We start from the raw sequence: 72,089 nt of genomic DNA, 5'->3' as shown, positions 1-72,089 counted from the left end.
ATATTCAGGATTTACAGTGACCTAAATGGGTAAAGTCAGGATGGTGTAAACGAGAGGGGAACTGTGGCCATCTGCTGTAAATTTCCAGACACCAGAAAGCAACTGAAGGAGTGAGAGATTTTTTTACCAGCCTTTAATTCCTAATGGGCAAAGGTTTACAAAGAAAAGTCCTATCGTGCCTGTCACTCATATCTTAAGTCAGTAGGAAATAACGTCAGGAGTATACACACACTCACAAACACACATATACGAAAACATATAATCGAATTCAGGTTGAAATGATTTTCATTTCAGTACAACATATTGCCATCAGATAATATATATATATATTATTCTCTGTCTAGCTCTTCCAAAGGAAATAATACCAAAGGTTTAAGAACATGCATTGGCTTCCTTCCTGATAGGATTTAAAATGTTCTTTTCCAATGTAAGTGCAAAACCAAACATTAAGGTTGAAAACCAAGCACACTACTCACGCACATTCAAAACTGATGTGAAAAACCTGGCCCTGCTGAAGCCAGTGGCACAACTCCCATTGACTTCCACAGGGCCAAGATTCCATCCAGTGCTCCTAGGAGAACATTCAAATGGCCACATTATGTATCTCATTTAATGAGCTACACAAACAGACATGATTTATTAAGATTTACATCCAACAAAGAAATCAGTTGAATTGTGGAAAGTATTTAAATTAATGTATCCATAACAATAGGACCTCTAAATTAAAGTACCATTCGAAATCTTATATTTGGTACTGCCTGACTTCTTGCTGTCCAAAGAGGCATTGCAATAAGGGAATTTTGAACTTGGTTTCCCACTTTTCCCAGCAGCAAAGGGATCAGCTAACATATGAGTTTTATCAAAAGCTTCCTTAATAAACAAATAAACCCTTCAAATCAGAACGTATTAAGGCACAAAATGCACAGAGACATGGGTAAATTATTTTGCTCTTATTTTTCTCAAACCAATTTCCTGCTTATTTTTAACCCGATTACAAATGTACTGGCTGCCAGTAAAATTTGGATCCAAATTTTTCTGCTAACCAAGTGAAATCATTTGGATAGCAAACTCAGAATTTCTAACAAACATCTTAATCAGGTTGCTTTCTGGCTTTTTAATAGCAAAAGTATTTGGGTACATTAAAACTGCAATTCCTTAAAGTCAAGACAAACATCATAATAAAATACCCATTTCTTTGGGGAAAATCCTAATATGAGAATGAAACCAATAGGATTTTGCTGAAATTACTTCAGTTAGCAGTTAACAGATTAATCCATTTTCTGTGAGTTTTGCTGCATCTTAGGTAGTTTCATAGGAGGACTGGAATTACGTATTCTATTACACAGCCCCTACACAAAAGGTTATGAATTTCTTGTGACTTCATGGTGGCCAGAACAGACAAGCAGATCATTCCTATATGGCAAAGCTGGAATATTCTACTCATTTTGCTTTATGCAGTATTTGGCCTCAAGCATCTCGGTAAGTGAGAGACTAAGCTGTCATGCCCTGCCAGTCACCCCAGGCTGGTCACATTCTCCTGTGCCCCTGCAAGAGCAATGCATTGACTGGCAAGGGAAAGGCAGGCAATACCAGCACCCTTTGTGCTACAAATGGTGGGAGAAAGCAGCCAAACCACAGCACAAACACTGCTGATTCCCAGCATGGGCACCCACTGATGTGCAGGCAGGCTCTGTGCCACACTATGGGTCAGAGGCAATGCTTCTGAGTGCAGCCAGGGGCCCAAAAATGGCCATCGGGCAGATCCTGAGCATATAGAAAGCATACACAGAACAACCACTGAGAATGGTTTTAATTTCCAAGAGTAAATAATTGCCACCCCCACCCAGCCCCAGACAAAATATTTCCAGGCAAATTTGTACTGAAAGAGAATAAAGTCTGACTACTGCAGGCAACTGTCAGAAACTCTAAATAATGAGATTTGGTTATAGGCATTTCTTAATGCAGAACAGCAGTAGCAATGAATATGCTGGGACAATGCACGGGTTTTTGTTCGCTTTCTGTGGAAGAAAATAAATGGAGAACTTCATATATTCACTGGTTCCAAAGCCAAGAAAAAATAATCACAACCACCCAGCATAACCCATTGCACAAGCAAGTTGTATAACTTCTCCCAAGTGTTTGATTAAATAGCCTCCTAAAAGATGTGCTTTACTTTTGCCATAAACACATAAAGAGATGCTGAATTTACCACATTCCTTGATAAATTATTCCTTTTGTCCCTGCTAAGAAACTGCATTATTTTCAGGATTCATTTTATCTAACTTCAATTTGCAGCCATCTTGTTATGCTTTTCTCAGCAAGACTGAAAAATCCTTAGTAAAGAGCCTCGCTGAAGAACCGTGCTGCATTTTGCTATGCAATACGCATCCTTCCTTCAAGCCATCTCTCAACTTTCCCTTTGATAAGGAGTTCAATCTGTTTGCAGCTTCTCACATCATGACACTTCACGTCCAGCCACTGGATCTTGTTTGCAGCCCCTCTGTGCTTCATAGCCCTTCTAGTCCTGACCTTTAAATAATATTCCTGTCTGCCTTGCATATGCTCTCTCATTTGTGTTGCAAACTTCACAAACCCAGAGCCTCTCAAACACCCTATCAGTATACTGTAACCAGCAAAACTCTCACTGAAACTCACCTGCTAACCACTGAAATGGGATCTCTTGCTGTATTTCTACAATAACAAGAAACTTTTACAGCAATTAAACCACATCAATTTGTTTTAAACTCCGACCTGTGAACATACCATGCCCTGGATCTCCCCTTGAAGTACCATGAGAAATATAGCCCATGACCATAATTACTTATATTCCCTTTCTGTTACTCTTCCCAACCATGACAGCTTCCCAACAGCATGGTGCAAGGGACAGTTTGTCTGCAGAGCTGGACACGTGCTGCCCTCCCTTCCTTACCCATCTCCTCCTACCTTCCACAGCTTCACCTGGCCACAAATATCTAATACCATGCCTCACACTGTAATTTTTCTTCATCCGTTGGGGTTTTTTTCACAGTGGAAAGAGAATACAGTTTATGAGTTGGATTCTGTGGGTTTTTCTAAATATCACTAAAGGAAGCCAGTATTTTACCGACTGAAGGAAATTTATAAACAGCCAATTTCTAAATGAAACAGATGGCTTATTAAAAATGAGCAGTCACTTCTCTGGCACACACAAAACCAGTTTTAATTCTTTTTGCATTATAATATTACTGGCTTTGTGTATGTTACAAGAAGAGTAACAGTTCTCATAGACCCATCACGTTAAGCAACAAATTTTAAAAAATCAGATGTATTTGTTACAAATTGCAAAGATCCTATTACCTTCACTTAAATGTGTGCAACAGAACTAAGGAAAACATCGAGCTAGGGCTGCCTTCATGAACAACTGCATTCATTTATTGCCAAACATTTGCAAAATTGACCCAGACCTGCTAGACAGAAAAATCACCACAATGGACTTCAGAAATGACTGCTGATGCCATGATGCCCCTTTTTCACCTAACTCAGGGTTAGACCGCTCACCCAGGATGTGGGTAATCCAAGTTAGCCGGAGATGTAGAGACTTCTTTTCTTCTTAGAAAGTGAACAAAACCTCATAGCACACGAACAAAAACCTCAGTAATTCAGACTGCCCACAGATGTAGCCTAAACAAATAATCATGTATGAGACAGTCTTAACTTCATAATTGCAAAAATGAATAAAGACGTTTTCCTGATGAGCTGGACAAAAATCTAAAGGACTTTCACTTTTCATCAAAACTTTCCATATAAAGCTTCACACAAGCTTCATATATATATATATGGACATATATGTATTACATACGTGCTGTAGATGTGTCATTCGAATACAGCTTTAATTTCTAAGAAGTTAGGGAACTGGAACTTGGTTTCCCTCCATTTATCACATCTAATCAGAACACTGGAAACGGCACACCAGTCTGAGTCAAAACCTCACATGCCCAAGATTTTCTAAGACATGAAAACTAATTAAAAGAAGACAAACTTGCGTGTTCCTTATCCCAAGACTGTGGCTGTTCATCTGAATGAAACTGGGTTAAATCCTGAAACCTGTAAGATTTCCTTTTCTTCATCAGCGTACAGTATGGGACAAGCAGCTTTGAATATATTTGTTTGAAACTGAAGAATACTGCTCCCTAAGAATATCAATAAACCTAAAGAATATTAATACATCTATACCTAGGTGAAAGGTATCATAATTCATCATCTGAAATCGCTGTTTGCGTTTTCTTCACAGACACAGAGCAAGCAAACATTGACCTCTAGAACTATTTTCAGCAGAAAAAGGCGGTCATTGCAAAACCTGTATACACACCAGCAAGCTTTTTTGTGGCCAAGGATTTGCATGTTTGTTGATTATCTAGTGTGTAGAGCTTCCAGAAGCTTTAATCAAGCACCCTCCATGACTGAGGAAGAAGTTGTCACCTTAGTCACAAATGTACTTCCGTAATGGATAGCTTCCCCAATCTTCCCAAATGAGCCTACACTCTACTTTTCTAGAACCACGTTGCTAACACTATCGTAAGATATTGGTATATTTAAACTAAGTTTGAGGATTTCAAAAGGCATTCAAAGAAAGTAACCTCATGACTTTCTAGAACTGGGTCTCTGTCTTGATGCTTATGAATAATGAATTTGCAGTAATTTCATTTAGAGAGAAGCATAGAAAGGTCACTTCAAACATGGGAAATTAGGCAATGTGATTCTATCAGAAATCACGTTGAAAGGATTCATTTCTTCAAAAATAAAATAAAAGAGCAGCTAGAAATATTAATCTTGTTCCAAAGAAGATTGATAGAAAAGAACACATGAAAGACTCCCCCAGCCTGTAACAGATACACTGCCACATTCAGTCTGAGACTCAATTAGACAAAGACAACACATATATATAGGCTGCATTTTATTTCAGTTGTTGCTTCCCTTCCATAGGATATTACGTGTTGAAAACTGCAGCTGTTCAGTGCCATACTTAAGGAAACAGCACGGGCTCCCACTGCTGCAGGATATTGTCCAGAATACCTCAAGACACCGTTGCATTATCTCACCATCTTTTCTGGGCATTAGGAGAAGAGTACAGAGAAACAAAGTACCAGCAGTCCTGACACATCATGGACACCGTGATTTGATTTTTGAAGTGCCTTTAGCCAGGGCACTTCTGACATCCATGTTTTATCAGATCATCCTCTTTAACCAATAGTAGTTTTAGATGCTGACGTGTGCTGCACATCCTTCAGTAGCTTCCCTTTCCTGTGATAAAACATGATATTTTCTACCTTATAGCTACTCCCCACCCTAAAAGGTTCATTTTTGCATTGGCCATACCAGATAACATTTATATAACAGTGATTGATATTTTTCAGTCTTAAAATATTAGCAATGTGGCAATCATCTAATTGCTCTGCTTAGTCTAAAACCAGAAATAATATCCAGTCTGAGCTCAATTAAAAGCCAGACAGTGACAAAACCAAGAGGATTTGTGTGTGTGACGGTGCACTTGATTTACTGCCTCAGATTGCAAGTAGTAAAAAGCAATGTCAGTACTTATTTTCAGGTGACAAAAGATGTAAAGAGGTTATTGTAAGGACTCCAACAAGTTTCTACAGGTCTGATCTGAGAGAAGATAGTAACATTAGGTGTTATAGGGGTGCAGCAGAAACACAAGAGACTAACTGTCCATGGAGAAGCTTCTCTGTAAGCAGCTGAGGGCTTCAACCCTCAAGAGCTGTATACACTCAAAACACAGATTTTCAAAGCTTTTATCTAGTCCTGAGGCATTCAAGCTGCTAACAAACAGTGAAGTCCCCAAGGCATGTAGTATTTTGCTTCTAGATGAAAAACTATGATCAGAAATGAAGAGCTCAGCACTGAGCTCATGCTTAATTCCCAGCAGGACTGGCACAGTGAGGTCCCTTGTCTCTCCATGGTTTAGCCCCACAAGGTTATGCACACTTGCAATATGTACCCCAATCAGAGCAGACAGCATACCCTTTGGATCATTTAGGGGGGCTGTCAAGGGAAACATACTCAAATCCCTGATGCTTACACAACCCATTTCTCAGAGCAGGACCCCAGCATCCAGCTCTGGGTACTCAGAGGTGAGCCACTGGTAATAAAAATCAATGGCAAAATCTCAGCAGAGTCATATATTTCACACTTGTCTCTTTCATGCTTTCACTAGGCCACTGAAAAACACAGTTAAGTCAGTTGGGGTGGGTTTCACCTTGTCTAATTTCAGCTGCCTGAAAGTTAAGTTCCTGTTCAAGGGGATATTGTCAATGCAGAGAAACACTAGCAGGGAGCAATTTATCCCATGGATCTCAGACACCAACCTTAGGATCAGACAGCTCGCTGTCTGGAGATGTCTCTTTCTGTTAGGGATTGGGGTATGTCGGTACTGCAGGACACTGCAATCCTGTAGTCCAGCTCACTCTGTAATGAGCCCAGAGAAGTACTGGGGCTCTTGGGGCTCCCCACCCAGCCCCTGGGCTCAGGTTTTTCTGCAGAAACAGGCAGGGCATGCAGAGGGACAGCAAAAACTCCAATTTTACCCAAAAATGCAGTTGGGTTACAGCTTCATCTGAGGATGAAGACCATTGAGGGTATTGCAGTACTATACATTGTAATATAAACACAACCCCAATTCATAGCTTAGATGAGGACCATTTTAGACAGGTAATTAGAGGAGATGGATCCAGGATTTAATTATACATACATTAATGACACTTTTAACGCTACTTATGAAACAAATGACACCAGAATAAACCTTGGAAACACACTCACTGTCTTTTAGATTGAACCCATGCTAATGGGTTTTAATGATGATAACAAATCTGGTGCTTGATTTGAAACAACCATGTTGCAAAGAAATATTCATTGAAATGTCACTTAAAGAGAACTTCATATAAATAAGAAGAAAGCTGGTCATATTTTGTCAATTTTTTTTCTTCTTTTTTCAACTAGAATTGGCCAAATCAGAGATGAAAAGAAGCTTCTTTCCCATTCTGTTTTACTGTCTTCTGAAAATAAGGTCTTAACTGGTGTTACTTTTCAGAAATGTTATATGAAATTTTGTCAGAACTAGAAGTAAACACATTCTACCTGCACATACGTACCATTAACATGGTAACATTTAATATTACAGTGTTGAGGTACCTCTACTAGTGCTTTGCTTGCCACAATTAACACTTTAACACTGCTACCCCAAATGTTTTGTGGATCCTACACAAAATGATTGGTATTTTGCATGTTACTTCCTTTAGTGAGCATCACAAAAAGGTGGACTACATGAAGACTGCTCTATTAACTAAGTACACATTCCCAGTTGTTACAGGTTTCTTTTGAATTGTCTCAAGTTTCCGCAGGATTTATGAGCTTAGGCATGGAGCTATCTGCATAACATAGGGTAGGTGAGAGAGGAGATGTGAACTATCAAAAAGCATTAATTTCACTTTCAAATGCTTGCTAAATAAAATGCTTCAAAAGGTACTAGAATGGCTACTCTATTAGAAAACAGGAATTTAGCTAATGTGTTTTGGTTTATAAGATAAAACTAATGAATGTCTGACATACAGCAAACAATGAAATATGGGCTGAATACCAGTTATTCTCAGCAAATAAAAAATACTCTCCTAGAACTGTCTTCTGTAATCCCAATTTATCTTAGTAAAGCAAGTCAGGACCTTCAAGTGATAAATGCTCCGTCCCTGGCAGTGTTCAAGGCCAGGCTGGACAGAGCCTTGGGTGACATGGTTTAGTGTGAGGCGTCCCTGCCCATGGCAGGGGGGTTGGAACTTGGTGATCTTAAGGTCCTTTCCAATCCAAAACATTCTATGATTCTATGGACTCCTAGAGAACAGAAATACTTTTGCAGCCCCCTCATCCAGCCCAGTTCATAGGTACAGTGCTGTCACCGAGCTCTTGATCTCATATCCTCCATGTCTGTACCACCAAAACAATGCCTAGCAGTCTTAACAGCTATAGGATTTTCATACCAGGTTAGCCAAAAGAATAAATGAGCTTGAAGATCTTTGGTTTTCAGTTACTACCAAAGCTTGCTTTTTGAGGGAAAATGGGCAACAGTGGGAAATTCTCTCCCTTATTCCTGCCCTTTCCCTGATTATTTGGGGTCTGATGACATGTTTGGACTGCACAGAAAACTCAACAGTTTATAGCTTTGCTCTTATATCCACTGTCTTTGCTGCACTGGACATCCAGCACACATACCTGTTACACACGTACAGTGGTACTGCGCTTAACACATCAACAGATGTAAAACCTTGCTGATAAACCTTGCAATAAACATTGTGTGCATGGCCCATACACACATAGGTTTGGTCAGGAGAAAAACAGAAGCCCAACTTCTGTGGAGTTGAGCCCCTTAGAAAATACTGACTAAGAAACAATCAGGTAGGAAGGCAATTGGTTTTGGAGCTTAAGGAAAGAAGCAAAATAGGTGCATATGCTTCCATTACAGCTTTAAGAGAACATTCTCTCTTCTGGGGATGCAAATAGAACAGAGCCCTGCAGGCCTGCACCTGGACTGGCCCTGCTATCGGTTCATCTCTTTGAACCTTTGTCTGGCAGATGCTGTATGGAAAAAAATAGGTTTGTACCACCTACCTACAACATGTGCCATCGAGGGTTCACTAGAGCAGTTCTGATTTACCGTGCCTGGTCAGTGAACTGTACACTGAGCCAGGCAAGTCTTTGCAGCCAGGCGCGAAGCAGGACAGACAGGAACCTGGTGAGGCAGATCATTCTCAACAATAGTCTCTAATTCAGAATGAAGTGGCAGAAACAGTACATAATGGATATTATCATCATTATCTCTTGCTACCTCTAATAGGTTTTTATATCATTTTGTTCATTTTTATAGCTTGCTGGCTCAAAACCGACATTCTTCGTAATTCAGTGGAAGAAATGCTTGATTTCAGATCCCCTTGTTCTAGCCATCCACAGAATGGATGAAATGGGGATGTGACTGCTGGGGTAGAACAACTCGTTCTTGCACGATTCAAACTCAGACATTTCTAAAGCATGGTATTTTTATACACAAAGGGATAAAGGAAATTTCCTTTCCCATTTCTTTTGGTCTGAATTTTGTTGTTGGGTTGGAGTGTTTTTCATTTCTTTGTGCTCATGAAAAAAAATACAGAAAGGAGCAAACTGGGCAAAGTGCAGTGCTCTTGAAGCTGCAAGGAGGGATTCAGCAGTGAAAAAATCTCAGAGGACTACATAAAATCGTTACACAAACCCCTGAACCAGGATCTGTAGGATTTTCCCAGATGACAACTGATAGTCTGCCTCTTTCAAACTGTCTCAGGACATGGAGCAGAATGATACCTCATTATGGAAATATCACAAATTGTCCCTGTGTTTTTATCATCTGAAATTGAAACCTCTTCTGTAAGAAGGCTAACAGCAGGTTAGCAATCCACGTTTTGACAGAAACCCTGCTGTAAATACAAAAGAGTTTAAAATCACCACTATCCTGGGGGTGTGCCAGGAGCCTGCACCGGGGCAGCTCTTGGGCAGCAGGTAATGTGTGCTGCTTTCTACTTCTTCTTTCAGCAGCTTATTTTCTTCTCATGTGTTTGCTGCTATAAGCAATGCCCTGCATTTCTGCAGGGATGCACACCCCAAGGAGAGAGCACAGGGAAAGCGAGGAAGTTCCAGTTTGGGGACATAGACGAGAACAAGGGCCAACGGGCAGTGTAGAGCATGGGTGGGAAAAAGCAGAAGCTCAGGGGCAGAGTGGCAGCTGGACTGGGAGGAATATGACAGTAGAGAGACATGAACAGAGTCCTGGGGAAAGAAAGCCAAGTTTCGAAATATGGTGCAAACACAGGAGTTCAGTGGGAAAATGGGATTGTGCACAAAGCATCTGAGGGGTAGGAGGTGTGAGATGAAAGAGAAGGAATCTACCACAGGTACAGGAGAAAAGCAGGGATACAGCCACCAGCAGCACACTGCAATGCTGACGGACACCTGCAGCATGGGGATTAGGAGCTTGCAAAATAAAGTAAAATATACATACAGAATGTCATTACTGACAGAGGCAGTTTCAAGTGTCACATCCCCTGCTGTTTCACACCGCTAAGTCTTTATTAACCTACCCACACATTTGCCTTGCATACCCCACTCATACTCTTACCTCTGAGTATTCTGCCCTGTTCTTATCTCATTCAATATTTATCAAAATGGTGGGTGTTGTGGGAAAGGAACAAGAGCTCACTGGGGAATGCAGGTGAGTTTTCCACCTCAGTTTTCCTCTATTCTTTGCTAGACAATGCATTATTCTCTTAATGTCTTTTCAATTTTTTAAGGTAAGTACAGTTAATTCCTTGCAGTATCTTTTTTCTTATGCTGTTTATTACAGACAGTGTTCTTTGCTAACAGCCTCAGTACTGCTTCCAGCTGGGCTGGGCCCATATTGCCTTGTATACCTCCTGTATTGCTCCAGCTCTTCTAGATGAGGTCCAACCAGAAGCAATTCTGGGTGACGTAACAGACAGTAGTCACACATGCCCTGAAAGACTGTACTCACATACACATGTTCAGTTTCGGTAGGAGTTTATATATCATCTCTAAATGTTATTATGCCACTTAGACAAGTGCAAAGACTTGTGCTTGAGGAGGAAGATAGTAGGTTTGGGATTAGCCTCATTTACTGTGGGTGTTCTGTCTAATCTTAGACAGGCTGTCAAGAAATCTCTATTCCCAACACAGTCAAATGTAACCTTTATCTGTAGGAAATTCTGTTATGCCAGAGACATAGAAACCTTGAGCACAGTCTTTATCACAAAGCTTTAGCCAACACTATATGCAAACTGACCCCCAGCTATCAGAAGCATGAGGTCCAAAGCCTTGGATTTATCCTGGGGATCTGCAGGTTGGTTTGGGGAATAGAAAAGGTACAGGTTGTATGGGTAGATGTTGTTTCCCACAACGTGCTGGGATGGTCAGTGCCAAGCCTTTCCATGCAGGTTTAGGGGATTGCCACTGCCTGCAGGAAAATGGAGTCACAGGGAATGGGTTGATGTTTCTGAGATGGAGCTAGGGTCCTCAGGATAGCTGGAGATGGTAGAAAGAATTCCATACTGCTATACTGCTGTGCAAGAGTTTGTTTGAAATCTACATATGTGACTGGCAGTCGGGTGCCTATTGTGTAACCTCTTACGTAGTGTTTGAAAATATAAGTTAAATAAGGCAGAGTAAAAAAGATTTTATCCTGCAAGGACTCTACAAATAAAAGAGTCTCATAGGGAACACTGACAGGTCCTAGATATAGTCCTCAGGGCTTACACTGTTAAATTCTGTATGTAATACATGCTCACTCTGCTGTTTTCTAAGGAGAACTGAAACACATACAGGTTTTTATCCCCCTTGGGCAAGTGGTGTCACTCTAATGCTTCATATATATTTCTCAGAGATAACCTCCCACTACACTATGCTGCATTTTGTCTGGATTGCCTGTATGTAAATAAAACCATCAGCACCAAGGAAGAAACAGATATATCAGCCAAATACTGTTTTCAAGTTCTGGAAAAAGTTGTTTTATATGAATAAATATTAATCTGATTACTACTTTAAGATTATTTATTTCATCTCAGATCTGTAAGCTTATGTAAGAGTGTGTTTAAGATCCATTGCTGACTGCTTTTTTTCTGCATGCAACCATGTTTTGCAAAAAGAAATAATGAAGATCTCATCATTGTCCCTATTAAAGTGGATGTTGAAGGTTTGGTTTCATCTGTTGAAACTGTTATTGACATTACCTTAAGGCCACACACCACTGGTAGTTTGCTTATAGATCCCAAAAAAACAGCACAAGCACATTTTTAAACTGGTGGCTTCTCACACCACTGGTTTTCTCTTCTAAATGTAGGACTAAATTCTGATGAAAGGGATATACATGTGCAGTTGCTAGAAAAGAGCTCACACCTGTACAAAGCAATGGACCTGTGCCCATAGATTTCTTCCAGATGCCAGTAAATGCACCAGTCTATGTGTAATTTTCTTATAGAGTTACTACCATACTATTTTTTTCATAAATCAAAATACATACGAATCCTGTCCCTAAATCAATCAGCTATAATTTTCAGCCCCAATAGTGGCACAGTGTAATAGATACAATTTGTTGCCAATCCAATTTCTTGATCACAGTTGACTGTCTTGGACAATGCTGTGAGTAGTAAGAAAACAAAGCACTTCTATTTCATAGTAATGCCATGGTACTTTACTGACAGTGAAGACTGTTGCTGAGAATCCTGATTATAAAACTGACTTCATACAGTTCCATCCTACGGTATGTTTTTCTAGTTATAATTATCTAATCATGCATTCATTCAACAAGAACTTTGTCTTCACATGAAAGATACCATATTATACAGTTTAAAATAAAATGTGGAACTGCAACCATGTATTTTAGTTTTTCTTGCAATGCTAGAATAAACACAGCCATGCTAGCTTTTGAGAGGAAGCACAGATTAAAGATATGTGTTATGAAATGCATTTCATGTGAATAGATGTCAAAATGGCATACAGTTTCACCCCTTGACTAAGCTAAAGAATTAATTTAACATAGTAAAATTAAACTAGATAGATTACAATGGGTAAAATATTAGCAGAGTATCAAATTCAGATCATTATTACCTGCTATCCTACAGAGACTGTCTTGTTTTTCTACTTCAACCCACCATCCATCCTGCTCACTTTTAGAAATCATATAGTTTGAGAAAGCTATACTGGAGTAGCAGATACAGCCTGCACATGCCTTTGGGGGAGCTAGTAATGCAGAGCTGTTAAATCAAGAGAGCAAATCTTAGGAGCAACACTGCGCATTACAACCTCTGCATCACGCAGCCCAGTGCCGTGACTGCAGGGATACTGCAGGGTGAGAGCACACCAAAGGTACAGCCCTGTTTACAAGCTCTTCACAGTACTTGGATAATAAAAATTACTGTTAGATAGAAAGGAAAAAGAAAATATTGTTACCCTGTGCCATATTAGCGACATTTCCACAGCAGTGGTTTTTTTCAAGGATAAGCAGAATGTGATGTGCTTTTTAAAGAAAAGGAGAAAGAGCTAAGACATCTGCACACATACAGCAGGTAGCTTATTTGGGAGTTCTCTACCTGCGCATGGAAAAGACAAACGTAAGTGCTTACAGTAGAAGCCCCATTTTGGAAGCATTTTTCACCAGAAGTATGTCACAATACTATCTCATGGACACTAACCCCACATATGACATGTGAAGAAGCTAGAGAAAACCGTTTGATAAAAGGGAAGCATACTGAGTGTAGCTGTTCCCTTCATGACCCTGAATCCCATTCAATCTATTAGGTAAGGGCACAGATAGTTAAAAAGTAGCATTTACTGGAGACTCAGGTGCTCAGCTTGCTCAAGGGTGATGCAGGAGAAACTCTCTAGCCAACAGCCATTTATGCCTTCCTCCCGATGTACTTACTGAAATGTTTTTCCCCACTGATTAAGGTAGTTAGGCACGGTTTTCCATGCACCTGCTTTGGGGACTTGCACAGCCCTGTAACCAGTTCAGCTGCACAGGGGAAGGCTACAGGAAACTTGGGTTTCATTGTATAAATTTTTTAAGCATTCATTGAGGTTAGTGGCATCAGACTACATTCTAAGAGAGAATGAGGGCAAACAATGGTTGCTAAAAGATATGAGTATTTAGGAAGAACAGACTTCTTTCTTCTTTACAAAGAGGAAATGACAGAGACAGAAACTGCTTTCTGCTGGGAAAAAATGTACCACATATGCAAAACTGGAAGATGCCTAGGGGAAAAGACAAAGTTGATATCAATGTGAGTGGCATCTTGGGGAAAACCCCAGCTGACAGAAGGAGGCTGCATAGAGGGAAGAGTGCTGGGAACTACTAGACGACTGACTGGCACATATGTGGTTTCTGGTGATTAAAATAAGCCATTTAAAAACAGACCTGCTTGAAAAGCAAAAAAGTAAATTACATTATACTGGATGGAGCAGCTACCAGATGGTCCAGTTACCAGAAGCTACTAGATTTTGTCTGGGGGGGAGGGTGTTGTTGGTTTTGTGGGGTATTTTAATACACACATGCGCTCACACAAGCAAACGCTCATGGGCCAAACTGGACTGTAAAAGCCATCTGGCACTGCCTGTGCAAGTTTACTACATTGCTAAACCTCATTCTCTGTGACATTATTTATGGTTAGAGGACTAATTCCAGTTTCAGCCAGGCAGCTAGGCTGCAGTCTGGAGCTCGAAAATCAGAGGGCATGGAAAAAAAGCAGTGAGCCATAGGGTGGATTCTCAGCTGTGAAGAGACAATTTCCAAAAGGAAAATGAACTTCACTTTCTCTATTCCTAACATGAGTAATGGGATGGTAAAAAGAAAATTCCCCTCATTCTTTGCTATAAATCGAGACCTATAAAAACCTCCCCCCACCCTTTACACACAGCCGAGCTCCACAATCCTTTTCCAACCAGGATTTATTTTTTTACAGTCACCCATTGCTTTTGTCCATCTTCACCAATTCCTGTCCTTCAGGACTTCATAGCATTTAATAAGGTTCTGTTCTCCATTCACTCATCTTCTTCCAGCCCAATTCCACTTCCGTGCTCTGGCATATTAAGGGAGTTGTGATCATCTCCAGGTGAATCCAAAAAATCATAGAATCATAGAATGGTTGGGGTTGGAAGAGACCTTAATGACCTACCACCATGCACAAATGGCATCTCTCACCACAAAACATTTATAAAATACACTTATATCACTCACTATATGACACCTCCTGCACATCTTTTTCTTAATGTTTAAGGAAGAAGTTTAACAATGTTGGCTTGAAATTAAAGGCTTCAGTAACAACAATAAGATCCTAAAGGATCTTATTCTGGTAGTAACTGGGCATTATTTTTATAGAACAATCAAGGCATTCAAAAGAAAGCTGAACTTTCACTGATGAAAGAATCTATCATTGTACTAGAGACAATGTCCTTGCCATGGGGTCTAATCTGGCAAGTGGCTCAATACAGTCAGAATTCAGTTAGTTTCATTAAATACTCCCTTTGGCTGCAATGCAGAATTGGAGGGGAAAAGGGGGCTGTGTAAAGAAGGAAAAAGAAACAGATCTATGAGTGTGCAACAGCAATCTGTATAGAGCTAATTTTCTAGCATATTAAAAGCTACAGCTGTATCATGTATGTTAGGTAACTCTTCCCTCCCAGCTGAGACTGGGATCTGAGGATGCAACAACAGTGTTTCAACACTGTTGCTAGACCAAAGTCCACAATCCAAAATAAGGCTTAACACGCAGTACAAACATAGCCCAGAGTAAACACTTGGCCAATATTTACCTTACAGTCCCTAAAATTCACTGGCAAAGCTTTGAGTTGTGTGAATGCGAACTAGCTCTGATCTACAGAGCATCTTGACAAAGCTTAAAGCACTGCACTTAACATCCAGGCTACTAACATACACCTGTAAGGGCAGAGAGGCCCAGGTTTACTGAATTTATCTATATAGACTTGTCTTTCTGTACTTCAAGAAAATTCAAGTCACTTAAATTGTGGCTGAGGGCATTTACACAGGGACTGAATGTGGTTCAGTTTGTTTTCAATATTCTGAGATGAAAATTTAGAACTCTGAATTAGAAAGTAATGACATTTAAAATATAACAAGAAAAATACTTGAGAAGGCAATAGTGGAAGTTGCAAGCTCCCTTCTGTAAGGCTGCTAACACTTTGTAACCAATTCAACCCAAAATGTTCCTAGGAGAGTAGCAAGCCAGGGAAAACACTATAAAGAACCAATAACTCATTCTAAAATTAATTCAAGTCACAGATAAAACCCGTAAATGCTCTGATCAGAAAAGATGACATCTGCCATGCTTCTTAGCTATTTTCCCCACAGAAACACTCATGAAAAGTAAACCAAATAAACTAATGTGAAAGCTAGGATAGTTCACTATGATTTTCATAAACCCTTTTCCTCTCTCCCCCATCTTAAATGCAGATTTTATGCTTGAAAACACTGTTGAGGAGGCTGATCCAAAGAGATTCAGACCAATTCTCTGCAGAGGTCAGAAACAATGGCTCCACCCCACCTCTGCTTATTGGCCATATATTTCAGACTAACTTCTAAATGCAGAAGTATCAGTACTTTGATTGATTTTAATTAGGCTGTCAGAGTTTCATTTTACAGTAATAGAAACACTAAGCTTCTGTTATAATTCTGTGGAATTTATAGAGAAAGATCTATCCCCCAAGGACATGTGTATCTCTCCACCAAATGTTAGGGCAGACCTCTGAACTCTACGGGACAACCTGAAACCTGCAAAGGCTTTACACATACCTACCATGCCTTTAGTGGAATTTCACTGATGAAAGATAGCTCTTCAAAACTTCTTGCTATAGGACTAGAGGATGACAAATATATTTCTTTACTTCAATTCCCAAGAAGCTGTGTACAAAAACAGTCATGAGTCAGACCAGAATTTTTCAGCCCTTTCCTAATTGCATTGCAAACAAAAGATAGGCTGAACATCTCACTTCTTCAACATGTAAAAGCCATGCTACTTTAAAACAGTGGCACTGGAAAAATACATCTTGTATCACATTTGGTGCATTTTAATGACTTCTGGTTCATCTGAATTCAGATGGCAAATGCATCTTTGCTGATGGTATTGTTGCAGATAGATCACACAAACTAACAGGCATTCCTTCAGATTTAAGTGTTGGACAAAACTAACGACTGGGGTGCATAGCTAGACACGTATCATTGTCAAGCCATACCAAAAGATGAGATCTGTGAGGCTCTCCCCAGGGAGGACGTAACCAGATGTAGCACTGCATGCTCTGTTCCTCTGCTCCTGGAATCCCAGGTTACTCAGTATGTCACCTCCTATTTACAACTAAGCTCTCCCACTAAAAGAAAATACACACATGCAGTTACCCCCACTTTTCTGCAGGGTCCTGCCTTGCCCCCTCTACTTGCAGTGCATTTTCTGGAGAGGGATGAAAGGGTTAAAAGAAAAACAGCCTAATCTCTACACACACATTTGTCACCTTCCCCAAAATAGCTGCAGAATTTGAACACAGTATGCCATTTTCTTCCCTGACAGGTTAATCCGTTTATTATTCATCCATTTAATGAAAATACTGTGTCTCTGCACTAAGAACAAAACAAAACCTCCACCAACACTGGTTCTCTTTAAATCATATTCATAATCTTCCACAATTTGATCTGTCTTTGAATTCAGCCTTATTTTTTTAACTATAAATTCAAAGCAGGAAACCTATTTCTTTAGATTTCACATTGTTGCCTCCAGCCATGTTTATGGAATGTTTTCTGGGTTTTGCAAAATTATCAGCATTTCATTACCTGCTTCTGCAACAGCCATGTATCTACTGCGAAAAGGTCACCCAAAAGTTAATGAACCTCATGCTTAGCCAAACTGCTCTGCTCCTGTGGGACAGAAATTTTCATGAAACTCTGCAAGGCTCATCTCACAAAGTTTCCTGAACATGCTCCAAAAAAAGAGTAGTTAGAAAGTCACGGTGCAAATCTATCCTCTTTTCACAGGCAACTGGCTCTATTGAGATTTCTGCAAAAACATGGGGCTCAAGTTCTCAATGGCACCATTTCCAAAGGAAAACTACTGCAGTGTTTTCAACCTGTCACAGAAGTACTGGGGCCATGTAGCTACACAGAGGAAGTTGGGGCTGTCCAGCCTGGAGAAGAGAAGGCTGCGTGGAGACCTCATAGCAGCCTTCCAGTATCTGAGGGGGGCCTATAGGGACGCTGGGGAGGGACTCTTCATTAGTGATAGGACAAGGGGTAACGGGTTCAAACTTAAACAGAAGAAGTTTAGACTGGATATAAGGAGGAAGTTCTTTCCTGTAAGGGTGGTGAGGCACTGGAATGGGTTGCCCAGGGAGGCTGTGAATGCTCCATCCCTGGCAGTGTTCAAGACCAGGTTGGACAAGGCCTTGGGTGACATGGTTTAGTGTGAGGTGTCCCTGCCCATGGCAGGGGGGTTGGAACTAGGTGATCTTAAGGTCCTTTCCAACCCTAACTATTCTATGATTCTATGATTCTATATTCCCTTCCAGGTTTTAATTCTTCTAAAGAATTTCCTATCTCCACCGGAAGCACCTCTTTTGATGCACTACATACTTTTTTTCTCTCAGACTCATCACATTGGAAGACTGAATTCATTCAGGTGGTATGGCTCTAGATCTTTCTCCCCCTCAGGCCTTTCCTCATGATAACTATGTTGAGCACAGAAGAATTATGTATTTCATTTTGAACTACCAAATTTCACCCGAGTCCTCTTACTCCAGTCCTTATTTCCATCTTATATCCTAGCCTTTTTCTGTACGAACAGTGCCTCCTAACTCCAGCCAGCCAGCATGCTCCCCTGTGTTACAAAGGAAGTGCTAACAGAGACATAAAATAGGAAAAGCCCCATGAACAATATTTGATTCTCTCTCTGATACTTCCTTTCCCAGCACTGACGACTGTTGCCATGTTCTCTGCTTTCCAGTTCCCTCAGGCAGCCTCTACTCCAGCAGCTTCCACTTTGGGACCATACCTGAAGTTTGCTTTTACCAAGGAGTGACATCAGAGAAGTCCAGCAGAATCTACTCTTCGCAAGCCTGTGTTGTTGTACCCCGCTTTGCCTTTCTTAGGTCTGAACATCAGAAAAAAATCTGTGGCCATTTAATTGCACGTTTAATTGGAGCTCACAATGTCCTGAAACACCTTTGTGGACCCTGACATGGTCTCAAAAGTGACACAAGGCTGTTAGTTAGATTTTGAATCTGATCTACTACTTAGGCAGAATAACTGCATGAACATGCAGGAAAAAGATGACTGGATGGTTATTGTTGTTTTATTTAATTTTTTTAAGGGAATGTTCTTGTGCCAGGGAATACATTCAAAAGGAAAATCTAAAAAAAAGGGGGGGGGGGAAATAAAAGGAAAAAATGTGTAAAAGACAAGGGCAGTTGTTCTGTGGTTGTTCTGCTTTTGCACTACAGGCAAATCACTCCAACAAGAGGGATATTTTGTCTTTTTATTCTTAGAGGAAATCATTACAGCATTAAATGTCTGTAGGCGAAGTAGAAATAGAGCAAGACTTGAATTTAAGGGACGTTAATTCAACTGAATGCAAACTCTGCTAGATTCTGTGGTGTCTGGATCTCATTCACTGATAACCAAGAGGTGCTAGTTCAAATGAACTGTGTTTTCCACCTACATCAGCCTCTTAGTTCAAACAATGCCATTCCCAATTGAAAGGGACTATGCTGTCTAATGTTGTGAGCTCATGATTAGGAGCTGGGATTTCCCAAATACATAAACCAGATTAACAGCAAGATAAAAAATTAATAGGACTATATTGTGAGGGGGGAGAAACCCAAAGAAGTTTGCAGAAGCTGTAAAAACTTCTGGTAACCACTAGAAAAAGTCTAGGCAACCTCAAACTACTGAAAGGTTAAAGATCTGTGGTATGCCTCATTGGTCTAGAGATGTTAACCTCACCTCTTATATGTCCCATAAGTGCCCTTTCCAGTTACTGATTATTCTTGGCTCTGAAAAAAAGTCTTCATCTTTCCTTTGAGATGTCCTGGTTTCACCCAAGTACAAAACAAGAAAGTAATTTGGGGTTAGAAAACAGTTCCTTCTCTAGCTGCATTACCAAATCCTAATCTCTGCCCTTAAGAAGGCCTCCTCCCTGGGGCTTTCAGCCATGATCACCTTTTCCATGTTTTCCCCAAGAGTACTATGAGATAGTTCTGTGAGATAACAGCTCACAGAGCTACTGAAGGTCAACTGTTGTTCAAAGCACTCCTTGGAAATTAACAGTATGTGCAGAGGTATAACTCTTAGGACCAGGACTTGTAGAGGCACAAAAGGGGTTGACCAGGTTCGAGCCTTAAGGCACTGCAGCAGTCCATGTGCACACCACAACCACTCAGGCTGGAAGGGACCTCCAGAGGGCTCTGGTCCAACCTCCTTATCAGAGCTGGGTCAGCTGTGAGATCAGACTGGATTGCTCAGGAATTTTTCTAGCTGGGTCTCGAAAACCTCTGAGGACAGACACTGCAGAAACCCTCCAGCCAAAATGTGTATTTTAAAACATCTGTTGTTCAACTGCTGCCTCAGAGCAGCAGTTTTTTCAGGCCTGAATATCCCACTGGTTTTAAGTGAGCAACTGTTCCTACTTATCTGTCTTGACAGAAGTCATCACCATGGCATTGAAGCACCTGGAAAAACTGCCTAAGGGACAATATGGAAATTGCAGGGCAACTCCCAGCACAGCTATGAGGACTCAAGGACAACACAGTGCCCAGTGTGTCTGCAGGCTGCCAGGAGCTAACCGCATGCTCTTATTTCACCCAAAACCTGGGTGACTCCACTCCAGCATGAAACCTCCAGCTGCCTGCCTGCAGTGAAAACAGACGGCGCTTCCTAAGCTGTCAGCAGATGCATAGGTACCATCAGAAGTTATGAGCAGCAGCACAGAAATACACCTGGGCGTAGGTGGAGCAATGAGGCAGGTCATAAACAAAGTAGATGCGGTTCTTAAAAACAGCAGCTCTCTTTGAGAAGTTATGCTTGAAGATGTAATGACCCTCACTTTTTATGTTTATTCCTGAGACTACACAAACTCCACACAACCATCACTGTGTTTCTTTAAGTGAACAAAAATAATGTTTCATACTCTTTTTTTTTTTGACCAACAGACATAATGAATCTGTGCAGGTTCATTTGTTCTGGGGGACTGCATACCCTTAGCGTAATTATTTAACTTAACTGTAACTTACTTAATTTCCTACTAATCCTCAACAAATTTCCTCAGTGCAGATTGTATTGAAATAGCAGATTATAGGTATTAATAGGCCAGAGCAAATGGCAGTTAAACAATGAAACATTTTTTTGCCACTGCCAATAGGCAAGCAACCAACAAGGCATTTTAGCTTGCTTGTGTACCTCAGACAGCAAGGCTAAAATCAAAATACCTGTTGTGAAAATACATATGCCTCTCCCAATTTTAAAGAGAAATTCAAATTTCCCACAAAGCTTAGGCAAAAAAGTCACCATTCATTTTCATATCAAACCATGCACTGCTGTACATTTTGGTATGCAAAAGAGGTCTCAGAATGGAGGAGGTAGGGGGCATGTCAATATTGAAATATACCAAAACATACTGAAACAGCCTTAGATATAACTGCTTTGCAACACTGGCACTTACACAACAGAGAGCCCAAGGACTTGCTGACTTTGGATATGTTTTTGGTCAATTATTCCACAAGGAAAGGACATTAGATTGCTTAGACCTAATAAGCAAGGCAAACACTTAACAACAGGCATGGAAAAACCTGTATTTTTTTTTTCTTATTCCATCATCTGTTTGCAAGATTCACTTGAAATATTAGTAAGTGATATTAGGCCCAGATGCTAGAACATGCTAGTTTATGAGGTCTGATTACTGGCGTGTTAAGTAATGTCTATGGCTCATAGTAAAAGATATGATACACACAGCTCCATTTATATGGTTCAGTTTTGAGTTGTGGGAGTTTCTGAGAGCTGGGGATGGGAAAGGAACAAGCATGACTTGTAAAGCAATAGGCTTTCTAAGTTTTGCTTTTAAAAATACTTTGATGACTAAGTAAGCGTTTAAATGTTAAAAAAGATTTGGAATGAGATCTCACCCAGCTCCCGGTTAGAATACCCGAAGCTAAGCAGAAACAGCTATTTGAGTAAAGAGTTTGTGTTGTGCAAGCAGAACTTTTCAGATCAGACGAAAAGTAGAGATTGCCACCTGCTGACCAAACAGAGGGTAGCAACGAGGACGAGAAAAAGCAGTGAAATCCAGGTTCTGCAGAAACTGCGGGAATTCTGCGCTGTTTTCAGCAGAGCCCTCATCCCACCCTTACTCTTAATTTTTCTCGCCAGCCAAACCAAGACGTGTACTCATAAAGCCCCAAAGCTGTCTACTTTATGTGCAGAAGGAAACAGCTTGACAGAACAAGATACACATTCAAGCAGCAGGTCCCTGGTTCTGTTGGCTTCAGCTGATGAGCTCATATTATCATAGAATCATAGAGAATCTAAGCATCATAGAACCATGCAATGGTATGGGGTGGCAGGGACTTTTAAAGATCACTCTACTCCAACCCTCCTGCCATGGACAGGGACATCTTAGACCAGGTTGCTCAAAGCCCCAGCCAACTTGAACTCTTCCAGGGATGGGCGTCGACAAGTTCTCTGAGCAACTGGTTCCAATATCTCACAATCCTCATTGTAAAAAAATTCTTTCTTATGTCTAATCGAAGTCTCACGTCTTTCAGTTTAAAGCCATTGTCCCTTTTCCTGATGCTACAGGCCTTGGCAAAAAGTCTTTCTCTGTCTTTCTTATAAGCCTCCTTTATATATTGAAAGGCTGTACTAAGGTCTCCCCAGAGCCTTCCCTTCCCCAGGCTGGCCCCCAACACTCTCAACCTTTATTCAAAGAAGAGGTGCTCCTCTGACCATTTCCATTGCCCTTCTCTAACAGGTCCATGTCTGTCTTGTACTGGGACCCCAGAGCTTGATGTAGTTCTCCAGGTGGGGTCTCACGAAAGTGAGGGATAAAGGGAAAATCAACTCCCTTGATGCTCTTTTGATGCAGCCCAGGATACTTAGCTGTCTGGGCTTCAAGCACACATTGCTGGCTCATGTCCAATCTTTCATCTGACAATTGATCAAGCGAGGAGGAACATCTGATCAATAGGATTCCACAGCAGCCCGAGGGCCCCATAGGAGATGATGGGCGGAGACAGGAGACAGCACTGGATCACAGTCAGGGGCATGTTGCTGCTGTCTCCGACAAGTGTGGAGGCTCCTCACCACACCAGAAAGAAGGCTGCAAATGCACCTGGCACTGCTGAAGCACCAGGAAATGCATGGCCTGGAATGCACTGTATTTCCCAATGAATAGAGGACAAGAAGGAGGAGAAGGGCACTGACCCATTTGTACTGTAAGAGATTATGACCCCTCAGGAGCTACCAGAGCATACACATAGAATGGGGACCTTAAAAATGCCTCAGCAACAGAAGAAGCTTCAAACCAGAGCTCACATGTTTTTAAATACCAAACCTCATCACTTTTGGATAAATCTAGAGGAAATCAGACTATATCTGAGCAGTGCCCCTTACTTTACCAGGGAGACCAGGCATCATTTTGTTATGCTATTTCCTTTTCCTACTGACGTGAGAGAATAAATAATAAAGGAAATATTTGTTTTCTTTCTGCAACACAGTAGTCTATTTCAACAAGACATACATTGCAAACACTGCGAGAGACATGTAAAAATATAACCCTCATATATAAATTTAAGCATGTTCTTTTTCTCTCAGATTTTGGAAATGTATTTTTTCATTCTGGGTTTAATTAAAAGCAAAACATGATCGTTTTTAACAAAACTGAACATCCACCCTGATGTACTCAGAGGTAATTACAAGAGGACACAGGACTGAGGCCATATGAGTTCACCTGGCTCCTAGCACACAGCCAAAGGCACACAAAGAAACCTAGAGAACATCAGGAGAGAGATTACTTTTGTACAGCCCCAAATGACCTCCTTGTGTGGACCATTACTATGTCATTAGCACCTAACCTCTGCATTAAACCATGCTGAAGGAACTCTGCAAAACTCCTAACTGCCCTAAGGAGTCCTTCCCTTTCCCCCACATCTCAGCCATAGGCTCCTATAGTACGACACAGCCCTATGTGCCTGCAGCACAATGCAGTTTTGCGTGGTGCAGACACATACTGTAAACTGGTTCAATAAACTGGTCCAGGCTTCTTTTCTGCAGAGAAGACAATTTTTCACCCTGGCTCAGTTCAGTGATTTGCCGTACACCAAAGACCCAGTAGCAGTTATGTGCTGGCAGGTAAAACAGTGATGCAAATGTAGGAATGGGCAGTCTGAGCTGGCACAGACTCCTTAAATTCTTTTAAGTCAGCTTCAGTGCTCAAGTCAGAACACCATGGAACCACAGGATCAAAAAGTTGTGGCTGGTGACCAACAATCTGGAGCAATAGCAGCAGATTTGACCAGCACTTCAATTAGGATGCACTGAGGTAGAGCTTATCAACAAATTCTTTCAGCAGAATGCTTTTAGACTGCATTTAAGGTAAATTGGATTGAGTTTATATCAGTTACATTAAAATACACATCTCAAATCCAAAGCAAAGTGAACTAAGCATTGTCATGCCATGAACTTCACACATAGGCAGCACCTCTCTTAATACAGGGGAAGACCAAGGAAACTACAGCCCTGTAAGTCCAACCTCAGTTACTGGAAAAGTTACAGAGAAGACTGTATGATGTACTGTTGAGAGGCATTTACTGAATACTGAAGTCATCAGGCACAGTCATCATGGGTTCACAAATCACAAGTCCTGTTTAACACACTTGATAACCACCGGGCCCAGAAACCAGGCCTGGCACCTCCCTGCATAACTCAGGGACACCCACCACAGTGCCTGTTTTCATTACAGTTACGAGTTTAGGGGAGTCTCTGTCCGCTTTATCAAGACAACCCCTGGGAGCTTGCTCCTGCTGGGCCGGCGTGTTACTTGGTGTGATGCTCAGGTGCCTACCTGAGCCTTGAGTAGGCAGCAGCCAGCTCTACCAGCAGCATACCATGGCTGGAGAGTTGTGCTGTTGTCAAGATGCTGCTTTTCAGATTCACAGTGAGGCAGAGCCCGCAGGACAACTTCCACCTCAAAGGTCATCAGCTCTGCACACATATCTGGTGGTCACAGGCTTCTCCACCCATGCCTGTGACCCTGAGGACCTGCTTTCCTCCTCTTAGTTACAAAAGGGACAAGACTCTGACACAGCCTCTGGGAGAAGACCATAACGGAACTATCATCCTGGAAAAAAAAAAACAACAATGGCCATTGTTACAGACCAGAAGAAATAGAATTATATCGTCCCTGTTTGGAAAATCAAGATTTTAGATAAAAAAAGACTAGGTTAGATAGAAGACTAGGTGTTAGATACAGATATAGATGGCAGAAATAGATAGACTTACAATAAACAGACATGTAGAGACTGTTGGTACAGGCCATAGTATATCTGCAGTGTTTAGAATTTGTTACTTTATGTCAAAGTGAGAGAACTACAAGAGGGGAGTTAATGACAAAGCAGAAGGAAATAAATAATTGTAAAGTTTTAATGAGTTTTGCAGTCCTTTAAAAAAGATGAAAGGCCATTGGAGATTTAACAACTAACAAAGGCAAGATAGAAAAGAAAATCAGGTGCATGTTAGCGGAGATAAGAGCAGCATGTAGCCAAATAGCACATACTGAACAAAAATTTCCACTTCATTATATTTAAACCTTGAAGAGAAACTTTGCTCTTTTACACTATCACAATATGAAGCCTAAAAGTAAAATTGTGCTTTGAGGCTTTAAATAGACTGTCTCCCTGGCAAGTTTAATTAGCATGCTTCTGTTTATACAAATGTGTCCATAGGGAGCTGGTTTGAAGAATGGAAGAATAAGCCTAGATAAGTATACAGAATAATTTTAGTATCCATAACTTAAATTTCTGCCCATGAGCAAAATGATCAAAAAAACCTCATAAATTAGTATTTTTAGATTATCCCAAATCCCTCTTAATTTAATATCTGATTTTCCTAGCTTGCTCATATGCTAGTGCAAATAACCATCTTCAACAGAATCACCATTACACAGAGCAGTATTTCAATAAAAGGAGATTATGAGAAGGAAGTTCTAACTGCAGCTAAACTGGACCTAAAAATATGGGGGGGGGGGGGGAGGGGGGGGGGAGAGAGAGAAAAAAATAAAGGAGAGAGAAAAGAGAGCAAAGGGAAGGGAAGGGAAGGGAAGGGAAGGGAAGGGAAGGGAAGGGAAGGGAAGGGAAGGGAAGGGAAGGGAAGGGAAGGGAAGGGAAGGGAAGGGAAGGGAAGGGAAGGGAAGGGAAGGGAAGGGAAGGGAAGGGAAGGGAAGGGAAGGGAAGGGAAGGGAAGGGAAGGGAAGGGAAGGGAAGGGAAGGGAAGGGAAGGGAAGGGAAGGGAAGGGAAGGGAAGGGAAGGGGACAGGCAATTGCTCGTTATGTCTCAGTGGAGAGAGAGATTTCAGACTTCTGTTTTCTCACAACAAACATTTAACAGTCCTGGGAAAGGACTTCAGACTTATGGACAGCCAAAGAAATAAATTTCCATCTATACTCGACATGCAGACTGACAAAGCCATAACCACTTTGGATCATTCCCTCTGAAGCCAGCAATCTTGGAAGGACTGGAATATTGTGTTATCAGTGACAAACACTGCAAAACATTTCACTGCATGCATCACTTGAGGGCAGCAAAGCAGTCTGAGGTCGAAAGAGTATTCCTCGTTTCTCAGGCTAGGCGCCCCAGCTACCAGCCTCTGAACCTGACACACGTGTTTTCAGAAGGCCAAAAACCCCCTTGTCCCCCTGCAGCATGCAGAAGCATTTCCTTCCTTCTACAAAAAGCCTGCTGGCACCAGCTGAAAACACTGGTGTTACTGCAATGACGAAGGACAGAGATGGAGAGTGGGTTCGTGCTCAAGAAGCTTTTAGTGCAGAGGAGCACGTAAAGCTTAGGAGCACGTAAAGCTTAGGCTGCGGAGAACAGCAAGCAGAGAGCAACTGGCATGCAGTTTGTATTTTCATTCTCTAAGCCTTTCATTGTTTTTTTAAACCTGCCTTTTTTGAAGTTTGAGCTGCTAAGACATTTTGGAGAAGTCTGAGCAGGCAGGTACTTTGGGCTCAGGTTTCCTTCCATTGATCCACTGTCACAACACACAGGAGAGGAGGGCATTGCTCAAAATGTTCCCAGCACCTTACTGATAAAAGTAAAGAATATGCTTTTTAATTCAGTGTATAATGGGAAAGAAATTAGAACTGCCTTTATGTAAAGCATTTCATAGAGACAGTTAAAAGAGCCTGTGGTAAATGGAGATAGCTTTAAGATATTTCCAACTACAAAATAAATCTGCTGAAGTGCAATGCTGCACTGTTTAAGAATTACTTTTACAAAACAAGCTGTATGACATTAACAAAGCCAGTCAGGTGATGATCATTAACACACAGCAACAAAGACCACGGGGTAAAACAAAGAAAGGACAGGTTTCTGATTCCTGAGGCAACGTCTGCAGAAGAGGCTGCAGACAAAGCAGTCGTGCCCTCTGTGTTCAGAACGGGCTGCAGACAAGCCGGCTGGATCCAGCGGCTCCGTAACAGTAGTGCTGTGCTTCAGCAGCACGTCGTCCTTTCAGCCAGCATGCTCTAAAATCAGGAGAAAAAGACTCTGTTGTCCTCCTTTACAGCCTAAATAGCTTCTTTTTACTAAGCACAAAAAATGTTCAATGTTTTTTACTAATGCCATTGCTGGAGCAAACACGATGCTTCTCCATTTCAGGATGGGTGCAAACCTTGCCAGGAGCAAATAAAAGGTAAAATCCCCAGTCCATTCAGATTTCTTACTCTCATAGAGAATTTTTTAAAATGCTCTTTTTCCTGCTGGAGGATCAAAGTTGGGATGCGCAAATGTTTGGGGTTAGCATTAGTAATAGTATTAATACTTTTCCCTGATTGTCCTTCAGATAAACCAATGACACAGAAAACCTTGCATTTCTCACACTCCCCAGCATTAGTGCACCGGTCTGGGACTGTTTTCCCTTGTCTGACTCCTACATCAGCTCCTACTCAGAAAGCAGCTGGTCTCTGGATATATTCAGAGCAGGCTATCTCCATGTGCAATACATCATAGTGGATCTAGGCTTCTTGGCTGTTTTTTGGGTTTTTTTTTCTTCCTGCAGGAAACAAGTCTGTCAGTCTTTCTGCAGCCCCCACCCTATAACTTGAAATGCTTGGACAACTTTAATGAAATCTAGTGGAAAAGCGTGAATCTTAAAGACATTAAATTCTTATCATTTTTTGCAAATCAACAGGTGAGGAGGAAAGACTCTGAGAAAGCATTATTATTTCTGCTGTTTCACTGAAGATCTTTTTTAATTCCATGTTCCACCTTCTTCAGAACAAGTCCCAAGGGCTGCCTTGAAGTGCAATAGTTTGGGGTACTCTTCTGAGTAGGCAAAAAATCTCCAGGCTCCTATTCAGGCATAGCACCTGAATTCACAGTGGGACCAGCCTCAGGTGGCCAATACTCCTCTAGCCCAGACTGATGGACAGCCATTCAAGGATGCCAGGTATGCTCCTGGGGTATCCAGTGGGATTTGCACAGACTGGGAACAGGGGAACAACGTTGGCTGTACCTGACCCATTGCCTCTACTCACAGCTGCACCCAGCAGGGTGGACAGTTTTACCTATGCCTCCTTAACACCTGCCCTTTCTCTACATGCTCCCGCCTTACCAATGACTTCAGCTAGAGTTGGCCTAATTGCCCAGCACTAAGGGGAACCAAGCACAGAAAGTAGGTCAACAACAACAAAATGACCCATCTTCTTCCCTCCCTCCACTCCACCTCTCCTGAAAGAATGCTGTCGAAAGGTGACTCACCATTCCTCTTCCTCTGAATGTGTGGCACCCAACACAAAAGAACAAGTAAAAAACCCAAGTTAATTTTTTTAAAAATTAATTTTCCTAAGCAAGAGATTCCTATGTTACTAGATACAGAAACTCTTATTTTTACTTAAGGATTACAACTGAGGTTGCAAAAATTATGGCATGAGCAATCCTGAGCACCCTATTATTTAGCAGCAAAGTCCTGCTTTGATCCATCTCCCTGCTGACTTCAATGGAACTGTACTAAGTATAAATTAAAGCAAAATTCAGTCCATCACCTCTACTTTAGTCTTCATGCATCCCATTTAAGCAATGCCTCCACCTTGATTTCACCTTGCTGTAGTCAGCAAAGAATGCTGATAGAAATGGTGTCGAGCTTTCATGTAGCTATTCACTTTGCTTTCATGTTTAAGCTGTACCATTTTAGCTTACCATTAAGATTACATTTAGGCAAAAGTGAAAGAGTGTAGAAAGAGTGTATAATCTCTTGTGCTCTCTCTGGAGAGAAAGCCTCCATTAAGATTTTTCTGTCTCCCTGTACACAAATAGCAAAAACATGTATTTTCCAGTGAAAAACAATGAGCAAAGTAAAAAGTGTATTAAAGAGAGTACAGTCACTCATTCTAACATTTTTCATCTGAATGGAGAAATAAAGCGTTATTTCTTCAGGAGGCAGGAACCTACACTTCAAAAACAAAAAAAAATATGCTGAGATCATCAGTCATGTTAGTGGGAATTAGATGTCCAGTCCCTCAGATACCAGTCACAATCCCAACCATATTGCATCAATTAGCCATTGATTGCTTGTGAAGAGGTAAGAAAGCTTTAGTGCTTCTCTCACTTCCCTCATTATCATGGAAAAGTGCAGCACAAAGAGCCGTACCACAAGTCCCTCACAGCCATGGCCACATGGATGGGCTTTCCTCTTATGGGCAAGTCAAGATTCCATTTGCCCTTGAAGATTCCTTTCTGGTTTCAGGGAAAAAAAATAATCAAACAAGTCTGTGTATTAAAGTTATTTGTGACAGTAATTTTCTTTTGTTCTCAAATGCCATCTGCTGAGCAGGCTCTACTCATCTTCTCACAAAACTTGGGGATCGAAGAACTAATGCTTTGGCCTTGGCAGAGACATAAAATAAGACAAAAGAGGCACAGCTGTAACTTCTTTCAAAATAATGCACTTTAAAAACATGCGCAAACTGGGTGTCACACAAGTTCTGAAACTGGAAAAATAATCCTAACCTTTCAGATCAAGTTACACTCAGAAGTGTAACTTTAAACTCTTTTACATATTAAAGCTAGATAAAAAAGACAAGTCTACTTCCCTGCATATCAATGAAAACTTACTAAAATATACAGTTTGTTGAAATGAGACTTACAAGACTTTACAAGTGGTTTTCAAACTTTAACCAGACAGTCTGGTTAAATACAACCAGCAAATACAACCAGTAGTACTAGCTGCTGAACATGAAAACCTTAGCATTTTTAAAAAGCACTTCAGTCTATTTATTTGACTAGTCACTTTGAAGAGCCACCACGTGCTTTCACGATTGAACTAAGGCATCACTGACAGCAATCCCATTGCTCAGCTCCAGTGCAAGAATCAGGATCTCACAGCAGGCTTAGTTTTGCTCAAGGAATCTCTTTAGAAGTGCCAAATAAAAAGAATATACATATCTTTATACAGGCTTGAACAAATAAAACCACTGCTAAACATGGAAAGAAGCATGGCTGTAAAGCCAGGAAGAGCACCTCAAGCATGCTTTATTAAACAACACAGAGTTTACCCAAATGTCCCTTATTTACCTGAAAAAAAAAGACATTAAGATCATATTCCCCAGACTTGGAAGTCCAAGAGAATTTCACCCACCGTGACTATCGCCATGTAAGAATACGGACATCACTCTGATCATATCACAGCTGAAGATATAGTCCATATCTTGACTATATTTTAGTCTCACAACTAGAGCATTTCATGCCACACCTCAGCTGAAGCCACATTTGCTGTTATTAATAAAGCATAAAACCTCAGCAATGTTGTCACCATTTCTCTGCTGTTTCAAAATGAGGTGAACTAGATTGTGACCTGTGGTGTTGCTCCTAGGCAGAATAATTTTACCTTTTTCAGAAAAAAAGTCCTGTATCAGCAAGCATCAGAAAATCTGAGACTTTATTTAACCAGAGATGATCATAAAATACATTGTTTATGCACAGGGAGAAGCAAATGTGAAATATGCATGAGGAGATGCACATTTATACGACAAATCGATTCATCACCAACAGTTCTGGGTTTTATTGTACTATGATAAAAAAAAAGTATAAGCTACACACCAGAAGAAAATAAACCTCAAAGAACGGAGCAACAGCAGTAACACAGATGGTGCAAGGCACAGACATGTTACCACATATGTAGAGCAAGAAGAGAGCAATTCATCCGGGACAGATCTCTAGCTGGTTTTGGGTAGTGTCCTGGGTTCAGCAGTAGCAGTCATGTTTCTCCTTCTTGGTAGCTGGTGCAGTGCAGTGTTTTGACTTTCAGCCTGGGAACAGAGCTGATAGCGATGTTTTGGTTTGGCCAAAGACTTTGTGAGCCTCATGCTCTGCCAGGGAGGAAGGGAAGCCAGGAGGAAGCAGAGACAGGACACCTGACCCAAACTGACCAAAGAGGTATTCCATACCACAGCACATCATGCCCAGGATGTAACTGGGAGTTAGCCAGAAGGGCTGGGGGACTGCAGGGTTGGAGGAGGTATCGGTCAGAGCTTGGTTGGGCTGGGGGGCCGAGTTATCAGTCGGCTGGTGGTGAGGTGATGTATTCTCTTCCCTTGTTATTTCCTTTATCATTGTTATTATTCATGGTAGCAGTAGTGATTTGTGTTATACCTTAGTTACTAAACTGTTCTTATCTCAACCCGTGGGAGTTGCATTCTTTTCGATTCTCCTCCCCGTCCCTCTGGGAGTACGGGGAGGGAAAGAAGGGGGGAAGTGAGTGAATGAGCCCTCTGCCTGGTTTTAAACCACGACAGGTAGCTATAGTATTTTTACTATCCAAGAACCTGCTCTGGCATTTCAGTCATTCCTGGTGAAAAGTCTTTATTTTCTTAGAAGACTGAAATTTCGTTTAAACAGCCCTCTTTTCTGTGTACCCTCACTTGTAAAAGACTACAGAGATTTAAGAGGAACGTTACCCTTGTAAGCTTAATGCTGCCAGCAACACTTACTTTATCTTAGAGAGTGCAGAACTTTGCAACAGAGTTCATTGCTGAGGAAGGGCATCTCTTATCACAACCAAACCTGTTCAGATTGGTACTTCACTCCTAAGCAAAGTGAAGAATTTTTACTTTCTTTTTGCTTTCTTAATCTATCTTAATTCAAATTCATGTTTTGCTTATTTTCAGGAGACTTCCAGTCTCCTTCACAGCATCATCCCATAGGGCAATGTACAGTTAGGCCAAGATAACAAAAAAGCCATTTTCAGCCAGCATTTAGGATATTTTATTTGATCAGTATCTAATGAGCCTTCAACACTCAGTAAGTTGCATGAAACATGGGATGGTACATAATTCAGAGCACAGAACAATCTTGTACATTCACCTGTTGAATCAGAATATGGACTATTTGTTGCAATAGTTTCAGACCACTAGGCATAAATCTCTGATTGCCCTTAAATTCCCAAGCCTCATTCCTGCTCTCTAGTATGTATCCTTCACAGTACCAAAGGCCACAGATATTCCAGATGGTCCATGGCACCCTGTGTATGGTAAAGTCTGAAGTTTTCGTTCACTATTACAGTAAGTCACAATGTCTACAAATAGTAGGGAACTACCTGTAAGCTTTACACTTCTAACCTGCTTTTAAGTCTAAAGAAACAATCCTGAGGGTCTTGCCTTTACAATCAAGGTGATTTTTAAAGATTATTGCAGAGGGAAATTCCTAACATTTGTAGCTTGATTTGTATACAAAATCTGTATAGCCAACCCACTATTACTGCCAAGTCCTTTTTTTTTTTTTGCTGTAAGTCAGTCACCCTTTCTAAGTACATTCTCGTACATCCTTTCATCCTTACCCAGGATAAGATTGGAGCTCAGCCACCAAGGCAGGAAGAGGTTGGGGAGCTAAACCACACATAAGGAGGATGGTCTCTCAGCTACTGCCCCAAGTAAAAGGAGATTAACTTCTCTATTTCCAGATTTTGTTTATTCCCTCTGGAATCCTGTTTTTAACAGGTCAGCCTGGGAATTACCACCGAATTCAAAGACTGTGGAACCACAGGACACTCAGAGAAGTGACAAAAGCGGTTAGAGCCGCTGACAGGACTTCAGGGAAGCATATTGAATAGCTGTGACCAAAACAGGAAGGTAAGTGAAAGGTGTATGAAGTAGCAGACAGCCTGCAAATATCTTAGAAACTCAGCATTCTGTGGGAACGCACAGAAATCTAAAGGAAACGTGCTTAAACTCATGTATTTCGAGTATCACCTCCCAGCTGCCTCACCTCATGGCCCGGAAAGACTGAGGACGTAAGACACAGGTTGCCGTACAAAGATCACAGCCTCCTGTTACTCTTGGGGCCAGCTGAAGGGCAGCAGCGGCCCCTGAGGCAGAAAAAGACGCGTCCGGCGGGGAACAGCCCGTCAACGGCCGCTGACGGACCCCGGCTGCTCGGCTTGAACACCTCAACCCTCGGCGGCTCTGCCACTCCTTCCGCGCCTCGCAGACCCCGTCCCCGGCGGCAGGCCCCGCCCCGCGCCTCAGGGAGGAAGCGCTCGGCGCTGCCCCCACCATGATGGCGACCAGCGCAGGAAGGGGCGGGCCGCGGGGTGGAGCCGCGAGGGCACCGCCGGGGAGCGCGGCAGCGGTGCGGCGCCGGGTGCTGGTGGGAGCGGGCGCGGGAGGCCCTGCGCTGCTTTATCCGCGGCCGCGCGGCGCGGGGGGCTGCCAGCGAGGCAGGCGAGAGCTGAGGGCTACTACGGCAGCCAGCCCTCCCCCCCTCCCCACACCGCACCCCCCGCGCCGCCCGATCGGGGACTGCTCTGGAGCGGGCCGCGGGCGGCTCCGCCCCCTCCGTCCCCTTAAAGGGCCCGCGGCTTTTGCGCACGGCCTCCGCCAGTCCTCGCTTGGTGCCGATGGCGCCGCTCCCGGCGGCCCTGTTTCCCTTCCCGTCGCGCGCCGCTTCCTCCCTCCGTTCCCTTTCGCTTCCGGGGTCAGCGCCGCCGCGGCCGCTGCTCGATAACAAGCCGCGTCCTGGGGTCTGGCCGGGAACGCCGGCAGCCGCGCCCCGCGCAGGCCGCGCCGCTTCTCCGTCTCCATGGCCAGCAACCCCCAGCCGCAGCCCCCGCCGCCCCCACCGCCGCCCCCTCAGCAGCCGCCGCCTCCGCCAGGGGCTGGGGCCGCCGTCGGGGCTGGCACGGCCGAACCCGAGCTGGTCTCCATGATCGTCAACCACCTCAAGAGCCAGGGGCTCTTCGACCAGTTCCGTCGCGACTGCCTGGCCGACGTGGACACGAAGGTGCGGGCGGGCGGGCCCGGCGGCCGGCGCCCCGGGAAGGAGGGTGTGCCGGCTCCCCGCCGGCGACCCTTCCCGGGTTCCGGCACGTCGGAGGCAGGTCGGGCCTCTCCAAGAGCAGTGGGGCCTGGCCCAGGGAAGGCGGCGGGTTGCGGGGCAGCGCGCTCTGTGCTCAGGGGTGCGGAGCGAGCGCCCGGGCCCGCGCGGGCCTCCGTCACGGCCCGTGGCCCCGGGACTCTTTCCAACGGCTCTGGGGGCAAAGCTGGAGCCACTGTGCTCGGAAGGGAGTGCGGGCTCGTTGGCGGTACAGGCACGGCGGGTTTTGTGGAGTGATATCAGCGATACGCGCTTGTGCAACACGCCGCGATCGCCGCGAGGGAGCGGGAGTGGCTGCGCCTTCAGTGTGTTGAGGGGGTCCGACGGTGCTGCTTTCTCTTCAAGCCCGTCCTCCGGGAGGATAACTGCTTATCCACACACGCCTGTCCAACCTCTCTGTTGTTGCTTTCTAGCCAGCCTACCAGAATTTGAGACAGCGTGTTGACAACTTTGTTTCCAATCATTTGGCGACTCATACCTGGAGTCCTCATCTCAACAAGAACCAGCTGAGAAATAGCATTAGGCAGCAGGTTCTCAAGTAAGTGATGGTTTGAGAGTTTTCTGAGTGTTCTCGTGTACCAGAGTAGGTGATGGAGGTTCTAGGTCACGTGTAAAGTGTCTGCTTTCTTCAAAGGAACTTCTTAAGTAGCTTTTCTTTTTGTCATGTTTAAAATGTGGTATTATTTCAGTCAGCAGCTCACCATCAGCATTAGTCAGAATTAGACTGCAGATACTACTTTGGCTTGTTTCAAACCTGGGATGTGACACCCTAGCTAAAGTCTGTCTTTACAGTTGCTTTGAGCTAAGGAAGATTAAAAGCATTTGATAAACTAAACTCTGCAGGGTACAAAGCTGAATTCACAGAATAAAAAAAAAGGATGCAGATCTAGTTAGGAGGTTTTTCAGAACTGCTGTTATGTCAAAACGATGTCAAACACTTGTCTGATGTTATGTCATTTCATGAGGGTTCCTATAGTTTTTAATTTTAGAACTTGGAGTAATAAAAAGTATTAGGAAATTTCTTCAAAGTAGCATGAGTTCACTAAATTGGGTTAAACAGGGGATGTGGGAACAAACTTACTCTCCTGTGCTCTAGTGGAACCACTGGTAACTTGTACTGAGGAGCTGTTTTGTCTGGGGAAAGGTAGCGGTTGTTGTTTGGAATTTATTTAGTTGTTTTTAAAGAAGCAATGAGGAGAAGAGGCAATACATGCCCCACAAAGGATTACAGGGGTCTAAAGAGAACCATAGAAAGCTTTCAATTGCCATTTATTTGATTTCACTGAAGATTAAGGGGGTTCTCTAAAGCTGCAGAATTCTAAGGTGTCACCTGTCTTGAAAGTTGATTAGTTGTCCCTCATGCCTTCTATAATTCATCTGTTTTATGCTATGGGATTGATAACATCAGTTTTTTTCTTTTTTTTGACAACTCTCCCTTTTACAGTTAGATAAAATTTGTAGCTATAACCAGTAAAGATATAACAGACTGTTTGTTGTGTTAATTTCATGTGGCTGATTAGCACTGTTTCTCTTGGATTTCTTTTTTTCTTGGTTCATGAGGTATAGAGAGAGCTGTTGAAATTCAAGCAGCTGACTAAATATATAGTTGCAGTGATGCTCAGAAAATGCTAATGCTTCATTGGAGGCTCTTAAGAGTGTTTACATCACATGCAAATGAGCTTTTTCATTAAGATGTTTTTGAAAAGTAATTTTTCATATTAAGTATTCATGTAACTTTGTTCCAGGTCTGGAATGTTGGAATCTGGAATTGACAGAATTATTTCTCAGGTTGTGGACCCAAAGATCAACCACACATTCAGACCTCAGGTGGAAAAAGCTGTCCATGAATTTTTAGCCACATTGAATCACAGAGAGGAGGCAGGCCCCAGTACATCTCCGAGTGAGGAGAAAACAGATGCTTCTATTACAGTACAAGGTATTCTGCAATTTCTGAGCAGTCTAACAAAAGTTTGGTTTTTGAAAGAGCAGAAACAATAGGTTTTCTGCTAGCACAAAATTGTTGGCATCAGTATTAACAAGGTGAGTTCCAGGCAGCATACTATAAGTACTTGACTCTTATTGTATATATAAAGGTAGAAGAGAAGAGAGATGTCACCATGTTGCAGCCATGTCTGTCACTTCTGCTTAACATTACAAGGGATCAGTTTAACATAGCAAAAGAAGTTGGCCTTTAAGTGTTATAGGATCAGATAAGACATGGATTTAAGAGAAGTGTGATTGGGTTTTTTTATGCATTGGTAGATGGAAAAAAATAACCCATTAGGCACTTACCTGTCTTAATGCAGTAGTTATGTGCAGTAAAATTTGAATGGCTAAGGTCCACTCAGAAGCCTAAGTTCTGCTGTAAATCAGCCAGTCTTTAGTTTGTTTATAAATGCAGCACTTTCGCTGTATGGTTTTCATTTATGTTGCCTGGTATTGACTTCTAAACACTCCTATGGGTAATTGTCCATTCTTTTTCTTCCTAACAGACTCCACAGCAGTCCATCTATTTGTAACCAGACCCTTTATTTAAATCCCAGCCCTTTTCCTGTGAGGCCCACTTCCTTTAAAATAAGTGGGTTAACAAGGCAGCTGCAGCTCTTAGTGCTAGTCCATTTAACCCTTTCCTATCTATCTTCAGAGCTGTTCCTAAGAGGATGGGAAAGTGAGAAGGTATTTGTGATAGTCCTGTTGTTATAGAATCGGTATGCTGCTGATGAGTCCGTTTTCCATGTTGTTTATGGAGATAACAGAGGTATAACATAGAGACTCTCTGCAGTATTCTGTATGGTGGTTCTCTGGAATCGTCATCCTACTTGGGATGATGATAAAACTGAACAGGGCTTGTGTTCAGAACAGCTTTGCCATTGACAACCCCTGCTTTCTTTGGCTGATCTTAGGAACAGCGGCATGTCACAGAGCAAAATAAATCTCTGGTAATCAGATAATTGCTCCAGGAATGCAGCTTCTTGTTTGGTTTGGTGGTTTTTTTGCCTTATTTTAAACCAAAATTTCTAAGTGCAGAATTAGTCAAACCTTTTAGAAAATTTTACTTTTTTAAAATTTTTTTCTTCCTTTCACTTGCTTAACATTCTATCTGACCAGAATTACAATGGAGAAGGTGAACTAAAAATATTTTCTTTTCAAGGTGTCTCTGCTACAACTCCTAGTGGCAGCGTAGCTAGTGATGCAATGTCCATTTTGGAAACAATAACTTCTCTTAACCAAGAAGCAAGCGCTGCCAGGGCTTCATCAGAGAACTCGAATCCCAAAAGCAATGACAAAGTTTCAAAAAGACTCTCATTTCAGCAGAGTGTGGATGGTGGCACTGACAGAGAGAGAAATGCAGAGGACATGACAGACAGAGAGAAAGCAGTTTGTGACCTTTCTGTAGAAGGGACTGAAACATTTGCAAAGTGCGAAGATTTAAATGACCTTCCCTGCCAAAGTGAAGAAATAAAGAATTCCGCAAAGGATACTAATAATTTGACTTTTACAAGTAAAGATACAAGTAAAGAAATTCAACAGGAAAGTGAAGATCAAAAGAATAAATTGTTAGATAAATGTGACAAGAAACCAGACAGCAGTGAAAAAGTTGAAAGAAGAAAAGAAAAGAAGGAAAAGCTCGACAAGAAGTCTGAGCATTTAAAGAAAAGTGAAGATACTACAAAGTCAAAAGAAGAAAAGCAAGCAAGAGATTCAGAACCAGCAAAACAGTTAATTCCAGAAAAAAATAGCAATAAACATAAAACAAGTGAAAGCAGTAAAGAAACTAAGGAAGGTATGGTGTGGGCAATACTGTTCCTTAAAATGGGGGGAAAGGTGGAGGGTTAAGTGTATTCAGGATTTGAATTGGAAATATATTCGGAATGTAGGTTCGCTGCTACTTCTGGCAAATTTGTCTAGCTAGCCACAGGTGTGTCTTGATTCATCTGCTTCAACTGAGGTACCCATGTTAGGAATCAGATGAGTTTTGATTCCTCAAGTGTACTATTGGTCATTTGCCTTACTCTGGCAAGTTCTCTCAATGCCTCCAGTCTGCATTTAAAGTTTTGAGTTGTAACCTCAGGTTTGGTTTTTGTTTTGAGTAAGCATTACTAAGCTAACACACATTTCATTAAGGTGTTACTTTTTTTTTTTCTCCTGTTTCTTGTTCTGAAGATGACTTTGTTTTCAGTGGCAAAAGTTTCTTGGATACAGTGTGCTGCATTACAGCCTTTTCTTTCTATTTTTTCCTTTGCAAGAAAATACATCAGTGGATTCAGATATGGATGTGCTCAGTGACATCACTGTCAGCTCTGTCCACACCAGTGACCTTTCTTCCTTTGAAGAGGAGAGTGAAGAGGAAATTATAATTTCTGACAGCACTGAAGAGGGGGAGATCACATCAGATGGTAAAATATTTAGATTGTTAAGTGGCAGGAAAGAATGCGCAGTGCTTTTGTTGAGTGTATCCTATCATAAATTTGGGGGTTTGCAGCATCTTTTATTGTGTTTATTTATGACAAAAGAATTTCAGTGTGGAATGGATAGTATTTGTGCAGTTATGAAGGATAAGTAGCGGACATACTTCTTGGATTCTTTTTTTTAAATGGCTTGCTATATTCTAAACATTGTAAATCTTACTTGTACTAGAATATTTCATAGGCAGCAAAAACATTTTTAATGGTGATGGGTATATCACTCTGTTGGGGGTTTTTTGTTGTTTTGTTTTTTTTCTCCCATCCTTTCTGCCATGAATTTGGTATAACATTGGAATACTTTGGGCCCCCAAGGTAGTGGTTGTAGCTGACTTTGCACGTCAGGTCAGGTTTAGAAGTTTAGGGTTGCAGGAATTTCCAGATTCTGTGTGGCTACAGTGGAAAGAACTGGAATGGATCTAGCTTTAAGAGTTTGGAAACACAAAATCTTTTCACTGACTGAGTTCCCTTTTTGTGTTCTCCTTGTGTAGAACAGACCTTAGACTTTGATTTCTACAAATATGTGGCTTTTGCAGTTAATAAGACTTTCCACTTCATAGTACAAAGTGCCTTAGTACCTGAATTGATTGTCTCTAGTATGATGTGACCTTACCTTTTTTGCCCTAAGAATATTATTTAGAAGCACTTAATTACTCACATATTCTCTGGCTTTGGTTTGAAACATGTCGGATTGTGTTCAGTTGTAACTAAATATTCGTCAAGTGAAAACAAGCCTGATATGTTTCAGGGATACAAATAGTTCGCACAGTGTGGAACAGAAGTGATTTTGCTCCATTTCTAATCATTCTGATGAAATTGAAGTAGATTTATTTTTACTTGAATAATACTTATGTGAGTGTAAACATGGTTTTGTGTATCTATTTCAGTAAGCCTGTCTACTTTGTACTTACGGAAATATTGGACAGTTTTTTTGATGTAGGGAAGAAGCTTTATTTAAACATAGCAGAGTAAATTCTGACCTCTTATGTTAATTACTAAATACTGTATGTAGAAAGTGTGATTATGAGTAAGAGGATAGGCCTAGTCGTTGTATCCCAGTTTATTCTGGGTTTTGTATCTTGCAGTTTTTTTGCTGAATGGTGTGCACAAACATATGAATATACCCATCAAGTTTTCATAATCTAGTGCTATTTTGATGTTGAGGGGGTTATTTTTTTTTAACTGCTTACGTTTTTAGAATAAGTAATTGTTAATATTTTTTTAGTAGCTTTACCTCCTCAAAAGTTATGTCGAAACCACTAATTTGTCACTGTATCTCTACATTTCACTAACCTTTCTTCAGATGAAGAGGAGAAAAACAGTCAAAGTAAGACAAAGCCTCACACTAATGAGCTGAGTGATGGGAAAGCCAAGCCTGTTCGTCACGCTTATGTTCGCAAGCCTTTCTTGTACTCCAGGTACTTCAGTGATTCTGATGATGAACGAACTGTAGAACAACGCCGTCAGTCCATTGTAAGTGTGGATTTTGTTAACTGCTCCTTGCATTCTGGCTCCTTGAACTTTCCAGCACAGAAATTCCACTTCTTATGTGGTGGTGGTGTGTGAGGGGGAGTCTTTTGCTTTTTCTCACTACATTTTTAAGTTGTTTTTTTTCCCCTCTTGTGTTACAACTGCCTTTCTTTCAGACTTTGACCATTACTGCCGGATATAGTTTGAAGTCTTCTGGTGGTGAAAGTAGTGACACTCTATTCAGTCTTTTTTCCCCTAATCTAAGATGAGCAGGTTTTGGGTGTTGAAAGAGGATTTACTAATTACATGCAATGTCTTCACAGAATCATGCTAATAAGTAGATTCTTATCTGAGTGATTTAGTGGGGAGAATAAGAGCAGTTGCACATGCGAGAAAACAGTTCTTCAGTAGATTTAATGTATATCATGGCAATTCTGGGTGGAAAAAGGCAGCCCCGTGCAGCCTGTCTTCAATGGGGTTTTGTGTAGTTCGGGTTTGTTGACTGCTGCAGGCTATTTCATCACACCATCTCTTTACAAATGTAGTTCTTGCTGTCCAAGAAATCAGTAGTTTGTGGCACATCTGCAGCCATTGAGAATGGAAAGAAAGGTTTAAGCATATTCACTGTGTTCTGTGGAAAAAGGACCAGCATGCAGAAGAGGGAGCAGCAGTTATTTTAGATCTCTATCTTTTGACTAGATGTATGTTTTTATAGTTAGATGCATTTTATATATATAGTAAATGTATACTATATATTATATATATTATGTATGAATAAAAAATAAGAGATGTTCTTAGAGAAGGCCTCATAGCCTTGGTCTGCAGTGTTAAGCAGCAGTTGGACTCTGGAACTCAGCTAACTTCTCAGAAGTAGTAGAGAATTCCATTAACTTTCATATGATGATTTCTAAGGACTGTTTGTTTTTTTTTTTTCGTTTCTCTCAAGCTACAGTATTCTGGGTTTTGTGGGTTTTAGACTTACATTTGTAGTTGAAGAATACTCTTTGACCTAATGCTAAATTAATTGTTTTCCTTGTTTTATATCTCCAGGCCAAAGAAAAAGAAGAGAGACTCTTAAGACGACAAATTAACAGGGAGAGACTTGAAGAAAAACGTAAACAGAAGGCTGCAGAAAAAACAAAATCCCTAAAAATTGGAAATCAAAATGCTAAAGGTGTGAGAAGTATAACATTAGCCTCTGCTGCCCTGCTTTCCCTCACTCTTTCTGGAAAAAAAACAAATCAACTTGAAATCTTGGTAATAGGTCTCTAGTCATTTCCCTTAAAACTACAGCATCTCAATAGTGATGCAACAGGAAAAGTGCATAGTGTGAATTATTAATACAAATTTCATATCTTCACTTTTCCATATATATCCATATACCATTTAATGTATCATTACATTGCTTAATTGAAGTGAATACCTGTGTACACTAGTATTTTCTGCTACACATAATGACTTTCTGTACTGCTTTCAGTTGCGTTTAAACAGTAATACAATAGCATGCGTATTTCACCGCTTGCTTGTTATTTTAGGAAAGAGTGGCTTGAACTTAGAAGAGCCTTCATCAAGAAGTCTTGAGTCAAAAGCTACTGGTACCAGCATTAAGGATGTGCTTAAGGAACAGAAATTTTTAGAAAAAAAAGTAGCCTTGAGCAGAAAAAGAAAGAGAGATTCAAGGTATTCCTATGTTTGCTCAAAAGGAATGAAGTTTTTCAATATTAATTTTTGCAGATTGAAAATGTTCTCTTCAACTTTGCAGTTAGCCTTACCCATTGTAACATTTTCCTCTTACAATATTCACATAATTGTTTTACTAGTAAGTATGAAATTCAGGCAGAAATTCAAGTTATAGCTGCTTTAAATATATTGCAGTTCAGATTGTGGTAGCAGACATTACACAGCTTTTTGCAGACAGAATGGTAATAAAGGCACGAGAATGGAGAGCTTTTAGATATTTGTGCATCTAATATTTAAGTTATTCAATGCACAAATTAAAGGCTTGGTTATTAAAGACTTGGTCTTTAAATTGATGTTTTACATAGGTATGTGCACGTGTCTGTATCTGTCTACATACAGGTATGTATGGGGCAAGATATCTTACCCATTTTACAGGGACAACTGTAGTACTAATATTGTTATACTAATATTCTCTGCTTTAAAGCCCCAATGTCCAGAGGACATGGTACGCATAATTTTCTAAGAGAAAAAAGCTTGGGCAAATTGGCTAGACAGAATTCGTGTGATGATGCACTATTTCAGGATTTTTTGTGTGCATTTCTCTCTCCTTCAGCTGTAAAAGTAGAAGGTCTACAAACTAATGTTAGGCTGATACTGATTTTTCTTTTTTTATTTGTCCAAATACCTCTTTCAGGCGTGCTGAAGATGGCTGCAGAAAGAAATATGAGCTATCTGAAGAAGATACTAAAGAAACGCAAAAGACAAATGAGGTGTGTGTCTCTCAAAGCTTACGATCTTCCTTTTTAATTGTAATAGTACTTGTTCATAATTCAGTACTAAATTGCATTTGATCGTATGTATTCTTTTCCTCCCAGTTCTTTCAGTTGTTAGTGGTCTGACATTGCTGTAATAATGTCTTCTGAATTCCAGTAGCTGCTAGAATACACAATCTATGAATTCAGTTCTGATATATGTTGTAGTAGAACATGAGCTATAGTTAAGCCCTATTCTGTGAAGCATGCTGGGTTTTTAAAACAACCAAGTGTATCCTATGTACAAAGACTCAAGGAGCGTGATCTATTTAAAGTCCTCACTGAGAAGTTAAGGAAAAACTGAATGTAGTCCAAACACTAAAGGAAAGAGAATTCTTATGGCAGGAATTTTTACCAACAACATTATTAACAAAAAAAAAGTGATAGTTGGAAATTCATATGGAAGTCTTGATTTGTCTTTTGTGGGTTTGAGGGTGTTGTTCGGTTTGGTTTGGGGATGGGGAGTTGTGGTGTTGAATTTTTAAGAGACAGCATGGCAGCTGTTTCTAGTAATGTATGCAGAACTCAAAATTGTGATTGTCCATTTAAAAATCCATTTAAATAATTTTAGAAAAATCACATTATAAAGAAAAGATACTCAAGTTCAAATGGACTGCTTAACATTAACTTCTGTTTCTTTGGTTTGTCCCACAATAGCAGATAGCTGAAGTGAAAATGGCAAGTTTCATTTTCTTGCTGACCATATTTTAGGTGAATTTTTATTAAAATGTATTCTCTAGTGTATTGTTTTTTAAGAGAGCTTGCCCTTAACAATTCTGTTTGGTCACGTAATGAAGGAACTGTGTAACATTTGTTTATATAAAAACTTCTCTTTTGTAGGCTTGTGAAAAAAATTCTTCGAAAGAATTAAAGCATAATCATGGGAAAAGTGAAATCACTAAACAGCTTAGAAGACTTTCAGAATTGGTGCATTCAACTGAAGAAAGTAAAAGTGATTCTAAAGCAGAAAAAGAATATAAAAGAAAAACCTCCACTTCTTTTCAGGCTGAAGGAGCCCAGCAGGACAGTGAAAAGGATTCCAAAAGACAAGGGGATAGAGCAGAAGTCAATACTGAAGAACTACAGAAGCAGAAATCCGTATTTAAAAATGAAAAACATCCGAAAAAAGACAGTGACGTAGAAATTCAGCATATGAGAAATGCTGCCAAAAAAGAAGCCAAGTCTTACAGAGATAAAAATGACAAGGAAAGAGCTTCTTTAGAAGATAAACTTTCTTTAAAGCACAAATATAAAGGAGATAGTGTTCACAGATCAAGTGAAGATATTGAAATCCATTCATCTGAGAAAAGTTTGAAAGGAGAGGATGGTGGTCAGAAACATAATCAACAAATAAAGGTTGCCTCAGATGACAAATCTGAAAGAAAAAGTAAACACCGAAGTGAACGGAAAGTATCAGTAACAGGAAAAGAGGGAAAAAATGCTTCTGAGTCAAAAGCTGAAGAATTGCTGCGTAAGGAAAATAAAAAGGACAAACATCTCTCAACAGAAAAATCAAGAGCAGAATACAAGTCTAAAAGGTCCCTGAGTGATTCTAGGCCGCAAAAGGATTCCCTAAGTGCCTCAAAGCAACTTGCTTCTGCATCACACAGAAGGAGCGAAAGCTACTCAGAAGATAAACATGAAATAGAATCAACTAACTCTGATTGTAACTTGAAAAAAGATGATGGTGTTCATAAAGATAGACGAAGGTCTAAGAGCTTAGTGGAAGACAAGATTTTGTTGAAGTCTAAGTCAAAGAGTCATAGTAAACAGTTCAAAGCATCTGAAACAGAATTACAGGAAAATTTAACCAAGCAAGAGACTGGTCAGAAGTTAGACAAAGATAAGACAATGGAAGAGAATAATTCAGATAAGCAACACAAATTCAAGAATGAAGACAAAGTTTTTGAAGAGAGTAGTGTTGAGTTTGAGCTTGTGAGTGTCACACAGTCAAATCAGGGATCACAAAAAGACTTCAGTCACAGGGTTAAGTTACATTCCGGAGAAAAAGGATTTACGAAAGAGAAATATAGAGGTGATAAAGATTTAAGCAATTCCAAACTAGAAAGAAGGTTTTCTGCTGAAGGTCACAAAAACAGAGTCGTGAAGCACAGCAACAAGGAAATAAAGAAGAAGGAAGAGAGTATCAAATTGGAAGATAAAGGTACTAAAGAAACAGATAGTGGTCCTGAAAAAGTATTGAGCATCACTGTAGCAATGGAAAAGAAACAAAGTAAGATGATACCCAGTGAAAATAGAAAAAGCAGCATATCAAACCAAGATTTACTGGGAGAGGAAAAGCAACCAGCAAGCACAACTGAAAGTAGCCATGCTCCAGCCCCTGAAAAGTCACGTATGAATAGTGATGACTTGCATTCTGGTCATGAGGAAGAGCTTATGGAACTTGATTTGAAACAAACAAAAGTACACGAAGCATCTAATGTTGAAGAAAAAGACATTAAAAAGTCATTCCAAGCCACAGATGCTGAGAATGCAACCAAAGAAAAAATACATCTCTCCCTTTCAAATAAGAAATTAAATCACAGCTTGGCAGATCCTGAAGCTTGTGAATTGCAGTTTCTGCCTGCAGCTGAAAAAAATCTTAAACAAGAAGATATCCCTAATAAACAAGTTGGTGCCTTAGACACTTTTTCCAAGCAAGCTTCCATGGATCAAGGACCCAATAAACAAGGGGCTTGTAAAACAAGCACTGCATACAAAACAAATGGTAGAGTCGTACGGAATGTTCCCAGTAAGGATCAAGCTTCAGAAGATAGCAGAAGACCAAAGGATTTAAAAACTGTGATAAATTCTAATTTAGATGATGTTCCTTTAGCAGTTAATTCTCCCAGAGAAGATGCTGCTGATGCAAAGTCTATGGATATGGATGTCTCAAATTTTAGAGATTCCTTGAGTAGTATGTCTAAAGAATGCTATAATTCAGATGGGACTTTATTTGAAGATACTTTCATTTTGAAGAATGATGCAGCACCAATTGTACTCATGGAACAAGATAATGCGTTGCCAAGTTCTGTCATGAAAGATGAAGGTAACCACACCACTGTGACAAGCGGTATAGAAAAAGATAACAAGGTGCCCCAACCTGATGAACGGGCAATGGAAGACAGTACAGCTGGGCTACCTAGTCAAGAAGATTACAATGCAACAGCAAAGTTAGAAAGCACTCAGGGGAGCGAGTTGAAAATAAAAGAGGAAGACTTAATATCTGACATAACTGAAGATTGTGGAAGTGTACCAGCAAAAGAACTTCTGAAAACAAAAGAAAGAGAGTGCTTTAATATAGATCCTTCCACAAAGGAGGGCAGAAGCACAATGATGGATAATGTGGAAAAGGAGATGCATGATATTGATGATATGATACAATCTTCCTCTGTCTTAGTGCCCGAAAGAGTTCCTGAGAAAACAGTCAAAGGCTCTCTTACAGCCAGTGGGCAAGAAGAGAATAGTGTGATTGTCATGGAAGATAAAAATGAAAGCAACACAGTAGATACCAGCGCAGGAAGTAGTAAACTTAGTCTGTTGTACAGCAGCCTACAAACAAGTCCGGCCACTGTGATAGGAACTAGCACAGAAAAGATCATTGAGAGTACTGTAATGGCCACTAGTACAGGGGAAGAAAGAGCCGAAGGTGCATCACATTCTGAAAAGGACAGTGATGCTACAACCACTTGCTCAGAAGAAGAAAGTGAGGTGACAGTAATCTGCACAAGCATAGAAGCTGATGAAGGTTTCACAACAGGCATATGGGTAAAAAGAAATGAGGGCAGCAGTTTCATCACAGGAGCAGATATTGGTGAGTGTACTGTTGCAGCAGCTGAAGAAGGTGGCAGCAGTGTTGTCACCGAAGGATTAGCAGAGAGTGAAAGTTTCCTAACAAGTACAGAAGAAGAAAATCGTGACTGTACCATGGTTGATGCAGAAGAAAGTGGTAAGGATTCAGTCAATGCAAGTGGAGTAGAAATTGAAGACAGCGTGAATAGTGCTGGGGCAGAAGAAAAAGATGATGCTGTAACTAGTGCAGGCTCTGAAGAAAAGCGAAATACCTCAACTTGTGTAGATACAGGCAAATCTGAAAGTTCTGTATCCTGTTTAGGTGAAGTAGAGAGCGATGGAGCTGTAACTAGTGCAGGGACAGAAACAGGTGAAGGGTCTACAAGTGATAACAGTTCAGGTGAATTTAGGGGCAGTGTGAGAGCTAGCCAAGTTAAAGAAAATGAAGGTACTGTGACTTGCACAGGTGCAGAAGAAAGAGGCCACAACTTCGTCATCTGTTCAGTGACTGGTACAGACACCCAAGGAGAAAGCACTGTAACTGGTGCGTGTGTTGCCATGGTCACAAACAACAGTGCCACAGCTGGAACTAGTAGTGATAAATCTGAGGATACGGTAAATGGTGAAAGTGCAGTGACCAGCACAGGCATAACTCCAGAAGATGATGCTGAAATTTCAGTTGTCTGCACCGGGCTAGAAGACAGCAATGAGGGGTTTGCAGTTTGTTTAGAAACTGAAAAATGTGAGAGTCTAATGGACAGTACAGGGGCAAAGGAAGAGGCCAATATTGCTACAGTCAGCATAGGTCTGTGTGATGATGAAGGTTTTGTGACTAGTACAGGCTCAAAAGAAGAGGATGAAGAGGGTGAGGGCATTGTGACCAGTACAGGAAGAGGAAATGAAGAAAATGAGCATGCTTCTACTTGTACAGGAATGGAAAGTGAAAATACACTAATCTGTATAGGTTCAGAAGAAGGTGAAAGTTCCATTATCTGCATCGTTGCTGAGCAAATGGAAGCAGAGTCAGGAGTGGCTGGCACAAATACAAATAAGCTTACTGTTGACAGCCTGATGAGTGCAGAGAAAGAAGCTAATTCTGGCACAAACTGCAAAAATGTTAAAGGGATTGTTGAAAGCAGTGTAACCAGTGCAAGTGTTGCAGATGAGGGTGCCTTGACTGCACATACAGGAAAGAACGGAGGTACCTTGATGCCCTTAGACGCTGAGGAATGTGAGGGTCCCATGACTAGTGCTGTGGTAGTGCAAGAGAAGAGTCACTCTGGTGCCAAAGACAAACATGAGAATGGCATGACTTCCTTTGACAGCAGAGAACTTGATACCTCTATAAGTAGTGGAGTTCCAAAAGAAGATGAGACTTCTCTTACTCCTGCTGATAGAGAAGAAAAAGTAAAAGTTGATGTCATCTCTACCAGTACAGTAGAAGAAAGTGATGCTCCCCTACATTCAGCCATGGATGATGAGGAAGGTCCACTTGCTGTTGCAAGAACCAATGAAAGCGGGGAAAGCTCTTTGATCTTAGTAGACACTGAAGACACAGAGGTGCCTATGCCCAGTACAGCTTCAGAGTTTAAAGAGTGTGTGCATACTCTAAGCAGTAAGCAGGAGAAGGATGAGTGCACTATGATTTCCACCAGTATTGTGGAAGAATTTGAGGCTCCTATGTCAAGTGCAGCTGTTGAATATGATGATCAGCTCCCCTCCATGAAAACAGAAGAAACAAGTGAGAATGCTGCAGTTTCTATAGATACGGAAATATATGAGGTTCCCATGCCCAGTGAATCCAGCGCAGGAGGAGATGATGATGATGATGATGAAAGACACCCAACTGCTAGCGGTAAGGAAGAAAAAGATGAGTGTGCTATGATTTCCACAAGTGTTGTGGAAGAACACATAATCCTAATGTCAGGTGAGGTCACAGAAGAGGCAGTTCAACATGTGTCAGACACAGAATCAAAAAATGAAACAGTAATGATCTCTACAAGTACAGCAGAGTGTTTCGAAGCTCCTATGTCTAGTGTATCTATACAAGATGGAAACAAACTCACTGCTTCAGAAACAGAAGGAAGGTATGAAGCTGCTATGATCACTACAAGCATGACAGAAGAATGTGAGATAGTCCTGATCAGTGCAGCACCACAAGCTGAAAGTCAGCTCATTGTAGCAGAAAGAGATGAAGATGCCTTTATCTCTCCAAATGCATCAGAGGAATGTAAGATTGCGGAGACCACTGCAACTGTAGATGAACGGTTTGGACTAGCCACTTTCAATGCCGATGCAAAGAGCAAAGGTTCTGTGATTTTTGTGGGAGAATGTGGAGCTCCTGTGCTGAGGGTTGCCACTGACAATGAAGATCAACAAGCTGCTTCAAGTGTAGGAGATAAGGAGGAGGGTGCAGTGATCACTCTGAGCACAATGGAAGAATGTGATAGTCTCTTCACCTTTACAGTCATAGAAGAAAGTCAACTTGCTGGTGAGAATACAGAAGTAAAAGACAAAAGTGAAGGAATTTTTAATACTGCTAACCAGATTGAACACATCCTATCAACTACAGGCCCAGAAAAAAGCAGTAATTCTTTGCTTGTGGTTGGTAGAGAGAAAGAAACCGATGAGAGTGGTGAGAGGGGAGAATCAGCAACATCTCAGCCTTTAGTAGATGATGAAATCACAGAAACAGAAGAAAACTCAGTGAACCTCATGAGTGTAGATGAAGCCCTTTGCGTTGAGATTAGTACAGAGACTGCTGTGAGTCCAAGTCCTTCCTCAGAGGCAGGTGAGGATGATGAGCAAGCTGAAGATGTTTTGCATGAGGATGTTACATCAGAACTCTCTTGTACTACTTCAGAAGCAGAGGGAGAGAGTGGAACGCTAAGGAATGTAAATTACAAATTTAATTCTATTTTAGAAAGTGACTTTTCTGAAATAAGGACTCCCCTGCCTAGGGCGCAAGCTCTTTCATTAGTTTCTGCAAATGAAGTGACTGTAAATACCAACCATGGTGAAGTGACAACAGAAGCAGAACTGGGGGGGGGAAATGACTTCCCTTTGTTGCATGTAGAAGAGCTATACAGCAGTGATGACAAAACGAACTTGATTAAAATAGATGATATTGGAATTGAAGTTACTATTCAAAAAAGTAACACAACCCTTAATTCAGGTGAGGATTTCTTCTTCCCTTTTTTAACTCTTCAGTTTACAAGCTGTCTTAAATAGATGCATTGTGTTGTTATTATAGTTAAAAATAACTTGCAGTGTTCAAATACAGTGGATTTCTTTTTTGGTTGCAAAATAACTGTTAATATTATATTTGAGATTTGGTAACAAGTATTTAAGCATGTGCCTCTGGGAGTATAGAAGTGACTGAACACAATTATCTGGGGTATGCTGGAAATACAGAGTACAAAAAAGCCATTAAAATTAGCTCATTTTATGTGGAGTGGTTTGCAAGGGGTAGTTACTGTGGAGCTACAGATGGGTTTTGCTATTAATGAGTTTTGAAATTCAAAAAAGCTCTTACAGGAAAGAGGATGTGTTTCATTTAGACATACTTTCAGCATTTTTAAAAAGCAACTTCTTAATAATTTTGAAGGTTAGGAATAGCCATCCTTAATCCTAACTGCAGATTTTCACTGAATTATTATTTAATGGTCATATTCAGATCCACTCCCGTATGCTGAATTTTGTGTTGTGAATGTACTTGAAATGGTCCTCCTTTGTGTTACAAAGGAATCAGTCATGCTAAATAAACTAGTATTTTTAAGCAATGACAGGTGTTTATTTTAAATATAAAACTTACGATAGTTATGATGAAATTTATGATAGTATATGACATTAAGGATATCCTGGTTTATTTCCAGATCTATTTTTCTGGTAGATACTATTTGAAATGAATTTGCATGTTTGCTAGTTCCTAACATACTCTGTAGTGAACATCCTGCTGTTTTCGGCCTTTCTCCTCTTTGATCCTCCAAAGTAGTTCAAGCACCAAGTTTATGAAGATTGATATATTCTCTAGATGCCAAACTGAAGTGAAGATTGACTTCATTATAAATTTGGAGTAATTAAACTGTAGAAAAATAGTAAATAAATGTGATCCTTTTTCTTTATACAGAAGGATATGGAATGATGCTCATCAAGGACTACTTTTAAAACCTTTTCTTTCTTATGTCTTGTCTGTTGCTGTTGATTAAAAAAAAATATAATGTGAATTAGGTCTAGTTTCTCAAAGATTGACTCCATTCTCTAGTTTTATTGATCTTTGGGGTGAAGATCACTCTGCAGATTTTGAGGATCTTGGGAATTTGTCAGGGAAAGATACCAGTCTAGTAAACTTGAAAAATGTTATTCAGTATTTATACAGGAGACAAACATGAGCCATGAAAATGTAAACTGCTACACTAAGATACTTCTGTCTTAGTGCTTTGCTCAATCCTTGTTGTCCATTGATGTAGCCTCTTTTAAGTGCCAGTGGTAATGGTAGTCTTATTCTGTGGACCACAATTTAATCACTTCATGTGCATCATAGATTAATTATCATGTTATAGCAATTTCTTTTTGTTTAGGAAAAGCTGTATAAACAAGCTTCTGGAATAGGTGTCCAAAAAGGCTGTAGAAGTCACATGAAGATGATGTCTGCATGGCCTGTTTTTCAGATGTTATAAGCATACTGCTCTTCCCATGGGTGAAATAGATGGGGGGTTAAGATTTTCTCAGATTACATTGTCACTAACAGGATCTAATGAACTTTCAGTCTCTGTAGAAATCGGGTAACTTCAGTGGATATGGTTCTAGAGCTTATGGATTTGGATCTAATTGTCAGTACTAAGGATAACATTTTTCCTTAACTCTGCATTTGTTAATACAGAGGTGATTTGCTGTTTGGAATTTGCTATGAAAATCTGCTGGTGGGTTTTTTTTGCTTTGTTTTTTTGAAAGAAAGGCAAGGGGAAAAAAAAGCCAAAGTCAGAATTCATAAATAAGCTGCAGTAAATCCTGAAAGAGCCTATATTGCCAATCCTTTTGTAATTAAGGGGAACATAGAAGTACTTGAGTTCTTGCAGATGCCAAGTTAGGGTTTTTTTTGAGCTGCTTTGCTACAGAAAGACTTGCCATTGTTTCTGTTGCCTACAGGAAAGGATTAAATTCATGTGCTGTGTTCATAAGGTGGGACTGAGAAACAGCATCCTACTGTAGATGAGATAAATACAGCATAATATAATTAATAATTTTAACATATTTGTATTTCATTAGGCAATAATGCAGCTTTACCAAAGTTGGCAGAAGAACTAGAATTTGAAAGTAACTTGAGAACTGACGAGGTATTTATATTTTGAAAATTTTGACTATACTGTTTGTTATATAACTATACATCTTGCTAGGGTTTCTTACTATATCTTTTGATTTTTGTGCAGCAAAAATGGCATTTGAACTTCAAAACTTTGGAAGAGTCACTTTTCAGATTATTCAGCTGTGCTTTTCTAAACAGCTGGCATTTAAATTGTGGGCTGTCCGTGTTATTCTGTGGTAGAACCAGTTCTTTCACTCAGCCATGCTCCTTCTGTGACCATGACATCCAAGTTTGCTTTTTTTAGAATTGGTCATGCTGTATGCATGTTGCTTGTGATAGTACTTGTAAAATAGTCATACATGCATTAGTTCTTTCACTTAGCAATTGTTAGTTTAGTTCTTTGAAATAGTAAACATGCACTGCTGTTCATTTCCTTGTATCATTTCCTTGCCAGTCTTCAGATGCACCCATTCTCTGTGTTGAGGAACACTTGTTCCTGTTCTCTACTGTTAGCAGATAACAGGCTAAGAGTTATCTGATGTAACAGAGGAGTAGGGCATCCTCCTGGATAATGCAGGGGTACTAGGGCTCATAACCACCTATAGTTTGTGTAAGAGCAAAGATGAGCTTGTCTGTATGTGTCTGTGCTGTGATCTGTGATAGCCAGGATTCTGGATGGGTTAATTCTTCATTCAGATGCAGGACTGGATCCGTGTATTCATATCTTGTCAGACTCTGATAATCAGTATTTTGATGGTGAACATGGGTCAGAGACTCCCAAGCATCTCTGGAAGGGTGGGTCTGCACAGAGCTCCTGGCTGCAGCTCCAGGGCAGACCAGCTGAGTAGTTCTAAACCATGGTTTTGATGCCTGGGATGCACTTCAAGAAAATCCAAGTTTGGTGGGATGTATTGATTTGAGTTCCACCTGCAAAAAGCTGTACTGTTTACCAGCATAAGATGGTCCTAGAGTCAGTATAGGCATGTTCATGTGGCACTGTAGCTGAGTATACAGTGTCCAGATTTGACCCAAGTACACTTACTTCGTACAGCACTGTCTATGCATTAGTAACATATAGCTGATCTGCAACTTTAATAAAAAAAAAAATAGAAAAAAAAAAACACCAGAAAACCCCAAAGCACATGAATTTTAAGAATTCATAGTACCTTGTTATACATTGCAGCTACATATTTTTCTGTATATGTGAATATTTCTCAAATACTGCTCAGAGTAGGCTTCCTGAGGTTTCACTTGAGACCTCGTTTTTTAAGCTGATGCCTGGTACCAGACTTAACTCTAAGGTCAAGGTTGGGCACTGTACTGTTCACAGTAATTTAACTTAGCCCAGCTATTGTTCCTTATTAATAATTTTACTGCTCTTTTAATAAAGCTTTTTAAGACTATTATAAATCATGATGAGACAATGTTCATCATGACATGAGATGATAATAAGGCATACTTATTTTGGATATCAGCAATATTTTTGTTTCTTTTGATTTTGTGTTTAGCCACAACAGCCTGAAAGTCCAAGAAGTGAAGAGGAATATGCGGATCTTCATACTAAAGAGTTTCAAAAAGGTGATTTTTATCCTGATAGCAGCTTACTTTTCATACCCGCTTAACTATTACTTATGATGAGAGGGTTGTAGATTTTATATATGAGTGTAGATGGACTGAAACACAGCCTGCAGAAATCTTAAAGTATTTCTGGGAGCTCATGTGGCTTTGCATTTGCTTTGTAGGAGGGAAGGGTCAGCCTTTTTTTCCAATATGATATGCTGAAAGAAAGGTAGAAAGCATTTAGGATTTTTAAAAGTAGACTGCTAAGGTTCTATTTAAAATTAGTAAATATAGAAGAACAGTAAAATCAGTAAATACAGAAGAACATCTGCCCAGGAAAGGTACAGAAACTTCCCAAAGGAATGACTTTCTTCTTTATAACCTTAGAACATCCTGAGTTTGGGTGTTGTAACAGGCCCTATGAGAGTATAACAAGAGTAAGTACTATCGGACTAAAGCCACAGAGACTTTAGGGAAAGTATTTTACTTTCTGGCTGTCCAGAAAATTGAAATATTTCTGACCATCCACTGAAATTGAAGAACACATTTAAGTAGGTAATCAGCTACTAGCAGCTTGGATCTGTGCTAAGTAATTCCTTTTCCATGTATGAAATTAGTCTTTGATAAGACAAAAAAAGAAAATTCTCCATTTTCCCCAAACCACATATTTTAAAATGTATTGCAATCATTTGGCTTTCCTATTAAAGCAGAAACAAACCCCCCTGCTTTGTTCCCATCTTGATGGATTTTGTGCTCCAGATGCATGACAAAGTTGTTTACAACTGTACCAGATGAGAGTTAATCCTCAGTTAATGGAGTAACAAGCAAAACTAAAGCAAATTCCAGGAGGTACCAGAGATACTGCTGCATATAGAGTCCAAAGAGGTTGAAGATGCATTCCCTCTTATGGAAAGTTGCAGCTGAAATGCTATGAAAGGACACAGTGTTAAGATCCTTCTAAATTTTTAGGTGTGCATACCAGAATAACCATTTATCAACTAGAAAACAAAAATAGGGTGAGATATGAGCATTGGTATAAAACTCTGAATTCCTTTTTATTCTTGGGGTAGGTCAAATTCACATACCTGGTTTAATGGTGGTGGGTATTCATGCAAGTGATAAGAGACATGCTCTGCTCACAAGAAAGAAAATGTAAACCCTGAGAATTGGTTAGAAGAACGTGGTTTTCAGGACAGCAGAGCCAAAACTTGAACTAGTTTTTCTGTACTGTGAGATTTCTTTGAAGTGCCTGAAAAACTGCATCACTCCACATCACTCAGTCACCCAGACAGACAGTACTTAAACTTTAAAATGTGCAGATTGAACTAGCTGTGATAATCTTGTTCCATGTAAAATGTTTAACAAAAAAATCCATTTGTTGTGTAAATCATGTTGGATATGGCATGCACTGAAGAATAATGCTTTGTAGCTCTTGGTACAGAGCTTTTTCTTTTTCTCCCCCACCACGCAATAATCTCTCTTTATATGTATATACATGCATATATACATATAGCTCAACGTACGTAAAAGGAAGTTGTTTAAAAGACAAATGTGTGTCCTGTCATGAGTATGAACAGCAGACACAGTAGTTGAGTAGTCCAAGATTCCTTGGAATGTAAACAAATCATTGCTGTTTGAGTGGGTAGGATCTAGCTCTTCATTTGACACTGCTTTAAAAATTGAAAGATGTTGTGCAACTGAACAGTATAGCTGGGGAAAAACTGTTGCTAAAACGTGTAGATTTAAGAAATGAGATACAAATTATATAAAATCTTATGTAGAGTGGTTTTCTTGAATCATAGGCTTATGTTCTTACTGTATCTGAAAAGTGCTTGGAATGTTTTAGCAGCTTTTTTTCATTAAAACATTCATAGCTTTTATGAATCAGATTTTAAGGGGTTTGTAGAGCACTCAGTGGAGCAGCTTCTTTATATTCCTCTTTGTGTATTGAAATGGCTTTGAAAGTTGTCAGATACTTTCAGCAGTGAAGGGTATTCATCAGCTCCCGTAATTCATAATTTTTCCATGTTTTTGGGGTATGGAAGGCAAAGGCTATTCTTCATCAGAGTTAAAATGCAGTAGGGTCTAGCAATTGAACAATTACCTTGTGTGCACTGTATCAGCTACAGGTCTCAGTAGTACAATTACACAAACTTTAGTTGTCTGGGAACATAATATTACAGCATAGATTTCACTGTTTTACTTCATTCCATGATCCAGCATCTAGTGTTGTGATGGATCAAATTCTGAGTCATTCAAATGCTAGAACTGTATTTGAAATATCAAAGTTACCATATATTTCACAGATGGCAGCCCCATGATTGCTTGTCTTGTAGCCATAAAGTGATTCTCAGTTATCCTATACTTTAGAAATCCATATTCTTTATTTTTATTTTGGTTTTGTTCAAATATTGTTAATAAGATTGGATACCTTTTACTTCCAACATTGAAAGTAAGTTTTGTATAGTTTCAGGTACTCTGGAATCCTTTCAGAGGGGTGAAGTAGAGGATACTATGACACTTCGCTCTTGCTCAGCTTTTCTGATTATATTTGTAATTATTTTTTAATAGATTTGCTGCAGAGGAATGTTGCTTTAGAAAAAGAAACTTTTCATGTAAGTTCTTGGGTTTTAAACTTCCTCTCTAATTCTGTGATTTATTTTTTTTTCTTACTTGCATTTCCTTCTATTTACATTAAATATTCTCAAAAGGAAAATACTATTTGTGTGTTCAGAGTTTATGTATATGAGACTGTGCAGCTGTGTAGGTTGATGTCTAATTTGCCAGTATATAGATCTTGTATTGTTCCACAGTCTGTGACTATTTCAAGACTGTTACTGATGGAAAAGAGAAGCTTGATTGTGCTCCTTGAGAACAGAGGACAAAAATAGGGATTATTCTTGGGGCTTTTGATAAGGACTATAAATCTGTTATTTTTAAGCAATCTACTGTGATTTCACAAGAACTTGGAGCTTATATGTGTAAAAGGATGACTAGGAAAGTTGCAAACATGAAGTATTTCTCATGGAGCAGAAACAAGACATTTAACGCATAGATAACAAGATAATGTGTGCTTTCTTAAATTTGGGTAGTAAATTTATTTATTACTGTGTTGTCATGCTGATGGGACGCTGATGCTAGTGAGATACTTCTGTTTCTGCATATTGGAGAGTGTCTTAAATTCAAAAATATTTTGTGTGAATTGATAAACTGCTTTTAAAGCACGGTAGGGTGCTTAATTAAAACTCACTTTTTCTCGTTAAAAATATCAATTAGAAATTCTGAAAATAGAATAAGTCAGAAGTTCTTTCATGGTGTTAGTCTATAGTAGTAGCATTGCTTGAACTCTAGGAATAAATTGCTTTCATAATACTGCTACTTTGATTCTAATGTGTGTTGTGCTTGGAAGTAGTAAGTAGAAAAAACTTTCTCCCTTCTATGTTTAGAAACTTTGTGGGAGAAAAAAGAAGGTAAGGAGTTACCTTTCATCGTGTTTTATATGTAGGTGGAAAACTTGGATACCCAGATAACTGAAGAGCATAGATCTAGAGGAATACAATGTAAATCTTCAGGATCAACGGATAAAGAAAAATGTGAGTGATGCAGAACTATACCAGTTTGTGTAAAGCTTTTCTGTTGAAAAGCAAAGTTCTGTTGCAATTAGGCCATAAAATGGTATTTTGGAGAAAGGAATGGAACATTGGGGATTCCAAACTCCAAAACAATTGTTCTTCCCAAAACAACTTTAATATTGCAATTAATATATTTGACAAAAAATACCATAACAAGTTTAACACTGCATGGAAGAGTATTACAGTAGCTTTTTTGCTCTTAAGTGAACCAACTTTTATTATTTAATCGTTAAAATCGTTACTAATTTTACCATTTTTTAATAAAACACAATGAAGGAATATAAAGCTGAGGAGACCCGATCATCAGAGGAAAATCTACCCCATTCTGGCTGGATGTTTCCATCTGTTAGATTGGAAAGAACTAAGTTTTAATGTAACATTTTGTGTGCCTAGAAGCCAAAAGTAAGCAGGAAGTCAGTCCACTGAATGGCATAAATATTTTTAACTTAAAGTTAGGTAAAGTTAACTCATTGCTAATGAGTTAACTTTAATGAGTCAACCCAGGGAGGTTGTGGAGTCTCCTTCCCTGGAGACATTCAAAGCCCGCCTGGACACATTCCTGTGTAACGTTATCTAGGTGTTCCTGCTCTGGCAGGGGGATTGGACTAGATGATCTTTTGAGGTCCCTTCCAATCTCCAGCATACTGTGATACTGTGAGACACTTTGTTGACATAATAGTTATGCAGCTGACTATGTAATGCCTATTCAAGCTCTGCCCTCAACTGCTTTTGTCTTTCCAGGATAAGAATAATTTTAAAAAAATAAGGATAATTAATATCCTTTTTTGGTAATAGATTTATTCTAAGAATTTTGATTTGCTTAAGTGAATAATTAGAAGCCATGCTGTATTCATTATAGTGTCCCACATAGCATTAGCTGCTTTCTTTGGGTGAGTTGAAGTTAAGGTTGATGTTTTATTTCTTGATGTGGTACCTGACACATTTCAATTTTGATCTTACATTTAAAAACAAGCAGAAAACCCACCCGTAAAGTACAAGAAACATGGAATTCTTTTTTGTGATTGTTTTGCCTTCACATTTTGGAGAGGGGTTAGCAGAAGTTTCTATTCTTGTAAATAAGATGCTACTTTTCAGAATCATTTGAATCACAGTAATGAGCTGATATAAAAGTGTCATTAAAGTCTGACAAATGCAGAAGGCACTTCTCTAACAGTTGAACTGTTGTTTCTTTTTACAGGCAACCAGCTGATTGCTCAGGATGTGAGAAAAGACGATGAAGAAAGTCAGTATTCCAGAACAGAACCTGATAACATAAAGGTATTTTCAAGAACATTTTCTTAATGTTCCACAATTGTAATGTAAATAAGATGGAAATTTAAGGCTTATTTCTATAGCAGGTTATTTTGGGAGATATTTTCATTAACTATAAACTACTTTTGCATTGTCTCTTGAATACAAAATAACTGACTATAGAACTAACACACTTTTCAAGGAGGAGACAATTAAAAAAAGGCAGGGGTCTGTTTTGCTATGCACAGCAGCTGAGTCCCTTTGAGGTGTGATGGACAGATATGCACGTTATTAAGGAGCTTGGGATCGTGTGGACCGTTTCTGGATCCCGGCTGTCCAGTCAGTTCAGCGTCCGTTCAGTCAGTTCAGCGTCAGTTAAGTCAGTTCAGTAGTCATACAGACCTGAGATCTGCAAGAGGGCATTGAACTTTACCTGAATTCTAGCTTTGCACTGATCCTTCTAAGTCAAAACAGGCATTCAGGTCAAAGTGGATGTTTCTTTTAAGAGCACACATGGAATATTTCTAACCCACTAATTTTGATGAAGCTTCTCAGCATCAAAATTTTTGAGAGACATTACACAATCTTGATGAATAAAATAATTACTCATGTATTGGGATGTGGTTTGGTTTGCAGGTTTTGGATGGTTTTTTTTTTGTGTAAGTAACTGACAATGACAGAATTTGTAGTAAGACACTCTTTTCTTTGTTGTTTCAAAATAATCTAGGAAGTTATTTCAGATGATACAACAGAAGCGTCCAGAGAAATTGATGTAATGCATACACCTCCTAAAAGTACTATGGAAGAAAAAGGTAATGAAACTGGCTGGTTTTGGCAGTTTTCTGAACCCATACTGAAGGATAATTTCTTTGCATTTGAATGGTTCTGTGAGAAATTAGGAACTTGATCCCAGGAAATACTTGCAGATATTCTCTAGCTGTTGTCTGTTCTAGTACTGCTATCCAATAATGCATTAGTCCCAGTTCCTTTAACAGTGAGAGCAGATCTGGTGTTTATTCTATGCTGTCACCACTTCATTATTACTTAAGCATGTGCCTTGGGTAGGAAAGCTAATTGCAGATAAAGTAATGGATAGGGAAATGGCAAAATTCAGGTATGTGACAAGAGCTGTTCCTGACCACAAATAAGATATGCCCTTCCACTTGGGGGGGGGAATATATATAGGTATATGTTATATATATTTTATAATATTATGTATATATGTGTGTGTGTTAATGTATGTGTGTGTATATATATACACACACAAATAAATATATTCACCTTCAAAATCAGTCCTGTTTGTTTCTGTAGAGAAAGTAAGCAGGAAAGAGCAAGCAAGTTGTGCTGTTATATTTGACTTATTAATTGCACTAAAATATATAATAAAATGTGGTGTGTACACAGTGTTAATACTGGCTTCGATATAACTTCAGTCTGCAATGGGCATGTATCAGATTCCTGTTTTGTGGAATGTGGGAGAAAATTGAATAGTGGACTGTGTTTATCTTACCATTTCATGGCAGGTCATGCTCTTGAGCTTTTGTTTTTGCCTTAAATTAGCAGACCTGTAACTCATCTAGTGTTAGGGAATCGTTCTGGCAGACCAGTGTACTGTTGCTGCAAGGTAAATAGTGTTTATTTCTGATGGGTGTTTTTAGGGGATTTTGGAATACAGAATGAAATAATGCTTTTAGTGCAGAAGTTGTGGCTCGTACCTCTTTGCATAACAAACCAAAAGCGTACAATTTCTCTCTTCTTGTTTTTTTTGTATGTATGAAGATGAATTTATCAGTGAACAGGAAATGTCTGAAAAGGAAAAGCACAATCTGGAATCAAATGAAAATTCTCCAGAGGTGAGTTCTTGTTCATGGTAGCAAACTGAGATAATGCAGGTCCACGCTGAAAATAAATACTTTGCATTTTGTTAACAGCAATATTAAAACTTTGACTAGACCAGCATAGCTGTGAATATTTGTCTTCGGTACTGTAAATTACTGAAGACTCATGAAATTCTGTGTCACAAAGCATAAACTTATAGACTGTAAGATGTCAGTGGCTGATTACTGAAGTAGAATTAAATCCCTTCCAACATTTAATAGTACTTATAAATTGTATAGAAAGCAATTCTATAGAGCTGTCTTGTATAGAAGTCATGTTTTGTAAATACCCTGTAGTTAAGATGTGGACAGTTTAGGCACTAGCAAATATGACCTGGCTTTACAAAAATATTATCACTCAACAAACTTCTTCATGTTATCTCTTAAGCCTGTACTTGTGATACTTTACAGTGGTGGCTGTAAACAAATGTCTGAACCCTACAGATAAATTTGTTGCTGACCCCTAGAAATGGACACAGTTCTCATAAGGGTGTTGGGTTGTCATTTGGGGTTTGGATTTTTTTTGCCTCTAATTTGGAAGTGGAAGAAAAGTTAAAGAATAAATTGTTACATTTGTTCCCTCAAAGCTTGGGTTACTAAGATCTGTTGTGGGAGGAGACATCACTAGACTTCAGTAAATGCTGAATGAGGGACTTCATGTTCTTTCCTTGTAAACAAGAGAAAGTCTTGGGATTTTGTGATCTGAAAATCTGATCATATTCAGTGCTTAAAGTTATCTTTCAAAGCTTAAACTTGAAAGTAAGGGGCTTTTTTTACTAAAGGCCTTGTTTTTATAGCGAATGTCACTAACCCGTATATTGGGATAGCTAGGATGTTGGCTGTTTAATTGCACTTGCTCAACTCACCTGTTATAAGATGTAGCCTCTGTCATATGCTATTTTGTTAAAGGGTCTCACAAGGTATAAAGTTTGCTGTTCTTGTAAGACTGAAAAGATGTGTTTGTGGGTATATAGAGTAAGCTAGCAGTATTTGTGAGATCAAGTGATAGAGTTGGGGGAAAGGAGGCAGAAGACACTGTCTTGTCAGGCATGCTTTGTGCCTGAGGCCAGCCATGGAGAATGTGGTATAGCTGAGAGTTGTTTCATTTCTTTTCAGCTCCATCAGTGGATTTCATAACAGGCAGTGTCTCTTCCTGCCTCATCTATATTTTTCAACTGGCAATCACTACTTCTGCCATTATTCCATTATGAAGTCAGCAGCAATCTTTGTATTATATTGCTCAAATGCTAAATGACAGTTACAGTAACTAGAATATTTTTGTCCTATACTTTTAATAGGAAAATCAGCCTGTGATAGTGAAACGGAAAAGGGGAAGGCCTCGTAAATACCCTCTTGAAGCTGTACAGCCTGGTGGTAAGTAGTTCGTAATGTCTGTATGTCAGAACAAGGAAAATAATGACATTCAAGTTCTGAATTCATATTTCTTCCCTCAGGTGGGGAGTCAAAAGCTGATATGAGCACTGGGAATGTAAGTGCCTTTATTTTATTTGGGTGCATTTAAACACAGTAATTCAAGAATCATTTATTTGTTTAACAGTTAACAGTATTTCAGAAGTATCTTATGGAAAACTTAGTAACTGAGTTCAGTCTAAGCAAACAAGGACTATTAATAGTATCTCCTAATATAATTGAACTTTGTAAGTAAAATAGACTATTAAGTTGGAACATATTAAATAACAGGATCAAATTTAGTACAACATACTTAATACAAATCCAGGTGTTAAAATGGTTTGCAATATACTTGTACACAGGGTGAAATTCTGATTGTCTTTTAATTTGTGCTGAGAGTAATTTTGGCCTGAAGGGAAAGGGTTTGACTTTGTTTCAAAAACGTGACATATTTTCCTATACTGAACCTATCATATAATAGCTCTTAATATCTGCAAAATGAAGTATTGTTTAATGCAGTTTTATTACCTATATTAGCATGTATACAGCTCATTGAAAGGATAGAGATGTGAGTGGTAGTAACTTCAGAGCTCATAAAACATACCTCTTTGTTTTAAAGCTCAGCAGTACTTTTATTTCTTAACCCCTGTTAACTTTTATTTCTTAACCCCTTCACTGCTAAGAAGGTACTCTGTTGGGATTGTTTCTGGAATCCAGTTGGATTACAGCACAGGGTAGTAATGGATTAGCCATATTTGCATTGTATGACTAGTTGATTTATTCTGGCGGAAGGCTTCTCTGTTGGGGATTCCTCTATGTCAGAATCAATGTTATTGCGTAGCAAAGAGGTGATTTTAAAAATGAAGCTGTAACGGAACTTGAGTGTTCTGTCTGCCTGCCCAGTGAGGCATCAGGCATGGCTGTTGGAAGTTTGGGAAGTCACCTAGGCTATAGATAGCAGGACTTCTCTCTTGTCCCTGCTTGTTCCGTCCCCGCAGCATTTCAGGCAGCCCTTTGAGTCCTGTCCCTTCTGTGGGTCTGGTGGAGCTTTGTTTCACAATTCCTAATCTTTCCTAATCGGTTCTTTCCTATCCCTCTTCTCCCCAGTATTAATTTAATGAAATGTAATTTGGATTGGTGGGCGGGTTGGGGTTTTTATTTTGTTCAGGGAAAGGGAGGCTTGTTGGGATTGGCGTTTTGTTTTTTTTAAAGTCCCCCTCAGAAATAGATATACCTTGGCATCCTCAGTACTGGAACAAAATCATCTTGTTCTAGTTAGACTATTTTAAAGCTCTTGTACTTCTCAGTGATGACTGATTGGTGTGTCAGTCAGTTACAGGCTGGCTCCAAGAGGAGCGATATCTGCCCTCCATCTGAGACAGTGGTTCTCTAAGGTGAGATATTATCTTTGTATGACAGTTTCCCCTAGGCTGCTTGGAGAACATGTTGCTACTTCAAAGGAAGTGTAGACATCCCAGTGTAGTTGTTCAGTGATGAAAGCAACTGGATTTTTTGGACTGTCATCATAGGAGGTTATGCAATTATACATGGCTCTTTCTGCATCTGTATAAATGCAATATTCTGGTGATACATAACTCTGCAAATGTATGTGTGTCTGTATGTGTCACATAAAGTAACTGCACTAAACTTATTCTTGTGTTGCTGATAATTACATTTTCAGAAATGTAGATGATTGAAACTGCTCTGAACTTTGTCTTTTATTGCAGCAACTATAGTGTCAGTTAGGTTACTGCAGCTGCTACGTTTTCTTTGGTTTATGGGCTGATTTGACCCACTGCAAATTTTGATCATAAATGGAAAAACACATGCTACTGTTAAGAAACTCAGTGCAAACTTTCTGTATGCTTAGTAGAATGATCATGGGTTCTAGATATGCAGATATGTCCTGCTATGAATGGGAACAAGTTTCTGTGTTTATGTAATACAGTCCTAGGTTTTTCTGACTTTTCGTTTTTCTTTAATTAAAAAAAAAAAAACAAATTTTTTTTGTTTTTAATTTCAGCTGCAGTTTCCTATCTTGGCGAATAGAGTTAAAACACCTCAAACTGGTAAGCAAATGATACCTGCTTTAACAAATAAAATAAATGTGAAAGAAATAGAAAATCATACACATTCTTCATAAGCATCATCTCTGGCAGTCAGTACTATCAGTGTGGAAAAACAGAGCAGTGAAGACTTGTCCCTAATTCCTACTGAGTTTTTAATTGTAAAAATGAGCGGCTTGATAACAACTAATTTCAGAGATGCAGCTGCACTGTTAGGTGCTAATTAATGCATTGCAGAATATACTAATAATTATTTTATGTGGATAAGCATATGGCAGAGCTTCAGAGGAAGGTAGGTACCCCATCAGACTGGTTCCCATTTCTGTTTGCTTTCTTTCATACAGCAACTATCAATCACACTTAATACATTAACTGCTGCAAAATTTGGAATTCTGTTCAGACGGTTTATCTGTAGATAGGTATCTGAAGAGCTTAGTGATAGTTTGAGGGGATATTTCTTTCCCCTTTCACAACTGCTTTAAGATTTTAGACCATTGCTTAACTTTAGGCAGAAATGTACTTTCAGTGCTTCAAACTGCTATCAAGTGAGAGACTTTTCTAGTCCTCTTCCTGTTCAGACATCTGTGATTTGTGAGAGGGCAAACTGTGGTGAATTTTAGGTGGCATAGTCAGTTCTTTGTGTGTATGGAGTCTGAACTGCACTGGTTGAATATTTAAATGTGTCTGTCTTTATTATGGCCATTCATAAAATAGACTTGAAAATCCATTCAGGAAGCAGACAGACTTGAAAGGCAGGTTAAAAAATGGCTTGTAAACAAATACAAACATTCATGCAACAAATCTGGAAAAAAACAAGTCTTCAAATCTTCTGCGAGTTTCCAAAAGTTCAGGTTTCTACAGAGAAAATAATCTGGCAGCACTGCACATATGGGCTATTTCCCATTTTCTCAGCATCTGTTAAAATGTCAGCTTTAATCCGTATGCTTCAGAATTGTCTCTGGAGAGTTAGCTGTTTGTGTGATGCTTGGTTTCTGTCAACTGCAAAGGGAACAGCCAAGAATGTGAGAAAGGTGTAAAAGTGCGTTCTGGTTTGCTTTTTGTTCAAAAGGATGGACACCTGACTGTGTTCATAAAGCTTAATTTAGCATGTTAAGTAACATCTAATTTTCCAGGTAAAAGGCTGCTGATGTCACAGCAATTTTAAGAAGAGTGTATAAAGTGGATGAAATGTTAAATTTTTCATCATATGTTAGTATTCATGTGAGAAAAGGGGTTGAAAACCCCTGGCAGTGAAAAGAAAACAAAGTGGAATCTCTCTGTGCAATTCACTTATTCTGGTAATTTCTGGATGTTCTGCATAGCAAACCCTTGTTTGCTATGGTGACAGACTTGCATGCAGAGTGGGAAGCAAAGAATTTCTTTTCAGTCAGTACAACTTGTGCAGTTAAGAGACATCTAGCTTCTGAAAGCAGCATCCTCCTATAACACTGACACTGGACTTGAAAATAAAATTGTTATTGCACTAATCAGTGGTTGCTTTTACTACTAAAAGTCAGGAAGATTTTTAGATACTATAGCTTATTATTATTTCTTTATATATTTATCTTTATTTATGTATTATTTATATTTATCTTGAGGCAAAGGTACTACATTTTCATAACCTAAAGAAAGAGTTGTGTCTATCAAGAAAGGTGTGTCTTCTAGTTACATATTCTTCAACCAAAAACCTTTTTGCTGCAACTTTGTCAAAACATACTAGAATTTTGTAGTATGTCTTTTGAACACAACGGGAATGTTGGTTATATGTTAGATTTACTTTGTGTAAAATACTTAATACATTTGTCAGTCCTCTTTTATTGCATTTCTGTATTAAATAGTTAAATATCTGTGTTTTATTTCATTTGCTTTCATGTAAGTTTTTCCCTATGGCCTTAAAAAGGGAACTCCAAAAAGCACATGTGAAATCAAGAATATCTCTCTGTTCTTTGAGATCTGTTTTTGATCCGTTACATTGATATTCTTCTATTTATTCTACCAGTCTGATTGGTGATGGGTTTATAGTTGGTGTCTTTTGTGTGCCTTTCAGAAAAGAAAAATAGGCAGCAATTTTATGGCAGGGGAAAGAGATATAAAATTTGCTTTCGTTTAAGTTGCTTCTCTCCTTCTATTGCTAAGGATTTTTATCCTTGCAGTGTTGCACATAATTCAGTTTGACAAAGTTCAAAAGCTTTGAAAAATAATCCCTTTGTTATCAGAGTTAGTAAAGGTAGAAGTGGGAAGCATCTATTGTGGAGAGAGATCAGGTTGAAACGTGGATCATAGGGGTTATAAATGCATTTTCACATGCACAGGCCAGTCTTTAAGAAGCACTGAACTGGAAGTAGGAAGTACTTCAGCAGCAAAAGTCATACTTAATAATTTGCATAGGAGGTATTAAACAGGATTTAAAGATTTTCCTTTTGAGCTACAGCCATCTTGGTGCTTCACTACAGGAGTAGTTAAGTACTAGACACATTGCCTGGAGGTACCATGTTCTTGGAAACTTTTGGACTTGGATTGAACAAGATCTTGAGCAGTATGATCAGATCTATTAATTTAGCCATGCTTTGAACAGGAGGTTGGACTAGATGAACTCCAGGAGCTCCTTCCAAACTAAAATTTTCTGTGATTAATAACAATCATAGAATGGTTAGGGTTGGAAAGGGCCTTAAGATCATCTAGTTCCAACCCCCCTGCCACGGGCAGGGACACCTCACACTAGGCCATGTTGCCCAAGGCTCTGTTCAGCCTGGCCTTGAACACTGCCAGGGACGGAGCATTTGCCACTTCTTTGGGCAGCCTGTGCCAGTGCCTCACACTAGTTAAAAGGGGTAAGTCACTTTTGCTTTTCCATTAAAACAAAACAGCATATGCCACAAAGCAATAAATGTCAACCATATAAAGCCTTACTACAAAAAAAATAAAACATAAAATTAATCATTGTCCCAGTCTCTGTTATATAGTAAAATACAACAAAGCCATGTTCTAAATTAGATAAAAACATTGAATGTTCTGTGATGTTTACATGAAGTTTTGTTCTTTCCTTCTTTTTAGGTACAGACATATCTAATAAGAAAGAAACAACAAATGTAAGTGTACTCTTCTTAATTTGTATGTTTATAAGCAGCATGTAAGGAAAAATGTCTGTCTTCTATTTAAATTAAACTGTTCTTGCCTTACGTGCTTCCTTTTATTTTTTCAGGAAGAGGAAGCTGAGAAAGCAGAAATGATTGTGCGTAAAAGGGGAAGAAAGCCCAGGCGTTCTCTGGTTCCATCAGAGGAATCTGGTAAAGGAAAAAAAAGAAACTGTGCTATTCCTGACAGAATGAGAGGATATTACTCTGCCTTTTTGTATACTAATAGCAACAAGATAAGCTTTACTCAATTTTCCTTTCTTTAGGAAAAAGCATTCAGTTACATCTAGTGTAAATATTATGTAAATATGTGTAAATTGCTGTAATTTCATGTCAGAATTGCTACATCCCAGATCTTCTATAAAGCTTCATGAATTTTCTATGAATTCTGGCTATGAGCTGCATAAGTAAACTCTGGTGAATGTGTTAGCAAGATTAAGTCAAACAAGTGTGAATTAAAAATGCTGAAGCATAAAGGAAATGGAAAAGTACTTACTTAAAGTGGGATTTGTGAATAGAATACCTTTTCTAAACTAAGCATCCATATCCTTTTGGAGGACTTCTGGAAAATTATAGCACATGTGTAAAATTTTACATGGACAGAAACACCGGAGCCTGAAAGAAAACGTCGGAAATTAACATCTTCTGAAGATGAACTTAAAGAGCAGGAGGAAGGAGAGGAAGAAGATGGTGAGGAAGATGATGAAGCACATTCTGGGGCCACAACAAGATCAGCCACAAGATTAGAAGCTCAAAGGTAACTGTCTGTGTGTAGAGACCAAAGTAGCAAGCTTTTTCTGCATTGTTCTCAGTTGTTGTGTGGGTGTTCAGAGGGTTTGTTTGTTGCTTACTTTTTCTTAAGTTGATGAGAGCTTCCCAACTAATTTTGATTAGATTTCTAGTACCGCTCTTCTAGGTATGAAGAGACAAAAAGGGTCGTTGGAAAATGTTAGGTGCTCAGTAGACAGACTTGGATATGTCAGTAGGTAAGAATTGATCCTGTTGTCAGTCTTAATCCTAGTGATGTCTTGAAAGTTGAGCCTGAGGACACTTAGTTATGATAGGTTAAAAGAGACTTTGACTTGACTCCAATTCACCATTTCATTTTTGAAGTTGGAACAAGGTGGAAAATATATTATCCAGGTCCATTTGTTTTTCCAAGTATTATCCAAGTTAAAAACATGAATCTACAGTATTAGAGGATTTAATTTCTAGTAAGTGATCTGAATGCTCCTTGTACTGCAAAAGATCAGTGTGGTAGCAAGAGTTTTGTTTTCAAGAAGCTGTTTTTCCATCTCCCTTAGCGTAACTGCCTTTCTTTAGGATATTTGTTGTGGAAGCGTAGATCAGTATCAGCTTTGAGAAGTTCTAATTCATATTTCTGCTTTCCAGAAGAGGACTCCAGGCTTTTTTTTTTATGTTCCCAGTGTTCATTCACCGAACTTACTTCATACCTAATGATATCATAATATATGTTGGCTATGGGGTTTATTTGAATCACTATCCACAGCATGCTCTTGATTTCATAATTTCAGAGCTAAATCAGAAAGTACTTAAGTAGTCTTCATTTAAATAAAAACTGTGAAGGTTTACTACTGCCACTTGGTAAGCAACAGTTTTGCTTTGGTAAAGGCAAAGGGACTTCCTTTAGTCTCATGTAAAAGTTTAGATATTAGTGTTTTCATTCTGATTCCTTGTGGAAACATCAACCTTTTTATTTATAGATTTGTTTGGATTTTACCTCAGATTTCTAGTACTGTTTTTTTTCTAACGAAGCATCTCAAGGTGCTGCAAACAATCTGCATTCTATAAGCAGCATTTTGGAATAATTCTGTGGAAGGGTCTGCATCTTAATCTTCAGCATTGCTGGGTTATCAGTTTTTCTGACTTAAGTAACCTGTTTTGCTAACTATGAAGTTGATCTCCAGTAACGAGTTCTTCATACTGCTGAACTGGTGGATGCTGAAGTTAATGAGTTTGTCTTTTACACTCAATAAGCAGGTTCTCTTTGCTGCTGCTGCCGTTGCTGCTTTTAAGACTAGCACTTCAAGCTATTTTTTTTAAATAGGATAGTTATGTACCAGAATTATTGCAGTTTGCAACTAGGTTTTTTATTTAGTTAAATATTGTCTGTGAAGTAGCCTTTTGATGCTACATTTGTTACAAAAATGCATGTTCAGTGTTGCAGTTTGTCATCTCAAAGCATTGCAGATGGTTTGGGCTTTTCCCTGTTTCTTTTGGCAGCTTTGATTTACTTGTTACAAATACTGTGCAATCTATATTTTCTGCACTTGGAATGCAAAAAGAAATTGACTTAGTAAAAGTATTTTGTTATATATACATTCATCATTCTTTTGTATTACAGAAAGCAGCCCAGCAAGCCAACCACACGTGCAACTTCTAAAAGCACCAGTCCAAGTTCAGTTTCTCCTAAAACCCGACAGAACCTAGCAGCAAAAAAAAGATCTCCAAGCGACTCAAAAATGAATAAATCTCCTTTGTTGACACAGTAAGTATTGAAGTTGAATCCTCTTACATTACTTATTTTGGAAGCCACTACATTGATCCTTTCTTTATATGTAATGTACTCCTTCAAAAAGCTGAACAGCAGTATAGTTTTGCTCTGTTCTGTTATTTTGAGATGCATAAAAGCTTTTAAACGATTTTCTTCTGTTTACGTCTTTTTCTTGCTTTCTTTAACATTTGAAAGACTTAGATTATTTTTTTTTTCTTTCATCCTCAGAAACCTCTTGGGAGAATCTTAAAATGCTGTTATGCAGCGTTTTAACTTGAGCTGTGATTCTTTCCTGAATGGGAGGAAGAGCAGCTGTAGCTGAGGTTAAAGCAACATATGATGACATGATTCTGGCTTCAGAGGTCTTTCTAAGATCAGCTGATAAAAGACTCTGAGAGTCTTTGTATCAGGTTTTGAAAATATTTCCCTTTCCCTCTTTTCCCCTTTTTAAAGTTGAGATCACAGTGTAAAATCCCAGGGGAGTAATAAGTGTGATGCATGGTTGCTATTCATCTTGTAGTTTACCTGTAAAATGGGTTATATGCCAAATACATTTAGCTGTCATCCACTCTGAAGTGTGACAGTGTCTTCAAACTGAACCTCAGGAACATGTGTATCGTGCAGTCACTGATCGACTGTCACAGTTAACCTCATGTTAATTACTTTGCATGGTTATGAATAGCCAAGAGTTTAAGCCACATTTACAACTGATTGCAGCTGAAATGTGGTGGGCTTATATATGGATGCTTAAATAGAGATGTGATGTATGGATGCTTAAGTATATACGTGATATTTGCCCTTTACTCCCCCTTGTGTATGCAAGACTTAAGCCACTATTGCTATTATCTTTGTGAGACAGGGTTACAAGAGAATGTATTTCATTATATTCCATTATAATCCACAAGTCTTTCCAAAAGAAAGTGGAGGAAGGAGGAGAGCTCCTTCTACACCCAGAGCACTCTCCAACATAAAGAATTAGTATCAGTATCTTGCTAAGATGTGATGCAGATGTGCAAGGTCTCCCTGTGGTCTCTGCTGGTATATAATGTCTTAGTAGTAAACTTTTAAGTAACATGTACTCGTCATTCATCAGAGGTGGCCAGTTAAGTTCTGTCCTCCAAACACCATTTTGCCTGACTACCCTTTCTGTTTTACAGGTCCTACCATTGTTTAAGTAATTATTAATGTGTTTTTCAGGTTAAAGGCACAGTCCAACAAGCGTAAAAGGGAAGACAGCCCGACAGTGGTACGGAGAAAAAGCCAGCAGAAAACGGAGGAGACGCCGGTGAAGAAAGCAAAACGATAATTTTTACCAGCTAGTACTGCTCATGGAAGAGTCAAAAAAAAACACATCTGTGCTTCTATTTTTTTTAAAGCAAAGGGATTTGCACGTGCTTGTTTCAAAGCTCTAAGTTAATCAATGCAGTACTTTTAAGTTACATTTTAAACAGCTTTATAAACTATTGTTTATACAGAATATTATGTACATTTATTTCAGATGAAAAATAAGTTTACTTTGTATCTGAATGAAAAACAAAGTAGTTATATATTTTATCACTGACTTGGAAAGTTGGAGTTTCCCAATGTGACATGCTAATGCAGATGCTTCCAACTCATGAGGCACCCCTGGGCCTACTAATACACTTTGTACATAAACTTGTAAAAATAGGTTGTATTTTACTCTGTGTATGAATCTAATCGACGATGAACATTTTATTTATTATATGGAAAGCATTGGTCTGTAAACTTTAGTATATACCTTAGGTTTTTTTAATTATATATTTTACATTCTATGCAGACGTTGGTAGGAAACTTCCCCTCCACTCCCCCAGGGCTGTCTAGAACCTGAAGGTCTGTCAAATCTGCTCAGACAGTTGGTAAAGTATTTTTCTCGCATGCATTAAAGTGTAGTTTAGCATAGTGAAAGGGACCGGGCTCCTTTCTGTTCACTCTTGTGACAAAGTATAAAATTTAAAATGTAATCTGAACTAGATTATATTTTGACTTGTGAATTTACTACCAACTGCAAGAAATGGAATAGTATTAGGTTAGGTTCATCCAGTCAGCCAACACTACCCTGAAATGAAACAGTTTTATTTTGCAACTAAACACCTGTTCTTTCAGTATTTGTCTTTTTCAACAGAGAGGGACCCATTGAAATCAAATGTCACTTCTTAACTGTAGAGCGTCAGCATTTTATGTTACATTTTATACGCAGGTATTAAAAAGAAAAACCTGGTATTATTGCCAGAATCTTTTTTTAATGTATATTAACTCTGGTAAGAGCAAATGTTCAAGTGAAATTGTATATAAAGTTAAACTTTTCTTATGATCAAATGTGTCTCTTGTTATGATGTGATGAGTTGCCAAACAATCTGAGATTATTTTAAGTGTTCTGTTGATATTCTGGTTTATAATTAAAAAGGATTCTAGGGGGTTGGGGGTTTACTTTTTTTTTCTTTTTTTTTTCTTTTATTTTACTTTTTTTTTGGTGAATTTTTTTTTGAACTTGTAAGGCAGATATTTCCGTCAGATATTCTGCTTGGTTTCTTACTGAGATTTTTATATAAAAACTATAAAATGTTTGCCAAAAAAAACCTCTGAGTTGCCCTATTTTATTATCCTTTCATTATATTGCTGTGGACCTTGGTTTTACGGGTGTATTTGGATGGAGTCATATCTGTAAGCTTTACCTGATTAGTGTCTTTAAAAGTTTACAGGTGCTTATATTCTAGGTTATATGAACAGTAGGGAAAGGACCAAACTACCCAGCTTAGTACACTATAAAAACAGGTGTACACGTTTTTCTTAAAGAAACTTGAGTCTTAAAGAAAACCTCTTTGCTCTGAAAATTAACTCCTTTTGGTTTCTGCCTTAACTCTGGCACAATACTAATACATACCTTGCTAACG

The 72,089-nt window shown here is 39.5% G+C and overlaps 1 protein-coding gene and 1 long non-coding RNA gene across 10 annotated transcripts; one reads left to right on the top strand and one right to left on the bottom strand.

Moving 5' to 3' along the window:
* Positions 1-16,311: 16,311 nt before the first annotated feature.
* Positions 16,312-17,737, bottom strand: LOC134172835 (uncharacterized). Its single transcript, XR_009968032.1, has 3 exons — positions 17,414-17,737; positions 16,782-16,956; positions 16,312-16,492 (listed from the first exon to the last, which is right to left on the bottom strand). It is a non-coding gene; the product is annotated as an uncharacterized LOC134172835 (long non-coding RNA).
* Positions 17,738-33,619: 15,882 nt separating this feature from the next.
* Positions 33,620-71,514, top strand: BOD1L1 (biorientation of chromosomes in cell division 1 like 1). 9 transcript variants are annotated; one of them, XM_062636391.1, is made up of 25 exons: positions 33,623-34,117; positions 34,624-34,748; positions 35,956-36,146; positions 37,362-37,994; positions 38,458-38,607; positions 39,977-40,146; positions 41,194-41,317; positions 41,679-41,823; positions 42,518-42,593; positions 43,476-49,218; positions 51,696-51,763; positions 53,241-53,310; positions 55,864-55,907; positions 56,798-56,885; positions 58,123-58,202; positions 58,903-58,987; positions 59,955-60,028; positions 61,351-61,426; positions 61,507-61,541; positions 63,486-63,531; positions 66,583-66,617; positions 66,731-66,815; positions 67,266-67,419; positions 69,028-69,171; positions 70,375-71,514. In XM_062636391.1, exons 1-25 carry the CDS (start codon positions 33,917-33,919, stop codon positions 70,481-70,483), a joined length of 8,751 nt encoding a protein of 2,916 aa, XP_062492375.1. In that variant the 5' UTR covers positions 33,623-33,916; the 3' UTR covers positions 70,484-71,514. The 9 variants fall into 9 exon arrangements, 5 of the variants coding, with proteins under 5 accessions (XP_062492374.1, XP_062492375.1, XP_062492372.1 ...); XM_062636386.1 differs by having other exon boundaries at positions 33,624-34,117; positions 43,476-49,602; XM_062636390.1 differs by lacking the exons at positions 69,028-69,171; positions 70,375-71,514 and having other exon boundaries at positions 33,621-34,117; positions 43,476-49,602; positions 67,220-67,413.
* The last annotated feature ends 575 nt before the right edge of the window (positions 71,515-72,089 follow it).

This window comes from Pezoporus occidentalis, unplaced genomic scaffold (genome assembly GCF_034315485.1).
Source record: "Pezoporus occidentalis ecotype Australia unplaced genomic scaffold, CSIRO_AGI_Poc_V1 ctg48, whole genome shotgun sequence".
Classification (NCBI taxonomy): Eukaryota; Metazoa; Chordata; class Aves; order Psittaciformes; family Psittacidae; genus Pezoporus; species Pezoporus occidentalis.
Note: the sequence above shows the minus strand (reverse complement) of the source record. Positions and strands in the feature narration are given on the sequence as shown.

What these genes read in the sequence shown, in the direction of transcription:
- BOD1L1 (XM_062636386.1), top strand. Translation starts at nt 33,917, where the DNA reads ATGGCCAGCAACCCCCAGCCGCAGCCCCCGCCGCCCCCACCGCCGCCC. An exon ending in CAGTAAAGAAACTAAGGAAG is followed by an intron (nt 37,995 to 38,457) that starts GTATGGTGTGGG and finishes TTCCTTTGCAAG; the next exon opens with AAAATACATCAGTGGATTCA. An exon ending in CAAATGAAAATTCTCCAGAG is followed by an intron (nt 60,029 to 61,350) that starts GTGAGTTCTTGT and finishes TACTTTTAATAG; the next exon opens with GAAAATCAGCCTGTGATAGT.